This window comes from Salvelinus sp. IW2-2015, linkage group LG31 (genome assembly GCF_002910315.2).
Source record: "Salvelinus sp. IW2-2015 linkage group LG31, ASM291031v2, whole genome shotgun sequence".
Lineage (NCBI taxonomy): Eukaryota > Metazoa > Chordata > Actinopteri > Salmoniformes > Salmonidae > Salvelinus > Salvelinus sp. IW2-2015.
This window is the reverse complement of record NC_036870.1, coordinates 12,347,899-12,419,987: the sequence shown is the minus strand read 5'-3', so window position 1 is coordinate 12,419,987 and position 72,089 is coordinate 12,347,899. Positions and strand designations below refer to the sequence as shown.

Sequence of the window (72,089 nt, the reverse complement as noted above, 5' to 3'; positions counted from 1 at the left end):
AGTGAGGAAGGTTCAAGGTTGTTGGCTCATCTAGAGAGGGAAAAACAAACGGACAGATAAATAACAGTTTCCATTATGAACAAAGTAGCAAAAAATATGTAAWTGTAATATGACTCCTTGCACCAAGTCGACTTCATCCACCATAAACTCGACAACCAAGTAGAGTATTTCTGCTACACAATAGTTAGCCACAACAGCTAGGAAATATTTGTTCAACTGTTGAAGTAAAAAATATGCTTAATTACCAAGTAAATATGTTTTTCATTACATCCAGTCTTATACTTATATAAAATCAGAATCTATTTAAAAGAAAAAGTAATGATCACATCATTCAAATGGGATTCCATTGCAAAATGCTCTTTATATTGTCTCAGCTGTGGAGAAGCATTCAGGCCAGGAAATATTTTCCCAAATCAATTTCCTATTGTTTCCAGCAGACAGAAAGATCCACAGTGTTTGCATCTGCCTGGCTGACAGCTTTATACAATTTCAGATTGAAATGACTGTAGATAAGATTGGCTACCCAGATACTAATACTGATTACCTCAAGAATACCAAACAAACGTTGCTACAGTTGATGTCGGAAGTTTACATACACTTAGGTTGGAGTCATTACAACTCGTTTTTCAACCACTCCACACATTTCTTGTTAACAAACTATAGTTTTGGCAAGTCGGCTAGGACATCTACTTTGTTCATGACAGTAATTTTTTTACACACAGATTATTTCACTTAGAATTCACTGTATCACAATTCCAGTGGGTCAGAAGTTTACATACAATAAGTTGACTGTGCCTTTAAACAGCTTSGAAAATTCCTGAAAATTATGTCATGGCTTTAGAAGCTTCTGATAGGCTAATTGACATCTTTTGAGTCAATTAGAGGTGTACCTGTGGATGTATTCCAAGGCCTACCTTCAAACTCAATGCCTCTTTGCTTGACATCGTGGAAAAATCAAAAGATATCAGCCAAGACCTCAGAATTTTTTTTGTAGACCTCCACAAGTCTGGTTCATTCTTGGGAGCAATTTAAAAACGCCTGAAGGTACCACTTTCATCTGTACAAACAATAGTACGCAAGTATAAACACCATGGGACCACGCAGCCGTCATACCGCTCAGGAAGGAGACGCGTTCTGTCTCCTAGAGATGAACGTACTTTGGTGCAAATCAATCCCAGAACAACAGCAAAGGACATTGTGAAGATGCTGGAGGAAACAGGTACAAAAGTATCTATATCCACAGTAAAACGAGTCCTATATTGGCAGAAGCTGAAAGGCCGCTCAGCAAGGAAGAAGCACTGATCCAAGACCGCCATAAAAAGCAAGACTACGGTTTGCAACTGCACATGGGGACAAAGATCGTACTTTTTGGAGAAATGTCTCTGGTCTGATGAAACAAAAATAGAACTGTTTGGCCATAATGACCATCGTTACGTTTGGAGGAAAAGGGGGAGGCTTGCAAAGCCGAAGAACACCATCCCAACCGTGAAGCACGGGGGTGGCAGCATCATGTTGTGGGGTGCTTTGCTGCAGAGGGACTGCTGCACTTCACAAAATATATGGCATCATGGGGCAGTAAAATTATGTGGTATATTGAAGCAACATCTCAAGACATCAGTCAGAAGTTAAAGCTTGGTCGCAAATGGGTCTTACAAATGGACAATGACCCTAAGCATACTTCCAAAGTTGTGGCAAAATGGCTTAAGGCACAAAGTCAAGGTATTGGAGTGCCATCACAAAGCCCTGATCTCAATCCTATAGAACATTTGGGGCAGAACTGAAAAAGCATGTGCGAACAAGGAGGCCTACAAACCTGACTTGGTTACACCAGCTCTGTTAGGAGGAATGGGCCAAAATTCAACCAACTTATTGTGGGAATCTTGTGGAAGGCTACCTGAAACGTTTGACCCAAGTTAAACAATTTAAAGGCAATGCTACCAAATACTAATTGAGTGTATGTAAACTTCTGACCCACTGGGAATGTATGAAAGAAATAAAAGCTGAAATAAATCACTCTACTATTATTCTGACATTTCACATTCTTAAAATAAAGTGGTGATCCTAACTGACCTAAGACAGGGAATTTTTACTTGGATTAAATGTCAGGAATTGTGAAAAACTGAGTTTAAATGGATTTGGCTAAGGTGTACGTAAACTTCCGACTTCAACTGTATATGCAAATGTCGATKCAAATGAACATGTTCCTAGAACAAGAGCCATGGACCTATAACACTAGAGGTTAGCAAAGCCTGAAACATATGACAGTTAGTTGACAAAGTATACGCATGCTGTGTTTATTCAGCTGCATACAGTACAGTTGAAAAGAGGCCAATAGTGGATTATGAAGTCAAACATGTTGACTGGAGTTATTCAGCTGAATTATTGATACAATAATTAGCGCTGATGATATTAGTACTGTTAAGAATATCACCTACCGAGTAATGTAAGGCACCAATGTTATACGCTCAAAAGTGTAATAGACTAATTGCTAACTTCCTGCTAATTCATGTCTATGCGTGATTACTTAATTGCTTAATTAACTGGTCAGTAATTTAAATACCATGTACATATAGTGAAGAGTTGTTTTTGTGCTCCCTCCCCCAGACTGGAGCGTCAGAGCAGGGCCTGGGCGAGGTGATGAGACAAATGGGTGTGATGGACGGCGAGGGAATCACCTTCAACCACTTCTGGAGGTTGATCCAGTCACTGGCCACCACACAGCATGGTCTACGCAGCAGCGAGGAGGTGTCCAGGTGCTCCTGTGTGCTTCTGTGAAGGCCATGCCTTCTGACGGTGGTGTGAGCTAGGGGGAACCAGACAGCCTTATAGTATGCCACCCAGTGTCAGTACCCCTTCTCACCACACTGCTCCCATCCAACCCTGGACACTCACATAGTCCTCACCCCTTCCACTACAGGCCTCTTGTGTACATTCTCCATGCTTGGTAGTGCTCCATGTCAGCAGTGTTCATCTCTTTGTTCTATGCCACTTGGTTTACAGGATTTTTTTTGTACTCCCTTAGTGTTATCGGTGGTGTTGTTTCCATCCAAATATCCCTTCTATTGAAATATCCCCATTCTCAAACCTTGAAAGACTTTCCTATAGGCCTACTACCAGTCTAACCACTACAAATAATCCTTAGATGACATATGAGCCAAAGTGAAATCAGAAAGCCATGTGCAAGGTTTAGGTGCTAGACAATGAAAACATGTATTTACACACGGCAGTACGCGTTAGTGGAAAGCTCCTTTGAGCCACCAGTAGTCCACATACATACAGTACTGGTGTTGCAGGATGCCCATAGCATGTTTCTTTGAACAATGTTTTCCACCACTGTGGTATTGCAGTTTTGTATTTATATTTTCTAATTCTCTTTATTCTGGCCCATGTGATAACATACTAAAAACATGACAAGAAATGATATAATAAAGATCAAAAGAAATTGCAACAATGGTGAGCTCCGTTATTTGTATTTATTTTTGTTTAATTATTACTTGAATCATTAATCAACATATTACCCGCTGACAGATAAGCAGTTTTCAAAATACATGTTGGGATGAAACAAAAAAAGAATCATATACATATGTCAGTGTATTAACTAGAAGGTGAATGGTTGTCACCACTATACAGCACACATATTGTATTCAGTGTGTAATTGTTACACTCTTACCACAGTGTTATAATTTAGGCAAACTAAGTCTATTGGGCAAATGGCATCTATTACACATTTTCATACAACCTATGAACATCACACTGTCTAATTAATCTGTTTATTTGAAATTGTTCAATGGCAATGTCTTATCTAAACGTTCAGTTTGTAGATTCGCGTTCTTCCATGACAGCCATTAGAAAGCATTCTTTTTGCATGAGTGCTAGCAATTCCAGTGAATCCCTGTACAGAGAATGCCATTCTAAAATTCTGAACTACCACTCTGAAACCCCAATGCTAAGAGCAATGGCATCTTCCTAAATCAGCAATATAGTTTCACAGTCACATTATGCTTCACAATTATTCAAATAACCAAGCCAAGCCAGCTACTTACTTGCTTGATTAGGCCTTTGGATACCTTACGGAACATAGCCAACCCAGCAACTTCATCTTATTGTAGAACTGTACTCAATGGATAAATCCCCAGATGGATGAATATTTAAAAGATAGTACAGAAATCAACCTTTGAAATGATTGTACATTTTTGTGTAAATGACCTTGTACCAATACTAACTAGAACCACTGTAACAACGATTACAATCTCATTGAATAGGGTTTAGGTCATCTAGCAGCCATGTTCCATCCTCATGCTCTGCATCCTCTTGCCAGCTTCTTCCCCTCTGGCGTTCCCCGAAATCATTCAAAAGATGAAAACACGTATTTATTCATGACCTTACCACGTTCGGGCCAAGGGTCGTCTCCTACCATAGGGTGGTTGTAACAAATTCCCTTCTGGTGACTGTTATCAGCACCTCACAACCTTGAGCTGCACACTCCACTCCCCATTCCCCCAGAACCAGAGCCTGCAAGTCTAGACAGTACCAAAAACCTGCATCTCAAACTCTCTCTGACCTGAATGACCTACATTTACATTTAAGTCATTTAGCAGACGCTCTTATCCAGAGCGACTTACAAATTGGAACGTTCATACATATTCATCCTGGTCCCCCCGTGGGGAATGAACCCACAACCCTGGCGTTGCAAGCGCCATGCTCTACCAACTGAGTCACACGGGACCTGTGCCCTGATAGGTTCCTAGGGAGGTTACTAAGGGGCTGGATATCTGCCCATCCTCTTGACTCTGCAGGTCACGCAATACTTGCAGTCTCCCAATATTTGCAGTCTCCCTGCCAGTGACAGAGAGCAACATCTGTCTATGCCCATCCACTACTGGACTCACTCATATCTCTGGACTTGTGGGATGGAGTGCGTGCCCAAAAACCCTCCCCATATTCATCTTCATCTGTGTGTGGTTAAAGTTCCTGTGTGTGTTAACTCTTGGGCTGCTTTATTCCCCTCTAACCGGGGGCGGTGTCATTGAGTCACAAACCAGTAAAATACGTAGAGCCGGGTCGCTCTCTTTCAGTGGTCATCCCCAACAAAGGCTGTCAGAGCCTTGGGACCGGACCACCTTGCTTGCGAAAGTTTCAGCCGGATACAGAGAACATGGCAGCTATGAAGTAGTGGCCCCAGCGCTCGCAGCCCCGGATACATTGATGCAGCTGGAACATCTGGCGGCAGAAGTTGTTAAATTCGGATGCCTTGAGGCCCTGTCTAAGCTCTCAGAGGGAATAGTGCTCCTTCTGGTCCCGGAAAACATCAGTGAATTTCTCAATTTCTTCCAGATGGTTAGAATGAATGTACTAGAAGGTTGTCCTATGCACCTTGAATGCAGTCGTTCAGAACGTAATACAAGTCAAAAACGGTCATCCCTGGAGTTGTACCTGTTCTCCACCAGCAGATTGAGAATGGTGGTGAGGTGCTTGATGAGAATGTCTCCCATGGGTTTGTGGTCAGTCAGCCACACGGGCGTGAGGTTCCCCTGGGCGTGTGCACTGGGACGTAATCTGGAGCGTGCCTTATTTCATTCTACTCAACGAACAGGCTCCATGTCAGCCCCTCTAGACAGTCAATCTACTTCTTACGCAAGTCTGCTGAGACAAACATTTGAGTGTAGGTCAGCCATTCTAAAGTCTATATGTATAGGGCATGCCCCTGGTAGTTGGGAATGACCTCTCCTCTTTACTTTACTGACTTTATTGTCCCCATGGGGAAATTTTGAGGCAGTGTCATGCATACATTTAAAGTGGGTTTTTAAATACAAAACAAAGTGAAAACTTTCATAAAAGTTTCATACTAATAAAAAGAGACTAGCCTGCTGGCCTTACTGGGTCGATAGGAACATTAGCCAGAGCTATTTAGCAGGGATATGACACAAATTATTGTCTAGTTTTTTTTTTTTCCTACCGAGCTGTGCCCTATACCTGCACGCAGAGGGGAGTAGTTCAAAGTCCGGGTACAGGGGGTGGCTTGGGTCTAAATTTATTTTGTGAGCCTGACCTTAAAGATCTCATCTTGGCCTTTCTGTTTGACTCCAAGTACCTGCTTGCTGTGGTGATAATCCTTCTCAGCATATTTCCTGGCTGACAGTGGCATTGCCAAACCAACAAACAATACAAAAAGTGTAAATACTCTCAATGAAACAGAGGCAGTATAGTCAACATTAAAAGATCCCAGCTTTTTGGGAAAGTAGTCTCTGTTGACTCTTTTTGTAGGTCAGGTCTGTACATTTATGCAACTGAAGCTTATTGTCCAAGAGGTCACCCAGATATTTGTATTCTTCTACCATCTCTATCTTCTGACCTCTGATAGATGTTGCAGAGGTAGGTGTTGTACGCTTCCTGAAGTCTATGCACATCTCTTTGGTCTTGTTGATATTGAGGACCAAGTGTGATTTGTCACACCACTCTACAAAGTAATTTAGGACTGGGCCATGGTGTTCCTTGTCATCATGCAACAGGCTGATCAAGACAGTGTCATCAGCAAACTTAACGAGGTGTCTGTCAGGATGGGAACTAGTACAACTATTAGTGTACAAGATGTACAGGAGTGGGGACAAAACACATCCTTAAGGAGAGCCTGTGTTGGTGGTGCGTATGTCCGTGCGTATTTCCGACACGTGGGGACCTACTTTGACCKGCTGTGACCTCTGGCTCAGGAAGTCCAACAGCCACAAAACCAGCCCCTAATCTAAGGATAAGTCCCTAATGAGTCTCTGTGRCAGAATGTAAGGCTGGATTGTGTTGAAGGCAAAAGAAAAGTCAACAAACAGAACCCTGACATTGGATTTGGCACCCTCTAGATGTCTATAGACCATGTTGAGGAGAGTAAGAATGGCATKATCAARTCCTCTGGTGGGCTGATAGGCAAACTGAAATGAGTCAAGGAGCTTCTGGGTGACGCTGAAAATGACTTTTCACAATTTTCTCAAAGCATTTTATTACTATGGATATCAAGGGGACAGGGCAGTAGTTATTCACCACAGAGGGATTAGATGCTTTAGGAATTGGTATAATTATTGAGTTTTTCCACAATACTGGCACGTGTTGCTGGTTAAATGAGGATTGGAAAATGTCTGTAAAAACACCAGCCAATTGTTCAGCACAGTGCTTTAACACATGTCCACTTATTTTGTCTGGGCCTGGGCTTTAGTGTGCGTTACATCCCCTGAACAACTTCAAAACATCATCCTGTTTCACAACAACCCTCTCAAACATTTGTAATGATGCTTCCATTTGTTTTACCTCTGACACAAAGTTGTCAGATTCAAATCTTGAGAAGAAAACATTCAGTTCATTAGCCATGTTTTGGCCCTCATGTCTCCCAAGGTCAGCATTGGTTTTTCCCCTGCCTATGTGGGGGGCACTAGCCATGGATTTAATCCCTTGCCAGGCCACCCTTGAGTTTCCTGAGGAGCGGGTCCTCTCCACCCTTTGATTGTATGCCTCCATGTCCACCAGTATCTGTCTTCTGATCTCASGTTGTACGTCTCTTAAAGCCTGTCTGTTACCCTCAGCATAAACTGCCTCCTTCCTATTAAGTAGTTATTTTAGATTTTTTGATACCCAAGGCTTATTGTTAGGGAAGATTTTATAGGTTTTAGTAGGCACAACTGACTCAACACAGAAGTTCACAMAGTCTGAAACATCTGTCATCAAGATCAGAGCTGCTGTCCTCAAATAGCTCCCACATAGTACAGTCAAAACATCCCTGGAGACCAAATACCTCCCACATGGTACAGTCAAAACACCTCTGGAGACCAAATACCTCCCACATGGTACAGTCAAAACACACATGGAGACCAAATACCTCCCACATGGTACAGTCAAAACACCCCTGGAGACCAAATACCTCCCACATGATACAGTCAAAACACCCCTGGAGGCCAAATACCTCCCACATGGTACAGTCAAAACACTCCTGGAGACCAAATAGCTCCCACATGGTACAGTCAAAACACCCCTGGAGACCAAATACCTCCCACATGGTTACCAGTCAAACACCCTGGAGACGCAAATACCTCCACATGTACAGTCAAAACACCCCTGGAGACCAAATACCTCCCACATGGTACAGTAAAAACACCCCTGGAGACCAAATACCTCCACATGGTACAGTAAAACACCCCTGGAGACCAAATACCTCCCAACAGGTACAGGTCAAAACACCCCTGGAGACCAAATACCTCCCACATGGTACAGTCAAACACACCCTGGAGACCAAATACCTCCCACAGGTACAGTCAAAACACCCCTGGAGACCAAATACCTCCCACAGGTACAGTCAAAACACCCCTGGAGACAAATACTCCACACGGTACAGTCAAAACACCCTGGAGACCAAATACTCCCACACGGTACAGTCAAACACCCCTGGAGACCAAATACCTCCACACGTACAGTCAAAACACCCCTGGAGACAAAATACCTCCCACATGGTAACAGTCAAAAACACCCCTGGAGACCAAATACCTCCACATGGTACAGTCAAAAACACCCCTGGAGACCAAATACCTCCCACATGGTACAGTCAAAACACCCCTGGAGATCAAATACCTCCCACATGGTACAGTCAAAACACCCCTGGAGGCCAAATACCTCCCACATGGTACAGTCAAAACACCCCTGGAGACCAAATACCTCCCACGATACTGTTGTCGTTCCAGATCTGGAAAGTTTTAACTGTAAGTTTCTCCCTCTCCAGGAGCCGGCAGTAGGTTAGCCTGAGGTAGACAACATTGTGGTCTGATGTCCACAGGGGAGGTCTGGTGGTGGCAGAGAAAGCATTTGGTATGGTTCCATAGCACAAATCAAGAGTCTTATTTTTCCTAGTGTTATATTTCACATACTGGTAGTACATGCGCAGGACCTTGTGCAAAGTACAGTTGTTAAAATCCTCTAAAATACATTTGGGTGCATCGGGGGAGATAYATTCCAGTTTCTGTGAGAGATTATAAATAATCTCTGATGCTTTTGCTATATTAGCTTTTGGTTGAACATACACAACAGTAAAAAACTATTGGGGGAACTCACGGGGCAGATAGTAGGGTCGCAGTGACACAGAAAGCAGTTAATTTACACCACTGGTCCCAGACAAGAAGGCAGATGCTCCCGCCGTGATGTTCCCTGTGACGGTCAGATCACGGTCCGCTCTGACCAGTGTGAAGCCGGCCGGCTCCACTTCCCTGACTGGGCCTCTAGCCAAGTCTCAGTAAAACGCCAGCAAAGAGGCCTCCTGGTATTTGTGTTGGAAGCGCAGATTCGCTGACAGCTCATCCGCATTCCACCTCAGTGACTGGGCATTGGTGGGTAAAGGTCTTTGTTTAATTTGTCTGATTCCCCCGCGTTTTCCATGTTTGCATTTGGGTTTATAATCCACTCGCAGACAATCAGGGATTAGATAGGCCATTGGGATATCCATCGCGTTTGTGTTTGAGTTGCATTTTAGTAGGAACGTGTTCATAATTTAGTCAGTTTGTAGAGTATGTACATGATCAACAAGATCAGTCCAACACCCCACCACTGTAAAACCATTGTTGACAGATGGTTTACAAAGTGTACAAATTAAAAACATAAAAGAACGCCACACACTGTCACCCCCTCCACTCTGGTCAGCAGGTTACCGTTCTGGTCCAGCTGGGTGATGACTTTCTTGCTGCCATCTTTGTGCCTCCAGACCCCCTCCTCTCTGGTCACCTTCTCTCCGTTGGGGCTGACGGATACTGCTGAGCTCCTCAGGTGCAGTTTGGTCTCCATGTTGAGGGAAATGAGCGCCTTTAGCAGCCACTCCGCGAACTGGAGGTCCTTTCCTAGCACACAGCCCATCAGGCTGAGAGTGTGCAGATGCCTATCATCTGTCTTCATGGCCTCCAGGACTTTGGCAAGTTCCTCTGGCCCATAACTCCCTAGTCTGGCCACCCCAACACTGCCATGACCCACCAGTACCACACGTCTGTCTGGTTAAACATGGCACTATCGGGCACTGCACAMGCTTTCTCAGGCTTGACATGATCATGTAAATCAGCACTGGATCTAGCACCATTTGAGGATGTTAGTGAGGAGACGAGGGCTGTGGTCCAAACACTTAAAAGACAGACTCGTCCACTTACCCTCGCCTTATGCCCTTGGGGGAATCCCTTTTGCTATCTTGGAGGGTGGTCCAAATGATTAGCCAAYCAAGGGAAGTTTGCAGTGTTGTTTTTAGTCGGCTTTGCGAGTGTACAATTATATTCACACCGGGGCCTGAAACTCCCCATAATAAAATTTGCGACGATTGTACATCCGCAGAGAAAAGTCAGCGAAAACTTAAAAACAGCATCAATGGAGAAGTCAACATACAAGTGTAAGTAAAGACGAATGCAAATCAGTTAGAAATTGTGCTACTAATGCATGATGGCACAAACACGTCTCGTAAAAAGTACATTTGTTTTGTTTGGTTATCTTTTGAAAATTGTAGAAAACATTTTCCTTCTTCAGAAGTTCCAACTAGGCAGGCTAACGTTAGTTAGCTAATTAATTTGCTACCTATCATACAGTATGCATATATTAATCATTATATATTTAATATAAGTAGACATGCACAAATAATTGACTATAGCGCATAAAAAGCACCCACAAGCTTCCGGTGGCTGAAAACACAATCATCGCGGGATGAACGAGTGACCAATTTCCGGCCCAAGCGTGACATCTCTTCCAACAAAATCATTCCTTCCTCCCTCGCCCATTGCCCTGCAAGTGTATACTCGTCAGACGTCATGATACGTAATCAGAAGTGCCCACTTAATTTGAGGGCTGAGGGGATAGGGTGTGTCTTTTAAGTGTTTGGACCGCAGACAAGATCTCATGGAGTCTTTTCAGTTGGTGGCAGTCTGTACCTGACAAAGGCAAACTTGGTTAGAAAAAAAACCAATACTTCATAGTTTCATTTTTAACAAGATGATTTAGGCATGTTATTTGGATTATGCTACAAAGGTCCTACACTCCATTGTTTTGCACCCTATGATGCGTATCAAACCAGGATCATTCAAATACTAAATGAAAAAATTCTATAAATAATGTTACAAAGTTTAAATAACTGCATTCACACGAATGTTGAAATAATCTGGCCAACAAAAATATATATATATATATATATATATATATATTTTTATAATACATACATACTAGAAGTCGGAAGTTTACATACACCTAATACATTTAAACACTATTTTTCACAATTCCTGACACTTAATCCTAGTAAAAATCCCTGTCTTAGGTCAGTTAGGATCACCACTTTTGTTTTAGAATGTGAAATGTCAGAATAATAGTAGAGAGAATGATTTATTTCAGCTTTTATTTCTTTCATCACATTCCCAGTGGGTTAGAAGTTTACATACACTAATTAGTATTTGTAGCATTGCCTTTAAATTGTTTAACTTGGTCAAACGTTTTTGTGTAGCCTTCCACAAGCTTCCCACAATAAGTTGGGTGAATTTTGGCCCATCCTCCTGACAGAGCTGGTGTAACAGAGTCAGGTTGTAGGCTCCTTGCTCGTAAACACGCTTTTCAGTTCTGCCTACAAATTTTCTATAGGATTGAGGTCAGGCTTTGTGATGGCCACTCCAGTACCTTAACATTGTTTGTCCTAAAGCCATTTTGCCACAACTTTGGAAGTATGCTTGGGTCATTGTCCATTTGGAAGACCATTTGCGACCAAGTGTCACGTTCTGACCTTTATTTCCTTTATTTTGTCTTTATTTAGTATGGTCAGGGCGTGAGTTGGGGTGGAGTGTCTACTATGTCTTTTTTCTATGTTGGGGTTTGAGTTCGCCTGGTATAGATTCTCAATCAGAATGCAAGCTGATCATAGTTTGTCCCTGATTGAGATCATACTTTAGGTGCTGAGTTTCACTTTTGAGTTGGGTGTTTGTTCGCTGTCAGTGTTTGTTCGCCACAGCGGTATGTTTCGTTCGTTGTGTTTTGTATTTGTAGTGTTCTGTTTGTTGGATTAGCATTAAAATTCATCATCAATGAACACTTACCACGCTGCGCCTTGGTCCTCCTCTCTTTCACCCGAAGACGAGCGTTACACCAAGCTTAAACTTCCTGACTGTGTCTTGAGATGTGCTTCAATATATCCACATAATTTTGGTCCTCATGGTGTCATCTATTTTGTGAAGTGCACCAGTCCCTCTTCAGAAAAGCACCCCCACAACATGATGCTGCACCCTCGTGCTTACGATTGGATGGTGTTCTTCGGCTTGCAACCTCCCTCTTTTCCTCCAAACATAACAATGGTCATTATGGCCAAACAGTTATATTTTTGTTTCATCAGACCAGAGACATTTCTCCAAAAAGTACGATCTTGGTCCCCATGTGCAGTTGCAAACCGTAGTCTGGCTTTTTTATGGCGGTTTGGATCAGTGGCTTCTTCCTTGCTGAGCGCCTTGAGTTTATGTCGAATAAGGACTCGTTTTATTGTGGATATGGATACTTTTGTACCTGTTTCCTCCAGCATCTTCACAAGGTCCTTTGCTGTTGTTCTGGGAATTCGATCTTGCACCTTTCGCCACCAAAGTACGTTAATCTCTAGGAGGCAGAACGTGTCTCCTTCCTGAGCGTTATGACGGCTGCGTGGTCCCATGGTGTTTATACTTGCGTACTATTGTTTGTACAGATGAACGTGGTACCTTCAGGCGTTTGTAAATTGCTCCCAATYATGAACCAGACTTGTGGAGGTCTCCGATTTTTTTTATGAGGTCTTGGCTGATTTCTTTTGATTTCCCCATGATGTCAAGCAAAGAGGCATTGAGTTTGAAAGTAGGCCTTGAAATACATCCYCAGGTACACCTCCAATTGACTGAAATGATGTCAATTAGCCTATCAGAAGCTTCTAAAGCCATGACATCATTTTRTGGAATTTTCCGAGCTGTTTAAAGGCACTTAGTGTATGTAAACTTCTTACCCACTGGAATTGTGATACAGTGAAATATGTGAAATAATCTGTCTGTAAACAATTGTTCGAAAAATTACTTGTGTCATGCACAAAGAAGATGTCCTAACCGATTTGCCAAAACTATAGATAGTTAACAAGAAATTTGTGGAGAGGTTGAAAAACGAGTTTCAATGACTCCAACCTAAGTGTCTGTAAACTTCCGACTTCAACTGTATATACACACACAGAAATATGATCCCGTTGTCATTTCCTTTTTTTWAATCATGGCTTGTAGCCTATGTAACCTAACTTGATATATTTTCAGGTAAAGGAAGGTTATCATCAATACCCTCACCCCTTTTGATGCTTATGTTTTGCTCATTGTCTACTGTTAAATCTGACTCTGGCACAAAATATACTGAAATATGTCTCTTCAACTGACCACCAACTAGACAAAAATTATATTATTTCGGAGATAGTACTATTGGGACTATTTACTACTGACATGGTCAAGTCATTTGTATTGTAAAAAAAAAAAATGATACAAAACTATTTAGCAAAAAAATTGCAATTCTAGTCTAAATCAAAGCAACATACAAACCCAATGAATTTCCCCACAAATAGATAGGACTAGTCCCAATAGTACTATCGCTGAAATAATATAATTTTTGTCTAGTCGGTGGTCAGTTGAAGAGACATATTTCAGTATATTTTGTGCCAGAGTCAGATTTGTCTAACACCATGCCCAAACCGGTCGTGCGCATGCGTCCGCCATCGTGCGCAGATTGATTTTGTCCCCCACACAAAACGCGATCACGACACGCAGGTTGAAATATCAAAACAAACTCTGAACCAATTATATTAATTTTGAATAGCTGTCAGAACCCGGTTTGAGAAACAGTTACTAATAGTCGGCAGAACCCAGAAGATGAGGCAGACACAGCAGTACTAYASACGGTGGTTTAATAAAGGAAAAATCTTCAGGCAAAAATAAAAATCCACAACGTCAAAAGTAATGCCAAGAGAAAAAATGAAAAACCACAATGTGGTAAGAACAGCAGGGGAAAAAACAAACCTCAAAAGACTAATCAAAAATAAACAAGAACAAAACCAGAGTACCTCTGGAAAATCCAACTAGAGAAATATATGTTCACAGCATGGCTGGGGCTGGGTGCTAACATACAAACACAGAGCAAAGAACTGAGGAACACAAAGGGATTAAATACCTACAAGGAAATGACACACAGGTGCAAATAATAATTAGAACAAGGGAAAAACACAAAGTTCAAAAAAGGTGCAATGGGGGCATCTAGTGACCAAAACCTGAACAATCCTGGCCAAATCCTGACAAATAGCATAAACATTTATGGCAATTGAACTGCTAGCTAATTTGTCCTGGGATATAAACGTTGAGTTGTTATTTTACCTGAAATGCACAAGGTCCTCTACTCCGACAATTAATCCACACATAAAACGGTCAACCAAATTGTTTCTAGTCATCTCTCCTCCTTCCAGGCTTTTTTTTCTGTACGCCTATGTAGATATTCCATTAAAAGATCTGCCGTTCCAGCTACAATAGTCATTTACAACATTAACAACGTCTACACTGTATCTCTGATCAATTTGATGTTATTTAATGGCCCAAAAATTTGCATTTCTTTCAAAAACAAGGACATTTCTAAGTGACCCCAAACTTTTGAACGGTAGTGTACATACAGGTTCAATATTATGTGCATTTATAAATGATTAATAGCTAAAGGTAAATAGTGGCTCACTATTTTGACCAACGTTTTATAACCCATTTAATAATGGTTTATAATGCATTTACAAATGATTAAATAACCATTATTAACGTCATTACAAACGGTTTAGAAACCATTGAAAGTGATGCAAATTAATACAAATAGTGGAATCATACCATAATGGAATAGACCAGTTAAACGAGGTTGGAATGTTCCTATATAAATTCAACAAAATACAATTTGTTTATTTGACAAAAATCTGTGTTAATCACACTGGATCTATTAGACTTTAGAATTGCATTTTTTGTTTAAAAAAAATTCACCTTTATTTAACCAGGTAAGCTAGTTGAGAACAAGTTCTCATTTACAACTGCAACCTGGCCAAGATAGAGCAAAGCAGTGCGACACAAACAACAACAGAGTTACACATGGAATAAACAAGCTTGCAGTCAATAACACAATAGGGGAAAATTAAGTCTATATACAGTGTGTGCAAATGGCGTGAGGAGGTAAGGCAATAAATAGGCCATAGTAGCGTTGGGGCAATATTTCACTGTACAGCCTTACCTATGGATTTTGGATCAATGACATTGGGTATCAGTCTACTCAGTGACAGCCAGAGAACATTATCGTCGTAGCTCTTATTGCGGGACTCTGAAACCATTGTGAATTGAGACACATTTATTGTACCAGTCAACCTGTAAAAATCTGTGTATTGAACACTATTCCAGAGAATAAAAATTACAACGTGGATGTTTTGGAGCCTGATAACTATTGAGGACTTTGGGAAAAGCACTTGGGTACTAAGTATTTTATTTAACTAGCAAGTCAGTTATGAACAAAATTCTTATTACAATGAAAGCCTACCGGGCAACAGTGGGTTAACTGCCTTGTTCACAGGGGCAAACAACAGATTTTTACCTTGTTAGCTCGGGAATTCGATCCAGCAACCTTCGGTTACTGGCCCAACACTCTAACCACTAGGCTACCTGCCACCCCTAGTAGACTGATACCCCATTTCATTGATCCCCAATCCTTAGTGCAATATGATTGTCAATACGCACCAATAGCCTAACTGGGGAGGTGATTTCCCAGTCAAAGTCCCGCAATAGTAGCTACGAAAGGCCAAACGCAAATTTCCACTGTGTGGCTAATCTTTATTGTGGCTAGCTTCACAACACATAACCCCGTCCTGGTCAAGCCATACAAGACAGATGAAGCTAGCTGGCTGCTTATAACGTTAGATTTGGGCAACAAACAGGGTAGCTGGCTAGCTAGTTGTTTCAATAGGAGAACAACAAGTGGCTACCTAGCTAATACTTGCTCACATGGATTCCTAAATTATTGCTAAGAATATTGAAAATTACTGCAATTTCTACTGGTCATTGTTTTCAGGCTTGTTTCATTTGCGCTAYCTATGTACCAAGCTAAAGCTAGCTACCCCATAAGTTGCTAATAACGTCTGTATCAAAGATATTTGAAAACATTGTTTATCCTGCTCGTTTGATCCTGATCTAATTTCAAATGCTCACACAGACGTTTTCCCTTTCAGTCGAACAAATAATGCCTTATTCCCAACGCAGTATTGTACAGCAGTGATCATAATGGTGGTGCTTGGCTTGTACATGCAAATTCAGCACACACAKCATTCTATAATATAATTGTGTTATTTGACGTGTCAAATTAAATGTGTATTTATATTTTGACACGCAAAGACCAAAACTTCGCTCCATAGAATTCTACTGTCTGAAAAGGTACATACGCTTCTGATGCGGCACCATTTTTACTAAAAACTCTCAGGATCGAACYTAGAACCAAAACCAGCAACAGGTCTTTAAAAACAATTTGATTGGATATTAACAAACACAAACTACCTCGCCTACCACCTACATAGATTCATTGGCTAGATTAGAAAGGAGGCGGGATTTATGGTAGACTAGTCGTCGTCGCAGGAGAGGAAGAGCAAGACGGCCATCTTCGTGAGGTCGAAAGATTGCGTGTTAAGGTAATTCTTCAAGTAGTGAACTTTTAAAAATATAAACTGCACAACGGTATACTATATGTGTTAATAGTCACACTGTTGTTGAAATATGGACAGCAAAGACGGCGCTCAGCTTCAACCACAGTCGTTTCTGAGCTAGCCAGTCGTTAGCTAGCTTGCTGGCTTACAACTTCTGTACGTTAGCTAGCTAACAGTCTTACTGCTGGAAATGAATGTGTTTTGTGGCGATGATATTGCCACTGTGAAAAATAACATGCAATGTTTGCTTGCTAGGAATAGTTAACAACCTAATGAGCTCCTGGGTCATCAATCGTGTCATCTTTTTATGATGAAACAAGCGCTTTTCTTCCATGGACAGGCAAGGCAAATTGTGCGAGTTTGACTGTGACAAGATGTGCTCGATTTAGCTTGGAAGGCTAGCCGGGTGGGCGTGGTGTAAATGTTTGGGACCATTCCATCGGCTGGCACATCGGGCTGTGACTTAAATCGAGTGCACCTACTCTTATTTATTGCAACAAGCACAKATGTAAATGGGTATGTACCATAATAACGAATGAATGCACACGGTTTAGTATTTGGGAATTTGACTACAGCATAGGTACCTTCATTGTCAAATAACCAGTATGTTTCATGTTATTAATTTATTGAATTAATTAACCCTTAAATAAATTATTTGATTCAAACGAATAAGTTACCATATAAGTTCATGTGTAGGGTATGTCAGAGAATGGTTTATCTATAGATGGCTATAATAACAAATGTTTTCCCCCTCAGCTTTCCAGCTATCCTGCTCAGATGCCTAGACACTGCTCTGCAGGTGGATGCAAATCCCGTGACACCAGAGAAAATCGTAAGGCTGGCATTACCTTTCACAGGTAAGTGGGTCCAATCTAATTTTAGCTAAGCATTAAGACTGTGGCCTCRATTTTCGGCTGGCGCTAAGGAGGCGCAAGTGTCAAACGRATGTTAGTTTGCAATTTTGTCATGTAAAAATTGTCGCACTTACATTTTCAAGCTCTAACACCAGGTTTGGCAATTTACCTGTACAGTGCCTTGCAAAAGTATTCATACCCCTTGGTGTTTTTTCCTATTTTGTTGCATTAGAACCTGTAATTTTAAATTGATTTCTATTTGGATTTCATGTAATGGACATATACAAAATAGTCCAAATTGGTGAAGTGAAATGGAAATCTTTTTTATTTTTTAAATTAATTTAAAAGTGGTGCGTGCATATGTATTCACCCCCTTTGGTTGCACCAGATCTTATTTAGGGGCTTCATAGCAATTACCTTCAGAAATCACATAATTAGTTAAAGTCCACCTGTGTGCAATCTAAGTGTCACATGATCTGTCACATGATCTCAGTGTATATATACACCTGTTCTGAAATGCCCCAGTGTCTGCAACACCACTAAGCAAGGGGCACCACCAAGCAAGCAGCACTACCAAGCAAGCAGCACTATGAAGACCAAGGAACTCTCCAAACAGGTCAGGGACAAAGTTGTGGAGAAGTACAGATCAGGGTTGGGTTATAAAAAAATATCAGAAACTTTGAACATACCACGGAGCATGATTAAATCCATTATTAAAAAATTGAAAGAATATGGCACTACAACAAACCTGCCAAGAGAGGGCCGCCCACCAAAACTCACGGACCAGGCAAGGAGGTCATTAACCTCTCTGGCGCAGGTGTGCCGCTAGCGACCCACATTGACAACATCCGGTGAAATTGCAGAGCCACAAATTCAAATTACAGAAATAGTAATAATAAACATTCATGAAAATAACAAGTGTTATACATTGTTTAAAATATGAACTTCTTGTAAATCCAGCTGCTTTGTCAGATTTCAAAAAGGCTTTACGGCGAAAGCATAACATACGATTATCTGAGGACAGCGCCCGCACACAAAGCATACAAAAAAATTCCGACCAAGCAGATAAGTCACAAAAGTCAGAAATAGCAATAAAATGAATCACTTACCGTTGAAGATCTTCATCTGGTTGCAATCAGAAGGGTCCCAGTTACACAATAAATGGTAGTTTTGTTCGATAAAGACCCTCTTTATATCCCAAAAACTCGGTTTTGTTGGCGCGTTTTGTTCAGTAATCCACTGGCTCAAAGGCGGTCAAAACATGCAGACGAATACATCCTAATAGTACCGGTAAAGTTCGTCGAAACATGTCAAACGATGTTTATAACTAATCCTCAGCGTGTCAATTATCAAAATAATCGATAATATTTCAACCGGATAATAGCGTATTCAATAGAAAGGAAAAGAACGAAGGGCGCGCACACAGTCACGCGTGCAAACCAGTACTGCATGCTTCCCCAGTCCCCTAACCAAAGGGTATTTTTTTCTTCGTCGTTTTTCAGAAAACAAGCCTGAAACCATTTCTAAAGACTGTTGACATCTAGTGGAAGCCATAAGAACTGCAATCTGGGCCCTAACCAATTACATAGTCAATAGGCATTCAATGGAAAACCACTCACATAAAAAAAATCCCACTTCCTGGATGGATTTTCCTCAGGTTTTCACCTGCCATAACTTTTGGAAACTGCAGTGTTCTCTATCCAATGCATATCCTAGCTTCTGGGCCTGAGTATAAGGCAGTTTACTTACTTTGAGCACGCCATTCATCCGAATTTCCGAATACTGCCCCKTGTCGCTAAAAAGTTAATCAGAGGCACAAAGAGACCAAAGATTAACCTGAAGGAGCTGCAGAGCTCCACAGCGGAGATTTGAGTATCTGTATCAGTCCATAGGACCACTTTTAAGCCATACACTCCAAAGAGCTGGGCTTTACGGAAGAGTGGCCAGAAAAAAAGCCATTGCTTAATAAAAATAAATTGCAAGCATGTTTGGTGTTTGCCAAAAGGCATATGGGAGACTCCCCAAACATATAGAAGAAGGTACTCTGGTCAGATGAGACTAAAATTGAGCTTTTTGGCCATCCAGGAAAACGCTATGTCTGGCGCAAACCCAACATATCTCATCACCCCGAGAACACCATCCACACAGTGAAGCATGGTGGTGGCTGCATCATGCTGTGGGGATGTTTTTCCATTGGCAGGGACTGGGAAACTGGTCAGCATTGAAGGAATGATGGATGGCGCTAAATACAGGGACATTCTTGAGAGAAACCTGTTTCAGTCTTCCAGAGATTTGAGATTGGGACGGAGGTTCACCTTCGAGCAGGACTCTTTTTTTTCTTTTTTTTTTTGAATCTGCCTCGCACATAGGCAACGATACAATTGACAGGAGCCTATTTATTTTGTATAGATGTGCGAATGTTCTGCGTAAAGATATTTAGGCCTGCGAGTGCACAGAGTGCCTTGGAACGAGAGAGGCAATTAATAATTTTTATGTCCGATCCTATTTAGAAATAACAGGGTTTTATTCAAAGAGTAACTTATTAGAAAGATTCACCGTTCATGGGTTTATGGTGTGAACGTACATGGCTCAAATGTAATGCTATTTTTGGAGAAGTGCAAATATGATCTGTAAGATGGTTCCACGGTGTTTATAAAACATTACTGTTATAATGCTCGCAAATGTGAGGTGCCATTCCCTCTGTCTTTATATTGGATCTTTATCCAGCCCCTTTGAAAAGTTTGGATGTGCATCAAACCCTCCATAGTCTACCATAGATACCTTGTCTGTATTATACGCCCACAGGGAGCAATTATAATTTACCATGTTAGATATGTTAAAATAGACCCCTGTGACTTGTACAGTGCGTTCGGAAAYTATTCAGACCCCTTCCCTTTTTGCAAATGTTGTTGCGTTACAGCCTTATTCTAAAATGTATTAAATTGGATACCCCATGACAAAGKAAAAACAGGTTTTTATAATTTCTTCGAAATGTATAAAAAATAAAAACATAACATAGTAATAACGACACATAATAGTGTCGTCTGCGTAGAGGTGGATCAGAGAATCACCAGCAGCAAGAGCGACATCATTGATGTATACAGAGAAGAGAGTCGGTCCAAGAATTGAACCCTGTGGCACCCCCATAGAGACTGCCAGAGGCCCGGACAACAGACCCTCCGATTTGACACACTGAACTCGATCAGAGAAGTAGTTGGTGAACCAGGCGAGGCAATCATTAGAGAAACCAAGGCTGTCGAGTCTGCCGACGAAGGATGTGGTGATTGACAGAGTCAAAAGCCTTGGCCAGGTCAATGAATACGGCTGCACAGTATTGTTTCCTATCGATGGGTTTAGATATCGTTTATGACCTTGAGCGTGGCTGAGGTGCACCCATGACCAGCTCTGAAACCAGATTGCATAGCGGAGAAGGTATGGTGGGATTCGGAATGGTCGGTATCTGTTTGTTGACTTGGCTTTCGAAGACCTTAGAAAGGCAGGGTAGGATAGATATAGGTCTGTAGCTGTTAGGTCAAGAGTGTACCCCCCTTTGAAGAGGGGATAACCGCAGCTGCTTTCCAATCTTTGGTTAAATCTCAGACGACACGAAAGAGAGGTTGAAAAGGCTAGTAATAGGGGTGGCAACAATTTCAGCAGATAGTTTTAGAAAGAAAGGGTCCAGATTATCTAGCCCGGCTGATTTGTAAGGGTCCAAATCAATTTTAGAAGGCTGTAATGTCAATGTAACAAAGTCAAGGAGTCTGAATACTTTAAGAATGCACTGTAAAGCAGTAGCCTACTATGGCAGAAAAGTTGTGTTCAGTTATGAACTGGTAATCATCGCCAACCCACTGTTTTGGAAACTATGTTTGTCAATAATACAGAAGATTTTTTAAATTAACACAGACCTACTTAACCATGTATTACTCTGCCATGCACATTATTGCAAGTCTAAATTAGGTTCCTGTGGTTGCCAGGTTGCCAAAGCGTGGAACCCCACGCCGGGACRTATGGATCATCAACTCGCACCGCAAGGGCCCACAAGGCCAGGGGCCATGGGACCCCCAGAGCAACTTCATCTATTTCTGCTCCAAGCATTTCACCCCAGAGAGTTTTGAACTCTCAGGAGTCAGGTATGTATTGTCTCTTCCAACTGATAGAGGGCAGTGTTTACCTCAGGATTCCAAAGGTTAGGTGATAATGTACTGTATCTCTAGTGCCTAGTTTCCACTGGAAAAACTTCAGCCTAACTGTCAGGGTGATTATGTATTGATGTTTAGTGTTATAGTCTAACTCTTTAATCCCATTTTTTGGGGGGATGTCTGTATAAGGACTGAAATGAAAGAAAATGCAATAAATTGCAAAGGAAGCTTAGTGCTGTTGATATTAATACACTATACATAGAAAAGTATTTAAACAACCCTGCAAATTAGTGGATTTGGCTATTTCATCCACACCCGTTGCTGACAGGTGTATAAAATCGAGCACACAGCCATGCAATCTCCATAGACAAACATTGGCAGTAGAATGSCCTTACTGAAGTGACTTTCAACGTGGCACCGTCATAGGATGCCACCTTTACAACAATTAAACTGGTCAACTGTTAGTGCTGTTATTGTGAAGTGGAAACCTCTAGGAGCAACAACGGCTCAGCCGCYAAATGGTAGGCCACACAAGTTCACAGAACGGGACCGCCGAGTGCTGTAGCACGTAAAAAAACAAACATCTGTCCTCGGTTGCAACACTCACTACCGAGTTCCAAATTGCCTCTGGAAGTAACGTCGGCACAAGAACTGTTTGTCCGGAGCTTCATGAAATGGGTTTCCATGGCCGAGCAGCCGCACAAGCCTAAGAACAACATGCACAATGTCAAGCGTTGGCTGGAGTGGTGTAAAGCTCGTCGCCATTGGACTCTGGAGCAGTTGAAAGACATTCTCTGGAGTGCTGAATCACGCTTCACCATCTGGCAGTCCGACAGATGAATCTGGGTTTGGTGGATGTCAGGAGAACGCTACCTTCCCCAATGCATAGTGCCAACTGTAAAGTTTGGTGGAGGAGAAATAATGGTCTGGGGCTGTTTTACATGGTTTGTGCTAGGTCCCTTAGTTCCAGTTAAGGGAAATCTTAATGCTACAGCATAGTGACATTCTAGACGATTCTGTTTTTCCAACTTTGTGGCAACAGTTTGGGTTAGGCCCTTTCCTGTTTCAGCATGACAATGCCCCCGTGCAGAAAGCGAGGTCCATACAGAAATGGTTTGTCGAGATCAGTGTGGAAGCACTTGCTGGGCCTGCACAGCGCTTAATCGCCTAACATCAGTGCCCGACCTCACTAATGCTCTTGTGACTGAATGGAAGCAAGTCTCCGCAGCAATGTTCCAACTTCTGGGAAGGCTTTCCACTAGATGTGTGGAGGCTGTTATAGCAGCAAATGGGGGACCAACTCCATATTAATGGCCATTATTTTGGAATGAGATGTTCGACGAGCAAGTGTCCACGTACTTCTGGTCATGTAATGTATGAAAATATACGGTATGTAACAGTGCATCAAGGATAACTGCCAGCATTTTAAATGATCGTCATCTTACCTTCRAACTTTACACAGTGGGTACCGAAGGCTGAAGGACGATGCATTGCCCACAGTCTTCGAAATGGTCATGCAGCCAGGAGGAAGAGGAGGGGGGGAAACTCCTAGAGGAAAGGGCAAACAGAATGTCATAAGCCTACAGKCCAGGTAAGAAAATTGAATAAATCAAATGTATTTGTTATATTGTCTATCATATATATGGATATGGAAGTACATGTAGCACAGTGTGCAATTTTGTTTATTTWWWAAAAATGTTTTAATAGAAACAATGAGTCGRTATTGTACATGTAGCTCAGAGCTGGGATGTATGTTAAATGTCATCTTTCCTTTTTAAGGAGGTCCCGCTCTCTGAAAGTGGAACAAAACAGCCAGAATGGTGCACAACAAGAAATTGAAGCGAAAAATATAGATCGTGGAGAACAAGTTCAGAGCTCTGAGACACCCAATGGGGAAGCTAATAACCGGATAGAGCTGGGCAAAGCCCAGGCCCTCCCTTCCCCCCAGGGAACGTCTGCGCCGACTGTCGAAACACCACAGAGTTCCCCTCAACAACCATCAGGCTCTTCACCCGGAGACCCACCTGGCTCTCCCCGTCCTCATTCCCCATCGCGATACATGCTGCGCCTACCCCCACCTCCTGGCTTCTACCTGCCCAAGGAACACAACTATGCTCAGCATTGCCCCCTGGTGTGGCGGAAGCGTTACGACAGGGCCATCGACAACCTGGAGAAGTCCCTGCGTCTGCTTAGTGCGGCCAGGCGGAGGGAGAACCGGCTGCGGCATGCGCTCCTGCGCCTCAGAGAGAATCGTCTGAAACACACCCTGCTTCGCTCCCGTGACGGAGCTAAGGGCAGGGGAGGTCGAATTCAGGGGTTGGAGAGGAAAGGACATGGAGATAAGGCAGGAGGTGTCAGCCTGGCTGAGCCAGAAGAGACTGAGATGGATGGAGTGCCAGAGGACTTGGGGTTATTTGAAGACGGACCTGGGGAACCGATTGACTGGGGAGGGCGGGTCCGGACTACAGAGACTAAAGCTGGGTTGGAAGAGGAGGGAGGTTACTGCTTCTACTGTGGAAGAGGGCGYGAGGACGATGGGGTTAAAGTGACCAGGGGAAGCTCTCAGATCAGGAAAGGTGGACAGGGAACTATGGATGATGGCTCTTGGAGCTCTCAGGTTGATGAGGGGGACAGAGATGGTCGAAGAGGAAGACGAATTCCAAAGAAGGCTCGAGTTCGGAAGGTTGTAGAGACCACAACATATGCAGGAGCGCCACAGGAAAGCTATGAAAGCTACTACTATCACTGTGGCGCGTCTGAGAGTGGTGAAGATGTGCAGGTAGTCATGGTGGAGCTGCCACCTGAGAAAGGGGTGAAAGCTGGCGTGGAACTTCACTGCAACCCTCAGCTGTCCATCCCCCTGTTGCAAACACAATCACCGGTGGGCCTTCAGCAGATGCAGCCCTCAGGCAGAGCAGCACTGCAGGATACCCACAGCCGGGTTCAATTCCTGCAGCCTTGCCCAGCCTCCCAGCAAGGGTTACTCGTCACAGACCTGAACTCAATAGAAGCAGAGCCAGTGGACAGCCAGCAGCAGCTGGAGGAGCCGGTGTTCTGGATGCAGGAGGGCCAACTGCTCTTAGTGCCTGTGCCCTCTGAAGACTGGCTGAAGGGCACAGTTGGGATGGAGGGAGTGGCAGAAGAGGTGGGAGCACAAACCATATTAGTGTCAGAGGTGGGATTTCCTAGAGACTTGGTGGAGGAGAAAAAGGGGCTGTGCTTGGAGGGTGGGGGTACAGGGCTGAGGGTTATATTGCCCACTGATGGACAGGGAGGCCACCACTCAGACATCAGGACTACTGTGGTGAGCGGTGATGTGAGGGAGCGGTTGAAAGAACACTTGGAGGGGTTTCAGCTCCAGCTTAGCAGTGAGTTTATTGACTGAAGGCTGTATCATATTAAAGGGCCAAAGGGTGAAAGCCTTCATGTAGAGAGTGAAAAGGTGTCAGCATACTGTTGTGTTTTATATACATCAGCTAAGATGGTGGAATGTTAACTTATAACTTAAATCAGGTGGAAAGGTCAAGAGAACCATTTAGCAGGACAAATCAGTCATATTCTTACCAGCTTGTTAGCCCAAAATGCTTCATAAAAATACAAAAACATTCCATTTACTCACTTCACGCAGGCTTGTGTAGTAGAGCAGTGGTTCCCAAACTGTGGGGCGCGCCGAGAGGTCGGTGGGGGGCGCAAGGTGCAATTTCGAAATTGGGGTAGTGCAGCATCAGTTCCTGTTGTCTTGTCAGTCATTGCAGACCTTAGAGAGCTATTTATAACTTGTTGGAAATCAACTCGCCCATGTCAGCTAACTTTTTTTTTTTTAGCTAGGTTTTTTTTGCCTATAGATTCTGTTGTGATGTTTGAGTCACTCAAATATCACATGAATAAACATTAGACATGGCAAACTGTATAGAATTGCAAGAAAATTTGCTTTAAACGGCAAAATGTTCTCTAAGCAAACAAGAAGGGTGTGAACAGTTTGTGTCATGAACAGTGCTTGTGCCCATAAAAATAAACATGGTGCACGCATGCGCGTGATGTTCCCCAATGCCTGTGTGAAACGTTTGGGAACCCCTGTAGTAGAGCATACAAAGTSTAATTGAAAACATTTCAAAGCATACATCACAGAATTAATGAAATACATTGTAAATTATGCTCAGTTACACTTGTCATTGCCTGTACATACAATTATTACAGTTAATAAAATAACGTATAATTTCACCATCTGTAACCTTAAGACTTTGTTCATGCTTACACATTTCATGAAACTGATTACATTTGGCATGCATGTAATTTATACCGTATTACAGGGGCTGCCAAAAGGTTGCTGGAATTGATATTTAGTTATTTTAAGACATTTCTGTTAGTTTATTCACAAAATAGTACAGAAGTGTGTGGGTCACTGCAATGTCCCCAAAATGACTCAAAATCTAGGTACGCAAAACCCATCCAAAATATTGTCTTGGGCAATAAGGTACAGCCAAAATAAGTGAGAAAATCATGTTAGATTGTATTAAGTGGAACATCCCTTTAATTAGGGTGCCCTGTCCTAAACAACATGCCACAATCGGCTCACAATCTGAGGGCAAATTTAAACAATCCAGACTTGGAATGTTTTTTTTCCCCAAAATGTGTTCTACCTTTACCCCTTCAACTGGTGGTTTGATTATTCTTCACACTCAAGAAACTAGTGGCAACTTGCTATATATTTAACATTTTATGCAGCTAAATTCATACATTGTGGGCAGTCTGTTTTAACTTCGAAAAGGTCTAGGCCTTTTCTCATTTWGAAAAAGTCAGTTCTCCACCCTCTGTCCTCCATCCTCTGACCCAGAAACCGATAAGTGGTCGAGGAGATGTCAATTTGCCTGTAAGTGAACGGAAGTGTCCCCTCCTCAATAGCCAAATCTCATCGAGGATAGTGTGTATCCTACCTGAATCCTTTGCGTTAGACTTTTGAAATCTAGGTCTTTTTCGCAATTTTCAATTCCTCCGTCCTGTCGCCTCTTTTTGAAAAAGGTAADCGAGGAGAGGCGGCGAAGAGAGGGGAAAGTCAAGGAAAATGTGCTTGTATGAAATTACTCTCCTCCACTCGCAAATTCCGTTTATAGGGGTGGATCCCAAAATAAATACGTAAAGTGATGCAAACAAATTGAAGTTAGCATTATATAGGTAACACGATAAGCAGTGGGGGAAAAAGTACCCGATTGTCATACCTTGATAGAAAATGACTCAAGTGAAAATCACCCAGTAAAATACTACTTGAGTAAAAGTCAAAGTATTTGGTTTTAAATATAAGTATCAAAAGTACATTTGAATTGCTCAAATATACTTTATCAAAAGTAAAAGTATAAATCATTTTAAAATTCCTTATTATTAGGCAAACCAGATTGCACCATTTGCTTGTTTATTTTAATTTACATTAATACCCAGTTGACTACATTAAAATGGTAGAAGCACTCAATGGTGCTGCCCATCCTTATACAGCCTTTTGGCCCCTAGAGGCCTTTATCATTATCTATGGGTAGGATACACTTGACTAGCCCCAAAGAAAGGTGGCTATTGAGGAAGCCTACTTGGTGGCTTTCCACACAACCCCCTCATAATTGTTCCTCTGTCTTTAAAGGGGCCGTTTGATTGCTACATACATTTGACTTTTAATTTCATGATATATAGCCATTGATTCTTAAAGATTATAACTTAGAAATGCCTCATGATCTTAGCTCAACTGTCCAACCCCATCAACCCAAAGTTTATGCTTGTTTTACTCCTTTGTGTGTAAACAATGTGTAATTGTAAACCCTGTATAGCCTCAAAATTGTTACAAATGTAAAAATATATCATGGATGGTCAGTCCTTGCATACATAGCTCTATGAATTCGAGTGGTTACATTTGTCTATTCCAATTCCTCAGCTGTTTACCAAAACAGTGGCGGGGACCCTGCTTTGTTATTGTTTGAACTGCAGATTGTCTCTTCAATCGAGATTCGGTAATAGACAGTCGTGAGAACACCACAGACAAGACAACTTTTTGTCTGCTCTCGTGGAGTCTGAGGTAAGTAATCTCTGGCCAATTTTAGCAATTGCTTTAATGTAGGTTAAAGCCGAATGGCTAGACTTTAAGTGGTTCTGTCATTAGCTAACGGTCGCTTGGAAATTAATTTGAGGGCCTTGCTTCCAATGTGACTCCAGGTTAATGCTTCGTGTCATTGTATGCATTTTACTCTTCATTACTGACTTTTCTTCTCGCCTTTTTGTTTCATGGTTACGAAGGTAGAACGTTTTTTTTACCGTTTGGTGAAACAGTATCTCTGAGAACTGACGGGGACAACCTCGCCTGTAACCGCGTGCCCTCTGTGGCCCCTTTGACAGTGGTTGTGGTTTGTGTTGCATGGAATTGAAGCCTGACAGAAATCTACCATGCCTACCTACACTCTGTGTGTTCCCTTGAGTGATTTCAAGACCYATAAGCCATATTGAATGACGGCACTGTAAAACGTTTAATTTCAGTGATTAGGTTATATTTAGTACTGTTATAACTAGGCTGAAGAGTCTCTGACCAGTCTGATTCACATACTTTAATTATTGMACTATGTCACACATGGGCAAATAACACGTTTACCACAAGTACAGTTTGAAGTCTGATCAAGACATGACAAAGTGATGGCATACGAGCATTCCTGTCCCTCCTGTGAATTAATGTCACTTCAATTTTTCTCCTGGAAAAAGGCGGTACACTTCAGAAATCATTGACAATCCTTTCCTCTAGCTTCCCCAATGATTCAAAACCTCTGATAGGTAGTGGATGGATGCTGCTGTGAATGACTGTGAATAAAATMGTGATATTAATCACTCAATGTATACATACCTGTTGGCTTTGAATGTAATGAACGCTGATGTGATGCCCCTTTCTCTCTCGCAGTGTGGGGGTTGTGATGAGTCTGGCTGGTGTGCAGCATGTGGCGGCCCACAAGATGGTGAACTTAACACGCGACCATAATGTCATACCCCAATTACCTCCAGGTACCACAACCTGTCATTGTCACACCAGACTGACCACAAACCTGTAGCACTGATCAATATTTTTTTTTAATGCATTCAAAGGAACACCTTATTCAAAGCAGTGCTAACACCCGCACCTGTTGGATATTTGTTTAGCTGTCAGTGATGGCATGAAATGTTCTATGTCCAGYTTTCAGCAGGACAGCATTGTGTCCCATCCATAAGAGAGAGCAGATGAAYCTTTTCTGTGTGACTTGTGATCAGCGGACTTGCCGTGATTACCTCGACTAACCTGTACCCCCTGTATATAGCTTCGTTACTTTATGTTTTACTTGAGTTTATTTAGTAAATATATTCTTAGCTCTATTTCTTGAACTGCATTGTTGGTAAAGGGCTTGTAAGTAAGCATTTCACTGTAAGGTCTACGGCGCATGTGGCATACGATTTGATTGTCAGCTAACCTTCCACAGGGAACACAAGTAAGATTTCCCTCAAGCACCTCTTTGCTGGCAACCCCGAAGGTGGCATTAGTTCCCTCATGCCTTACATTACTTCCTATGCCAAWWRWRTTTTTTTTAACTTAAGTATATTTAACTCTTTCCTCTGCTTCCTTCAGGATATTTTTTTTAAAGATCCCACTCTTATAGTCTTGTTCTCTCTAATTTTTCTGTTTATTTTCTCTAGGTACCAGTTAGCCCAGGAAGCTTTGCCAGAGCAGAGGAAATGGTTACAGTATCTAATGGAGACTTCGAGGACAGAGAGAGTGACCGTGCAACAGGGCCTGGATGGACGGTCGGTCAGTTGTTAACATGTTTGTGTCTGGGTGTGCGTGAATGAAAAATTATGTTGCTGTGAAAAGGATGYCGGCACACCTTGTTCAGGAGTCTGCTGTGTCCAAGACAGTGTCCAAGTCTCTCACTGGGTCAGACACTGTTGATCGTTCATTTGTGGTCATTTATTCTCATGAAAGAACAAAGAATGAATGTCTTAGCTAGCCTTGTGTCCTTTGCTCCCAGGCTGTCCGACTTGAAGGATCAGCAGGAGAGTGTTAGAGCGGAGGTCAAGGATATCCTCAAGGGCATCTGGAGTGTCCTGGTGAAGAGAGCCATGCAGCTTTCCAAGGAAATGCAGGTAAAATTTCACACTCACAGATTGTCAGAATCTGGTCTCTTGGCCCTCCCACCAATACAGTAGGGCAGTCAAAGCTATTTTCTGTCCTCACACCCCAATGGTGGAACCAGCTTCCCCCTGAAGCTAGGACAGCAGAGTCCCTGCCTATCTTCTGAAAACATCAAAAATATACCTCTTCAAAGACTATTTTAAATAATRCCACAGAACACCCCCAGCATGACTAAAATGTAAATGTGATGTAAATCAGAATGTCAATAATCCTATGTGATGGCCAATTTGCTTTGCTAATTGCTCTTGGGGGTCTCACTCTGTTAGACTGTGTCAGACATCTATTCCTCATGTGTCTTGTCAGTAGGCAGGTTTCCATTGAGGCAGTTTTATTCAACAAAAGCAATGTCTCCCCCAAAAAACATTGCAACATGTGTAATGGAAARGGCAGCTAAATGAGAAATGTTCTAACTATTTTTATCTGTTGACAATTCAGAAGTAGGTGATACTTATACACTTCAGAGCCAATGAGCTTAAGTTGTAGATAACAGCCCCACCCACATCCTCTACCAGTAATGCAATGTTGTACCAATTTGTGTATTGTTCACACTTTCTCACTGCTGAAGCAAACAAGTACAACACAATTAGTCTGATGGACTGAAGATGATGTTTAACCTGCTGTGAGGTATAGCCTAGGTATCTTCAGGTCTCCGATYAGGTTACTCCTCATGAAACTTACGAGTCAACTTAATTCCCTGAGTCAACCCAGTCCTACCAATTTTTTTTAATCCACAGTATCCAGCCAGCTGTTAAAATACCTCTATCACTGCATTTGAATGATTGGTTTTTGCCTAGGATAACTGTTGGAAGGAGAGTGAGTGTGTCACAAAGAGACATGCCCATCTTAGGAAACTGGGAGAGCGGCAGGAGTATGTCCTGGCCTTCACAGAGAGAGCCCTGAACAGTGAAGACCACACCTTCCTGCTCTCTTGCAAAAGACAGGTACATAATACGTGTACTCTTAAGATCAGAGGTAATGTATAGAATTACACTAAAGACATACTCGGGTAACATTAGAGATAATACATACTACTGCCCTGATCTATTCATGTAAAACTAAAAGGTATAGCCCAGCGTTGTAACGGCTGTCGTAGTCGTTCTCCTCCTCAGACGAGGAGGAGCATGGATCGGACCAAGATGCGGATTGGTAAGTATTCATATTTTAATGGGAAAACAACAAACACTACAAAATACAACAACCAACAAACGTGACTAACCTGAAACAGTCCTGTGTGGCCCAAACACTGACACAGGAACAAACACCCACAAAACACAGGTGAAACCCAGGCTGCCTAAGTATGATTCTCAATCAGGGACAACGATTGACAGCTGTCTCTGATTGAGAATCATACCAGGCCGAACACAAAATCCCAACATAGAAAATCAAACCTAGACCAACCCACCCAACTCACGCCCTGACCAACTAAAACAAATACAAAACAAAGGAAAACAGGTCAGGAACGTGACAAGCGTTTTATTTGCTTCAATCGCTGAATGCAACCGGTGCTTATTTGAGACAGGCTTCTATTTGAGCCAGGCTTCTATTTGAGCCAGGCGTCCATTTCCTTAATGCACAAAGCTTTTGCGCCAAATAAAATGTTGAATAGACTACCACAATGTTTATTCTGACCAGTATAAACATTATAATAACATCCATCGCAGATCAGACTTGCAAAGACTAGATTGCCTATCATATACCGCTTCGTGGCGCCATGGCTAGCAACGTTGACCGAATAAAGTTACTATGGGAATGTCAGCGCTGTGTCCATGGTAACCTCGTAAACAATTCATTTAGACCCAGCGTTTATTTGAAACAGGCGATTATTTGTTTAAATGTGTGCCGATACCTGGCTATTAAAGGGATACTTCAGGATTTTGGCAATGGTGCTTCTAGTCGTTGCGCAAATGCTAGTTAGCATTGGGCGGGCATAAGCTACGGACAACCAACACAATTGCATTTTAATGTTATAGCTCAGAGTAAAATGGTTGAAGATGATGGTAGTTGTACTTTTAATTGTCATTCTGTTTGCGTACAGGGGAAATTGACTAAGGKGGTCCCGTTTGCACGGCTAAACCTGAGAACCTCGGGTTAGTCCCATTCAAATCAATCTTCCCAAATGTTCTCTGGAACAGCAGAGAAACAGCACAGCATCCACAACATTGTCACCTTCATCCCAGGGATCCTCCAGTACATCAAAGGGAAATGCTCCCTTCTTCCGATGGCAACCAACACTAATGCGCTCGCTTTCCCTTCCCTATCCCTATGAACCAGAGAAACTGTCGTTGTACCACTTTTCCCCTGACCCTAGCAGACTCTTTACAGTAAAGTGACCAGATTTCTGAAATTAAAACCGGGGACATTTGCAGTTCAACGGTCAATATATCATTAAAATATCCAATGTTATTATCTATGAAATAAAAAAGGGGGACAATTCCGGTTTCYTGTATTTAGTCTAACAGGCACACTGTGATAGAGAAAACAACTATATTACAGAAACACTACAGACAAGACAGAACTGTCCGATCTGAACAGCCATTCCTGGTCCTGGTAGTCTGGTTAGAATAAGAGCAGAAGAGAACATGAAAAACAGAGACAATAGTATATGTGAATAGTTAACAACATAATAAATAAGACGATGATGAGATTGGTAACTACATAATATACTATACCAACCTAATCTGTATATTTCTCAGAAGAATGTATCTTCTTCAGGATTGCTCTGTCTTTGGCCAGGTTCTCCATGAACTCCTGGCAGGGGAGGTTGAAGTTTATCTTCACAATAAGCATGGCCTTGATGGTAGGAACAGTGAACATATTCCTTGCTGCTGTCCATAGATCATTCATTTGGGAGAACACTCTCTCGACTGGTGCATTACTTCCAGGTAAGCACATGACAACAGATGCTAATCTAGCCAGGTTAGTGTGTGGGATGTCGTTCTCTTTGAAGTGGGTAACCACCYTGCTCCATCTCTGACTAAGCGGTGTCTCAGATGTTTTCCATTCTTCAAGCGATCCCCCCTTTAGGAACTCTTGCAGGACAGTAACCTCGTCACACAATGCATCCTCATTGATGGTCACATTGGGGCATTTTCCTGCAGTGTGCCTGCTGCCTTCTGGATCTCTTCARGCTGAGGTTGCCTTTTTAAAAGGAGACAATGTAAATATTTTAGATTATCTGTGTGCTTTCCCCATGCTTGCAAGTAGTTCACAGCCGTAGTGAAGAATGATTGGGATCTTTTGAGAAAGCTCTCTTTAGACATGGCTCCATTTTCCTCTAGCTCTCTCAGAAGTCCTCAGACCAAAACTGGAATGAAGTTGTCATCACGTCTTGCAGTCAATTTTGCCTCAARGTTTCTCAGAATAGCAGCGGACTCCACAGCACAGCGGTCCTGGCCTTCAAGCATCTTGATCGTGTCACTGAATACGGTCAAGTTTCCATGGACAAAGGCCAGCCAAAGTTCAGTCAGWGGATCTTCGAACATTGTTCGCAGGACAACAGGGCATTTGTCTTCAGAAATAAAAAAGGATTTCAATGGCACATACCTTTTCAGCACTCTTTCTAGAGCAGGGAGCATGGACAGCCAGCGAACATTGCTGTGTCCTAAAATGTTATGGTACTCCTGGCCAACAAAATCACAAAAGCTCTTCAGTCTTTCTACTCTGACGGTGAAAATATCCAAATATCTTTGTGAGCAGGTACTCAACATCAAGGGGAATCATATCCAAAGCTGTTCTGGCCGTGTTATGAATGATGTGGGCAGGACAACCTAAGCCAATCACCTCCCGCTGCAGAGCATTTTTAACTTTGGTATTTGTGTTGTCGGCAGAGAATGCCACGACTTTGTTTTCCAGGTTACATTTTTAGATGACCACCAGGACCTCAGCTGCAATTTCCTCTGCTGTTTCTCCTTTCAATTCAACAAAATCAAGCAGGTTTGTTTCCACAGATGTGCTGCCATCATATCTTACAATWTCTGACTAGTATTGGCAGTAGCTTTACATGTCCATGATTGGARGCATCAATGGACAGGGACACAAATTCAACCTGGTCTAGGTCCTGTGCTACCAAAGTAGTTGCCCATGGTGCTAACACGTTACTCACTATGGCTTCACATTTTGTCCTAGCACATGTAAACTTTGGCTCATAAAGCTTCTGTGTGAGTTGTGCTGTGCAGTCCATAGATCTGTAACTATGATTGTGTCGCATAGTGTGGTATGCAAAGACACCCTCCTGCACAGCTAAACCATATTCTTCTCGGGACGGCTCTACCTTCTTGAAGAATGTGGTGACAGAGGGCATACCAACACGGCCAATCAGACAGGCTTTATGCTTTTTCGTCTGTTGATGTTCTACCACTGCCGTTCTTCCCCCGCTGCCAATTGAAAAAGAGGAATTACAAATGGTGCAGTTAACCATTCTATCGTCTTGACCTGAGCGTATAAATGGAAATTCTCTCATCATGTTGTCATTAAAATGGCAATTCCGTTTCTTGGAAAGAGCCATTGTACCTCCTGTCTGCTCTTCTTCACTCTCTTTGTGTCACTCTTCTTACTCTCTTAACTTTTTKTTCTCTTCCAATCTTTCTCCTCCTCTTTTCTTCACTCGTCTTCCTGCTCTTTCTTCCTTTCCTTCTCTTTACCTTTCCACCTCACTCTTCCACACTCTCCTCGCRTCACTCTTTTTACTCCCTTAATTTTCCTTCTCCTTCCTCACCAATCTTTAATAATAAATAATACACTATTAGATAAAAATACTTTGGTTAACAAAAGTTGCTTGCCTCATTTTTGTATTTTATCTCAAAAACGTTGTTTGGAATAATAAATTGTCAGGCTCTGTAACCATATCTGTATCTTTCCTCCTCTCTCACTCTTCTTCCTATCCAGTCTCCTTCCTCTCCATTCTAACAAAAAACATTATGCTAATGTTATCCATGAAAATTTTTAAATATATTTTCACACTACTTATAATGCCAAACCATTAAAATTGTAATCTACAAATAAATATGATGCATTAATTTAGTATAATCATATTTTCAAAATAGCCCGTCCACTGCATGTTTACATGTGAAAGTGTTTTAACCTAGCTACCATGAAAGTAGCTAGTTAACCTAGCTAGATAATGTTAACTTAGTCGACATAGCTAATGTTAGCTAGCATAACCTATTTAAAACCTTATAAAGCAGATCATCTATCTATATAATAAATTGTGACATTATAACATCATTAGCTAGTATCTCAAACAATTGTAATTTACCTGTCTTGAAAAGACGTTTGTGGTGATGTTGTGGATTAACTTGACACTTGCTAGCTTCTGGCCGAGTTTTCCACAGCAGTTTTCTCTAAAACTAGCGCGAGCAAGTAGTCAGTAGAAGAGATAATTGTCTTGTTTTGCACGCTTTGTACAAAATAATAAAATGCAGTACTACAGGATATTTCTTAACGTAGCTCTTTATTAACTAGCTATAACTGGCATGTTCACGTATCGKCAACCAGGATCAAAACTGACCATGACCTAACCATTTGGGTGGTCTTAACCAATCATAGCACAGTATGATATGGCGGMAAAATGCATCCAATTATAATTCAGTATGTTCACACATGAATATTACAATAATGAAGCTGCTATAGCGAGCAGCCCCCTCTGCTGGACAAAACAAACACAACGTGATTGAGAAGTTAACCGGTAGGCTCTGCTGCCCGGTCTTTCTTGCCACGTAAAATATTATTTTAACTTTGCAGTCTGTTTTTAACGCACAGTTAAAAACTGGGACATTTCCGGGGACAGCTCCAGCCGGGGACAGGCCACCAAAAACGGGGACGTCTGGTCACCCTACTTTACAGGCACTATCCTCTTCCTGCTCTCACAGCCCTCTGTCCTTGTCCTCTACGTCTGCTGTGAACGCAACAGGTCCCCAGCGATRTTATCAAAGTGCTGTGAACACGGGAAACAATGACTGCTTGTCATTATCAGGGGTTGCCCAGGACACCCCTGTCCCCTATCAGGGTGGCTCCTCAGTCTGACCTGATGGTGGATCATGTTTCCTGGCCCTTTCATGTCAAAAGGAAAGCGGCGGATGAAAATGTGGGTCCGAAGTCGTTTGCGGACCTTGAAGGTACCAGCGGAATCCCCCTGTGAGAGGGTTCCCCCTGTAGGTGCTGAAAAGCAGGCTGTGGACGTGGCTGCTACAGTTGTCATGGAAAGAGAAGCTGCGCCCACCATCACCAATCAGAATGRGATGGCTCCAATGTACATACAAAAAGCTACTAAGGCTTCAGGCWGCCATCAATCAAATCAGGTTGTTGGCTGGAGTGCCAAGACGGCCAATCGGGTGGTTTTAGCTCCCTTCACACTCCCTGTTACGGGAAACTCCCATCATGTCARCAGCTAATGGCACTTTATTTTCCTTTTTTTTTTCTGGCACTGTGAACACTCCCTCCATACTTAATTTTGTCCAACAGCGCCCCAGTTTCTGGTTCCACTGGCATTGTGGGCAGCTGTTACGTTCCRSAGTTTCTGTGTTGTTGCGGGTTTGTATGTGTTTCAGGAAATGGCTTTCTGGATTCCCCCAAGCAGCTGATTGGTCGGCCCCATTGCAGATTGGAGCTGACCCCGCCCTCTCGTCAGGGGATACAGCTGTCTGCAATTACAGACTCCTTCTCCAGCTGTATATAAGCCCGTGTTCCTTTGCTCAGAGAGAGAGCTTATTGGTATGTCATGTGTTGGTTGTTGCTCAGACAGTTTTCGTAAAGTATTTTGTAGCTGGTCCTGCTGAGGTATGTTTTTGTCACAAGGACTGTGTTTTGATTATTGAAGTTGTTCACGTTAAGTTAGTATTATTCTGTTTTTCTTCCRGGGGGGAAGGSGAAAGCACCTTGGGAGTGCTTAGGCAAGAGGCCTGCGGGCATACATATACCCGTAGTATGTACTTTGTCTATGCACACTAGGTAAGACCTGGGCGGACCATCCCSTGTATTTTGGTTAGTGCGCCAGGTGGTGTTAGTAAGGTAGAAGAGGGAGCTCTTTAACTTTTAACTTTCTTTGATTTGGTTKCATCCAGACCCTTTTTCCCAAATTTACCGTGTGAAGGAATAAATTKCCTGTTAATMGTAAAATTCTCTGTCTCAGTCATCCTTACCCGCACCTACAGTCACATACCTCTTTCACTCTACGGGYAGTTGYGTATAGCAGGGTGTTGCCTTCCCTCCTCCKAAGAGGCGTGCGTAACAGCAGCCTTGACATTGAAAGCCTGGTCTTCAGCCATAATGACATGCCCTTTTTCAACATKTTGACCCCTGTTGGAGGAGGTCAAAACCAAGTGCTAGCTGGTTCTGTCCCAGGAGGACCCTGCCCACCAGGTATGCCAGACCTCACCTCTCCAAAGAGCCCAGTGGTTAGTTGTGAAAAAGGTCTTTACTGTTTATTTCCCTCTTATCTATAGTTTCTCCTAGTCGTTCCTCTATCCCATAGTAGTTCATCTGTGTTCTCTTTTGCCTCCCATCTTTCCTTCCTATCAAATCCATCTTCTGTCCGTTGGTCCCCCAAATCTAATTTTATTTGCCGATTGTACTATTTTGTAGTATCCTCAGTTTAGTATTGTGTAGTTGAGAAAATAATGGAAAGTTGAAAGTTTTGCTAAATCACAATTAGGGAATCTTCGCAAGGACTACTTACTGTAGTGTTGCATTATCTGAAGTATAACAATTGTAGATCAACTGTGTAATTAATCACAACTGCATTTTGAAATGTAATTGGAAACATTTTGAAAGCKTTTATTTATGAATTGTTAAGTACGAACACGCCTTTGATACAGTCTTACATTCGTATTAATAAGGCACTATCACACCCTCTCAACAGGAAGCTCCTCAGTCCATTGGTCCAATCAGAATTATTCAACAGGTAAAGAAGAATATTTCAACGGTTCAGGACACAAAACAGCCCACCCAGGATGGCACTGCTCAATCAGGATTGTTCAAAAAGGATGATTCTGCCTCTGTTCTCCTGTCCAGGCAGACTGCAAATGGAAATTGCCCAGACAGACATTGACCTCATCCTGGCCAACCCTAGTCTGACAGTCTTTGCTGTTGAAGAAACCACAGAGACAGACATTGTCCAGAATAAAACTGCCCAGACAGACTTTGTCCAGAATGAGACAAACCAGGCCGAACAGCCCAGATGTAAATTGTTCCTGCTCAAGTAATAGGAATCAAGGAGGAACAAATGTTACGGACAGTTACAGGACCAATGGAGTCTGAGTGCAGACATGCTTGACCCTGCCCAAACTGTTCCTGTTCAGATTAACTATGTGCAGACTGAAACTGACCAGACTGACTTTGTCAACGTAAGTACACAAGTATCTGGGATCACAATCAAGGAAGAACCGCCAACCACAGACAGCTTATCACTTACAGGGCTAATAGAGTCCATCAGAGTGATCATGCCTGACACTCTACCTCCTGAAACTGTCCAGACTGACCTTGTCCACACAGAAATGGTTCATGCAACAAACTGTACAAAGGGATTTTGTGCAAACCAACTTTCTTCAGACTGATAACCAGACTGAAACCGTGCAGGCTGAGACATTGCTGAGACTGAAATTGTGCAGACTGCAACCTTCATTGAAACTGTGCAGAACGAAATTGACCTGTCGAACTTTAACCKGACTGAAACTGTGCTGACAGACCCTGTCCTGACTGAAACTGTGGAACCAGTGCACAGTGGAACTGTCCTTACCGACATTATGCAGACTGCGACTGTACAGAGGGACCCAGCCCCAACTGACTTCAGATATTGTTCAGACCGACATGTCAACCACCAATGAAACCGATGTGGTACCCACCAATAACACTGTCAATTTGGTCAGTGTAGGGCTGTTGCTGTGACCGTATTACCGCCACACCAGCGGTCACGAGTCACAAAGGCAGTCAAATTCCACGTGACCGTTTAGTCATGATAATTAGGCTTCTCCAAGCTCTGCTTCTCCAAACTTGCTAACTGCRTGGTACTCAGCACTATTGTCCCTTTAATCACTCTGATGTCAATGCAAATGTATTCGAAAATCTATTCAAACACTTCATGTTGTGCGCGAAAACAACTGTGATGGCCGCTAATAAAAAGAGGAGGATCCCATCAGCTTTCTATAGYCTAGGCCTAGTATATTTATTTCTCAACTTTCCTAATATTAAGCACATTGCTTATATTTACAACAGGAGTATAGCCTACCTGGCTGGCATGAAAATCAACCACGGCATAGGTGACATGTATTTTTTTCCCGCTGCCCCTGTTTCGATACAGGTGCATGATAATGGTCCATTCTAAATCAAAATTCTACACACATTATATAGTGTWTGTAAAGACAAGATTAAATCAAGAGTAGTCTGATGGGTGACAATATTAGCCTATCACTTGTGAATTATATATCACTTGTGAATGATGCCCTGCATAAGATAGACTTTTTTTTGCGACTTTTTCGACTCATAGTCGCACAGCTCATGTAGCCTAGCCCATAGGCCTYTATGTTTTGATAAGGTTTGTATCACAACTAAAGTGGCCAAATATCTTCTTAAAATTAAGCACATTAATCCTCTTTACAAGGGGTTTAGAACCTAACTGGTATACATAAGCAGCGTGTGAGTTTCAAATTTGTTMCTGAAGATCATTCTTACCATAAAAATGCATCTTTTATAATAAAAGTATTACATGCATGATCGCAATTGCAATCATTTTTGATTATGGTGTTTTCCTGCTAATGGAACATTRGTGCTTATAGTCTACTGCCATGTGCGCATTGCTGCATTTTATAATATGAAGAAATAGCCTAATAGTTTATCAACATTTTAAGCTAAATGTTCTGWTCTGTTGCGTCAGCCACATTGTGTAAAAAAGGTTTTGATGCTAGTGGTTGTATTCATTTGGGCTCTKTTTCATCCCACAGCTGTCCCAGACTGTGTTTGGAATATTTATTTATTGAATAGAAAAGGTCGACTTTTGTACAATGGGGGATAGTAGATTGACATCGGCTAGTGCTTTTGCTGTTCTTTAGGTCTACTCATCTTGTTGGCTGACAAATTAAATGCGGACTGTTCTTCCAATATCTTCAATAGTCTCCAATGTGTGTCTTCACTTGTAGCCTGTGAGAAAGACCCAATCGTGATGGGAGAAGGGCACAACAGCCACTGGCTGCAAAAGGCATGTGCGGACTCCCTCAAATCGTTTGGAGAAAACATCCTTTCTATTTTATTCAGCTTTGTTCAATTGTATTCTTCATACTATAAAATAATGCCACGGAATTCTTAGCAAATCTTGTCTGCTAAGTGGAACTAGTGTAGCCCACAGCCATTTGGCATAGCCATGTCAGGACCTAACATAAGGACAACTCAGAGTATGTTATTCTGTTCTTCTGAAATAGACTACATTTTCTTCATATCACGTTTCTTTAGACCTGTCTAAAATAAATGTATTTATTGTGAAGGTTATATTACATGGATTTATTATCCTTTTTAAAATGTAGATGTTCCAAAGGTCTACATCAGTGGTTTGTAGGCTGTTTATGTTAATGAATGGTCAATTACCATGAGCCCGACAGTTATTTGCTTGACAATCACCGGCTGACGAAATTGTGACGCCACAGCCTTAGGTCAGTGTCCCCAACTGCACTCAAAGATGACATTGACCTCACCCTTCACCTAGCAATGAAGTCTGCTCTCCTATAGAGGTAACGTAAACACACTCACTTTTGTACATCGCCTTGGTCTGTACAATTGACCTTATTTTAGCGCCCCAAAAACGTAATACTTCCAGKTCATCTGTAATGTCAATACCATTGTAAAGCACAATTTCTCCCCTTTCCAACAAAATTAATGACATGACCTCCAAGCTGCCCGTTTCTGCATAATTCAAGAAGGCAATGGGCTCTGTCAGGTCTTTTTAAAAATGGCGGGTGGGGAAGCGAAACTAATGCGTGGTAGTGAGAAGAAGAGGAGATGTGTGGGAAAACTGCWTTTTTCCCACTCGATCTGTCCAACTTATCACCTTATCGCCTCTAAAATGTAACTAAAACACTATAAATAGTTTATATYTGTCATTTCAAATAGGTATGTATTGGGTTTTTAGGGCGGTGCTAAAGTGATCTTCAGAAGTAAACAGCGGCGTTGAGAGTCATGATTGCTTACAGTGATGATGCAAAAAATGACTAGGTATCCCCCCTTACCCCCATCACTGTCCATTTCTTGTTTTTAAACGATGAGAGAAGTGCTACACCTGGTGGAGAGATTGTTAGACAGAAATAGTTGCTTTATGCGTGCTGTACGTTACAGGATGACACGTCACGATGTAACGGAGGGTCAGTTTTTTTTTACTTTTCTCCAATACTATAGAGCCATTACCATATCGATCAGCGCTGGAATAGAAACCTAGTTCACACCCCCGATTTTGAAGTCAACACAGTCACTACAGTTCCAATAGTTTTCTTTGTAGCCTCGTTGCCTCGAATGTTGCGGTTGCGCACATTTGTACGGAATGGGGTGAGTTTAGTTAAGTGTTTTGCTTTTAGTCCAAATCTACCATGTTAATGCCCAGAATCATAACTGTACAGCCTTTCTGCAGTCTCTTGACCTTCATACTGAACAAAATTTAAAAATATTGTGTATATATGTATTTTAATWTAAACTCTTCTTGGTGTAGTCTATACTCTAATGGTGTCCTGTGTTTCTAGTTTCATTTGAAGCATTTTAATGGCCAATTTAAAAATAAAAAAAATCTGAGCACTAAGGATGAGTCTCTCTCCCCCACGCAATAGTAAATGTAGCCTATCTCTCTTGCTGTCATACAGGACGGTGATGACAATATGGATGATTTTTATGTCTGTGCTGCTGACGGTATTGAAGAGACTGGGTGCCAGGTGTCTGTTGGGCTTAATAGCAGGTTACAAAAACGTTATATCCTTTATTGTAACATTTGTCAACCAGAAAAAAACAGCACAAATCATTCTGTGTGCATGACTTCAGTGTGGTGGTGCGTAGCATAATATTGAGTTTGTACATGCACACGTTCGTCATATTGTGTGCACCATCATGGGGTGTAACGTCTCTGTAGTTTTCTGCAGGTTTCTTTGCTTCGGATACCCATTCTTGGTACCCCTATTGGTGCCCCGCCAACCCGCTTCCGCCGTCTCCCAGGTGTCAAAGGGCAGGAAACTGACGTTCAGGTGAGCCAGACGGACGTGCCGGTAAGGCCAACTATTTGGTTTCACCGACTGCATGTGTTATTGGTTTGATTGTGTTAATGTCAGATTTTCCTGCTCACACTGGTTTATACATCCTCCAGCAGCCAGAGTCTCCTTGCTCCTCTGTTGAGCCCAGACGGTCTGAGGCGCACCCCCTCKAGCTACGACCCCCTCCTGGCCAGGAGGAAGCTCACCCCTGTGTGTCACGTGTGGACGGAGCTTCCACAGGAAGTGTCACATTCCGCCCATCTATGCCTTATCCACGTAAGCTTGTTTTAGTTAACCAAGTTAATTGCATTCTGAATGAACATAGAGTATTTCCTTTTTTTCAGCCCTGAATTAAGTTAATGGGCAATTTCTGTTCATGAACAGACTTGTTGCGTTATCTGAACCCTCTGCAAAGTGCGCCTACATTATCTGTCTGCATAAAGCAGAAACATTTGCACTGTAGGCTCCCATACTGATGCTCTTCTAATGTCTCCACCCACCATGAACCGTTAAGTGTGATTCTCAGGAAAATTACGTATCTATTACTTCAATAATTMATGTCTTATTTCAATCTGTATTGTATATGGACCTCTGAAAATATGTGGGCACAAATAAAGCATTGAGATTGGTCTCTCTCTGTTGGCTTGGTGTGTGTGATGCTGCTCTCGCTGTGAGTGCTGGCAGTGTCTGCMGTGCCGGGACCTCTGATCTGGCGTTGCTGCAGGACTACAGTGGGACAGACAAGGAACTGTGTATGAGCCCTCCTGACCAAATGGTGAGCCTTTTTACTTRGCAGAGCATGTCTGGGCACGTCTGCTACCTTTCACCTGGAATATACGCATCTGGGTACATACGGCTGTGCATGCCCAGTTCTATGAACATGTCTGGTATTGTTTGCTGTGTCCGCATCTAGTACTTATTGACCCTGATCCTATTTTAGTGGAGATGGTCTGTTTTTAGATCCAGGGAATCATTTTTGAATTGAAAAAGACACGGGTAGAATKAAAATGTAAACCATGTATTTCTGATGTGACCGGATCTTGATTGGTTATTTTATCACACTCATCCAACCCACTTTTTTTTTTTAGTCTGGCCGTTAAATAGTCATTGTTTCTGTTAGTTTGCCCACTCCAAGGTGTTTGTTTGTCCAGTGTAGTCTACAGCAGTYTTTCTAACTCCAGTTGCCCCAACAGCACACATTTGGGTTGTTGSCCCAGGACAAACTCACCTGATTCAACTCATTCAGGGCTTGATGATTAMTWGACAAGTTGAATCAGGTGTGCTTGTCCAGGGCTACAACAAAAATGTATGCTGTTTGGGGTACTTGAAGKCTGYAGTTGGGGAAACACTGGTGTGTGTGTGAACCATCGCTTACCCTTTGGTGTCGACCCTACAGAGATGTGAGCGCCTACTGCTTGTCCTGTACAAAGTACAGCATTGTCCTCTGCAGACCAGGAAAGGTAATCGACAAGTGCAACTTACCGCATTTATGTATACACATCCTTAGCATCCCTCTTTTAGTATTGCCATWGTTTTGGCTATTAAAATGTCACACAATCACAAGACTTTGAATATTGATATGAATTTAATGTTAATAAAGAATATGTTAGTGACGGTCTTCACTGCAATGTTTATTGCCAAGTAGGTTGCTGGCAAATGACTGGTCCCTTTAATGAAGTATGACTTTTCAATTGTGTGTGTCAGATATACTGTAAACAATTGCAGTTTGATGTTAGTCAGTTGTCTTGCCTTGACTTTAGAGAAATATTGTGTGTGTCAGATATACTGTAAACAATTGCAGTTTGATGTTAGTCAGTTGTCTTGCCTTGACTTTAGAGAAATAATTTATTGACTCCCTCTCCTTAGCTCTCTTAACATCGTCATGATACGGGGACTGTTGCTGCGGAAACTGTCCCCCCCCCCCCCCCATTACCGCACCCAGTCAGAATTTGTGTCCGATGTCTGACTTCTCCACACACTGTTGAAGAGCGTGAAGGTGAGGAGACTCACAATGGATGTGTCCATGACTCGGCACCCGGATTTGCCTATAGAGAAATATAACGGCTACAGTTGCATATGTAGGCCCTCATTTCCAAATGATGGCGCTTTGCCAAAATCCCCTAACTCCTACCTTCCTGGTAAATTGTGAAACAATTTGTCAGAGCTCTGAAAGTTGGAAAGCAGTATTATATTGCTCTCTTTAGTCATCAATGTAGTGATCTGGATCTCTGTTGCTCTTGACCTTTCATCGCCCTTTTCTCTTCTCAGTATTCCAAGTCAGTGGACRGACTTGAGGCATGTTTCGGGAGAGAGCTGGTCAAAACGTTTGTGGGGATCCTGCACCCTTCGCTGCTCGTCAACCCCCACCACGGGGAAGCGGAGGGCGGAGAGGAGTGCAGAACAAYAGGGGGACAAGGAGAAAGTGTCCATGAGGAGAATCCGAGGCCTCTAGAGGAGGAGCGCGCAGGCACACTCCTTTTACACAGGACTCAATGAAAGATGGAGAATGGCAGCAGAAGCCTGTATTTGTGTATTTAATTTGGCCTTTGAATTCCTTGGTGAACATATTTGTATATAGTTGCAGCCAAATATGGTCACCCTTGCACTTTTCTTAATAATTCAATATTTCTTCTAAAATAACTTGAAATTTGAAAACCTTTGGTCTCCACACCTTACTGTATTTTTAACATTACAGAACCAATTTTATTTTGGTAAATTTAAGTTTACAATTTGGCATGTACAAAATGATTGGCAAGTACTTGGTTGCATAGCCTTTAGCCAAGAACTGCAGACAAATGCTTCTTGGCTGCATCTTATTACTGGCGATTTTACTCAGCCTTCAGAAGCAAACTGCTCTAATTCTTTCATGTTTGAGGGGTGCCCTCCACCAAATGCTGTTGTCAGCTCTSGCCATAGGTTATGGATGTGGCAACTGCWCGGTCTCCATACAATGGGTTCTAGAATGTTGAAAATTCAAGGTCTGGAGACAAAGTTCTCKATTTTTCAAAGAAATAGGGAATTATTTGAAGTGCAAGGGTGCCAACTAGTTTTTTACAAACCTGATTTTTACACTGGGGATGAAAACAATGTTGCACATGGTTTGACTTTTGGGATTTAATTAACCTTTTGTCTATTTACAATAAATACTTATGTGCATCTTATCTCTATGATTTTGTCTTGGTCAAGTTTGGTAAATGTCATAACTGTGAAAATCTTACTGGGCGCTATTCAAACAGGACCATGGTAAAGTAGAAACGTCCATAATATTACCACCAGCAGGTGGCATTGGTCATCAGTGTATTGACAATGCAAAATGTTGGTTCTCCCATCATATAGGTTCAAATAGCTCTATACATCCTTGTCTTTGCTCTTATGACTACAGGGTGGGATAACTATTAATTGCAGGTTATTTTAGCATCTACACGCAGTTTTTTTATATGTCTTTTTGGTATAGATTGTTCTGTTAATCCCAAGATTATGGTTTCTTATGAATTTGTGTCCATTTAATAACTAAACTCCAACAACAATGGTGAAGATAAAATCGATACATTTTGAAGGTTAGGAATGTATGCTATTCTGGCACGGAGTTCTAGACGAAGCGCATTGGCCGTAGACAAGCYCACAGTCCTCATTGGCCCATACTTTTTGTCCATCAGCGAACAGGGCCCGCCTACCCCTTATAAATTGCCAGGCAGCACAATCCTAGAGAGTTCACTTTGTGCATCTTACACATTGTTCAGAGACACGGAAACCGCTGCGCCCTTTTAACAAATGGTTGTCCAAGTAAATCAGCCAACTCGCCACTACAGCAAAACGATGGAAGGAAGTCAGCAAAAGGTGGAGGCTAATGTCTTACTACTTGGAGCGGAAAGCGTCGGTAAATCTGGTGAGCATAGTTGAATGAATCCTTAAAATTGAATTGCACTTTCATTCATGACGTTGACAATCTTTGTGCACGGTGAAGAGGGACTTTACTGTGATCGTTGAAAGTAGACAGGAGTTATGACGGCCAAATGCAATGTGAAATGGATTTCCTGTTGTAATACATTTTACTGTTCAACATGTCTCATTAATTACGCAATTTTGTGTCCTCAGCTCTCACGGTGCGGTTTCTCACTAGAAGGTTCATCGGAGAATACGGCGATATTGGTAAGTGCTGGTCTTTTGACTTGATCCARTGATAATTATATAATTMCAATCAAATCAATAGTTTACAGTAMATCAAACCAAATATATYAATGGTTCGGATTTGTTTTGCATTTACAGAATCCATCTACAGTCACACTGACCGAATAGAAGGACGGGAGATCAGCTTCAATATCTGGGACTCGCTTTGCCCCCAGGTGAGGGAAAACATTCTAAATAATTTAGGCTACATGATAATAACTTTATAATGGTAACGACAGACTTTGATTAATGGATTCTCAAACAGGCAGGGCATATTGGAGTATTTCTATTCAACAAGGAGGTTAAAGGGTTGACTAAACACATGTATTTTMTCTTCATGTGTTTTAGAATGGTGAGGTCGAGGGACACATCAGTGACAGACAACTCCAGTGGGCGGACGGTTTCATCCTGGTTTATAGCATATGTGACCGTGCCAGCTTCAACGTGGTGCGYCAACAGGTGCAGCGCATCCAGCAAGCCAAAAGCAAATTCCCCGGAGCCCATCCCGTRATTATCGTGGGCAATAAACGTGACCTCCAGCATCGCCGCACCGTCTCCAGCGAGGAAGGACGCCTCCTCGCTCTTTCCACAGACTGTGGCTTCTTTGAGATCTCTGTAGCGGAGACATACCACGAGGTACAGCTGGTATTTCACGAACTGCTKGACCTTATCCGAGAGGCGAGGGCGCTSAAGAAGGGGGCAGCTGGGATCAAGGGTATTGTGAGAAGCATGTCCGCCGTTTTCGGAAGGAAGAGGACTGAGTAGTTCCAATATAGCTTAATACCAGAGACATTGAGACGTTACTGTAGTTCTGCATCTCAACAGCCCAGGACTTGTCRGTGCATAAAGTGGATGGTTATGTTTCCATATTGGAATAGGTCCATGCACAGCTCTATGATTTTAGGCCTAACTGAACTCAAGCTGGTTGGATTGTTACTCAAATGAGATGATTGACAATCAAATCCTATCAAACTGACAGGATTAAGTACTCTTATTTGTGTCTGAGGTCAGGTGGCCTGAAGTAGCAGAAAAATGCCCTTAAATTGCCAACGTGTTAGACATGCCATTCAATTGCCAACTGTAAAGCAGAAGGGTTCTTGTTTAAATTKCTGGAAGAAGTATTGTGGAAAACCTATGTGCAATAGACAACTTATTTCTCTTCACAAATCTGTATCAGCAGGCAGAACGTTCTACGGGTCTGCTTGGTCTTATCGTTGGCACAATCTATGTAAGACAGAGAAGTGAATGTGTAGCATTATAATGGCGTGATCATTACCTTTGCTCCCTTAGTTAGTATACAGACTCCAGTAGCTTTGCTGCGTTTCCATCCATGGCACCTACATCAATCACACCTTTTTAAGGTGTTTTTGAAAGGTCAGCCAGTGGGGGACCATTCTCTGTTCATTAATGTCAATACCCTCTATTTGTCTGAGAGTGCTGTACATTTCACGTCTTTGAAGAATGCCGAGGCCTACTTGACTTTTTCGTAGGGGTGTTAATGCAGTGAACAAACATGTCTATTTCAATAGCCTACTGATTCTTTCACTTTTTTTGTAACTTTTCATGAATTAATGAAACTGAAGTCATGTTTGTTATACAAGTCATTACTTTAACTGTACAAAGTGTACATACTACAGAACTTGGTCCTACAATTTCATAATAAAATGTGAAATGAATGCTTAAGTGAAGTCTTTATATTTTTTTCAAGCACTATTTGTCAAGCCATGCMGGAGATCTTTAATGTGCTGTAAGAGGGGAACTTCTTCTCACAATTCAACTAGAGGTAAAGATTAACCAAGTCACATCTCACTCCTCTCTCAGGATACTTAACAAATTACTGACAAATCTCAARGAAGGTTTCTAAGGTTATTCGGAGAGAGAAATCCTTCAGTGCTCTCTTAAATCTCTCATTCTGTCAATGTAGCGCTGAGATCGCAGAACTGAGCTTACCAAACCTAATCCCATAGACTCACTATGGGGACGGCAGTCAGCCCCCATCAACGTTGACCTRCTAACCAAGGTCAGTCACCCGGAATCCCTGGCACATCAGCTCTGCCTTCAAAGCCATTTCATCCGCTGCATTTGACTTCTCTGACCAAATGAAACGGGAATGAACAAGCATCCTCGATCACATCAAAAAAGGGGAGCTCGTGCCACTTCAATACCCCCTTACTTACTCACAGGTTCACTCTACATTTGACCTTGTGGGACCAGACAGGATCTAAATGTGGGAAGCTGACTGCTGTGGCCAAACATGGGAGTTCTCTATTCACAACACCAGGGCATCGCATGTCTAACCCCAGCAGAAACCACATCTCAAGGGACAGTTTGGTTTAAGGGGTAGGGAGGCTATGTGGGGGGCTTTGATAATGCTGTGAGTAGAGTGACGCACATCCAGCAGGAAGGCTATGTACAAAAGGTACTGATGAGCAGTTGATAGTAGAATCAGGTGTTTGTGTTCAGCAGGGCTGCAGAAGAGTCCTGCATACCCTGTAGTTCTCCAGGAGGGTGAGCCTCCTGCAATAACAAGCAATGGGGGGATTCCACAATGACAGACACTGAGCTTGAAGCAGTCCCCAGAGGCYTTTGAGTCCACGTCTACACACGGTTTTAAAACGTGTATTGTCCACTGTGTCCTCATTGTGAGCAGATTCCCTGGTCCCTCCCTCTATGCAAATTATTTGACATAGTCTTTCGAAAATAATATTTATATACRTTAAGACATATTGTTGCCATAAGTCAATGGTTCCAGCTGTCAATGACTTTAGAGGGTGGGATAATTATTATTTAAATGGTTTTACTTTCCAGATCTGTCTACACTAAGATATCTAGTGACAGTGCGTGCCTGACTACCTCTTGAGATGGGCAGGAAGATCAGATCACATTCAGATCACAATTCGTTTTTTAATCATCTACACCTGTCTTAAAATCTGAACTCAATCAGAATGTGGATCAGGATAAAGGATGCATGTTACAACCAGGTATAAACAGGGCTAAAGAAGCAAAAAGTCCATGCCCACCTTCCGTAGTACAGAGCCTCTCATTCTTCTCCACGTGTTCCTGTCCTTACCACCACTGGTTGCCASAAGTTCACAACCTATTCTCCACTGACACTCCTCGTTTAGGTCCCGTTCCTCAAACGTAACCACATTGGGCTCACCAGGTCTCCTCRAGGCTCTCCTTAACCTTTACAAGAAAATGCTTTGAGAGAAGGAAGGGGGAGTCTCAACTGTCTAAATGAGCTTCCTTTTCTCGTTGTGGACACACAATGATGCTGTAGGAAAATAGATATCATACACATTCAAATCATATCTCATACACATAAATACTGTAATACATCACCAACACATGTCCATGGAGTTCAGGATTAACTAAAGGGATAGTTCACCCAAATTACAAAAAAAGCATACTGGTTTCCTTACCCTGTAAGCAGTCTATGGACAAGGAATGAGAGCAATCCATACCTTGGTTTAGTTTCCTTGGCASTGTTTCCAAATGCTTATGTTGTAGCATTTGTGGCGCAAATCTCATTCAGTTCATGCTAGCAATTTTCACTCATGTCCAAATAATTCAAAAGTATCTCAAATGTATTGTGAAGTTCAACAAAGTCACTTATAGATGATTTGAACATGATGCACAAAAATGCTAATATCAGACCCATGACTTGAATGGGACTTAAATGTTAGCATTTGGAAACAGTGCCAGCCACTGCCAGGGAAACTAAACAAAAGCATGGATTGCTGTCATACCTTGTCCATAGACTGCTTAGAGGGTAAAGAAACCCATTTGTAATTTTGGTGAATAATCTCAGGAAGGAGGACCACACTTGTATAATAATGCACGTCATATATACTGAGTACACCACACATTAGGAACACATTGATATTGAGTTGCACCCCCCCTTTTGCCCTCAGAACAGCCTTAATTCATCAGGGTATGGACTCTGCTCGGTTTTGAAAGCATTCCACAGGGATGCTGGCCCATGTTGACTCCAATGCTTCCCACAGTTGTGTCAAGTTGGCTGGATGTCCTTTGGGTGGTAGACCATTCTTGATACACATGGGAAACTTTTGAGTGTGAAAAACCCAGCGATGTTGCAGTTCTTGACACAAACCAGTGCGCCTGGCACCTACTACCATACCCAGTTCAAAGGCACTTAAATATTTTGTCATGCCCATTCACCCTCTGAATGGCACACATACACAATGTCTCAATTGTCTCAAGGCTTAAAAATCCTTCTTTAACCTGTCTCCTCCCCTTCATCTACACTGATTGAAGTGGATTTAACAAGTGACATCAACAAGGGATCATAGCTTTCACCTGGATTCACTTGTTCAATCTATGTCATGGAAAGATTTGGTGTTCTTAATGTTTTGTATGCTCGGTGTACAGTTCAAGTACTTGTATTTGGTACTTACAATTAAGTACTATCAGTATGCCATACTGCATACTGTTATTAACGGTGTCCATGGAGACCCACATCGATACGGGGAATGTACAGCTCTGGCAGGGGTAGGAGTGGTAGATTTCCCTTTTTCACCATGGCAACTCTTATTTTTCCAAGGCCTGTTGCATACATACGTAATAATACTTAATGTCCAGTACAGCCATACTGTAACGGCGTTCCTCCTCCTCTTCATCCGAAGAGGAGGAGCAGGGATTGAACCAAAATGCAGCGTCTTGATATGACATGATTTATTAAAGAAAACACGAAAACACGAACTTCACTTGAAACTAACAAAACAACAAACGGAGTAGACAGACCTGGACGACAAACTTACATGAAACACGAAGAACTCACAAACCGGAAAAATGACTACACAAAATGACGAACGAACGAAACAGTCCCGTATGGTGCAAACACAGACACAGGAGACAACCACACAATGTGACCCCACCTACCTTAATATGATTCTCAATCAGAGGAGATGAAAACCACCTGCCTCTAATTGAGAACCATATTAGGTACCCAAACCAACATAGAAACAGAAAACATAGACTGCCCACCCAAACTCACGTCCTGACCAGCTAACACATACAAAAACTAACAGAAAACAGGTCAGGAACGTGACACATACAGTATGTGATGTAATATATCTGGGAGAAGGGGTGGGGTAAATGCGGCTATTTGGTTAGAGGTTCTGAGCCGATACGCAAATGAAATGTTATGAGGTCCATTCGTTTAGAGCATTGTCTCCTGTTCTAAAATCTANCAAATGAAATGTTATGAGGTCCATTCGTTTAGAGCATTGTCTCCTGTTCTAAAATCTACACCCTCCCACTCCCTTCCATCCTCCCGAAAAATGTGACGCAAGCAACAACAAACGCTGGGTTCTTCAGTGCTTCAGTCAGTATTCATGAGTATGGATGTGAAGGTGCATGGCAACAACACCACCATTGTTGACACTTGTCTGTCAGAAGTGGGAGGGATTGTGCCAGTTGGAGAACAGGTTGCTGTGCCACACAGACTAAGAGCTGCCACGATGTCATCATTGTGGGACGGAACGGAGAAGGGAAACACGGTGTCCATGGCAACCAGTGCTGTCACTGTTGCCCACGCTCTCTTCCCCACGCCATCAAGAAATCAAGCACGCACCACCGGGYAGATCCCACAGAATGAACTCTACTTSCGATCAGCTMTGGGGGGGTTGGGAGGTTAGGGTCATGTTGGCAAGAGATAGTGGGTGTTTTTTTTCACAGCGAGGATTCTCTGGAAGCCCCCGGGGGTTTCACCTGTGCCAGCGAACGAGGAGCACAGAAACACACCTCGCAGCTTCTTGCAGGCACGTTGTTAACACACGTCGTTAACACACACACACACACATACCAATCAATAACGACCAGAAGGCAGACAGCCATCAACAACATGGATGACAGCCATGTCAATACTATCGGACACGTAGTAAAACAGAGCAATGTCCAGCCTTGCCCCTCAAACGTCAATGTGTGAAATCCATTTAGAACGTTTATTTACTTTATTARAAAAGTAATATTGAATTGTGTTTGCTTGACAACGCAACCAACTATCAACATTTGAAAGGAGATGTATATACTGCTTGGAGAGTTCTGTCTGAGCCACTGGCTTTTGTATTTTTTTACACCCTTTTCCTCCRCAATTTCATGATATCCAATTGCGATCCAATTAAGATCTTGTCTCTTCACTGCAACTCCCCAACAGGCTCGGGAGAGGTGAAGGTCGAAAACATGTCCTCCGAAACATGACCCGCCAAACCGCGCTTCTTAACACCCGCCCGCTTAATCCGGAAGCCAGCTGCACCAGTGTGACGGAGGAAACACCATTCAACTGACGACCGAAGTCAGCCTGCAGCGTCGTCACTCTGGAGGCCCTGAGCCACTTGCTTCCTCCCATTACTTAACTTTTATTTTTGGTTGAGTTGGAGAAGTGAATCCTGAATCTTGCAATCACACAAAATAAACCGCTCTAGAGATGCATAAGAATGTTCATCTGCACTTTGTACTTCTACCAAGCCGAGGAGGATGGCTTCCTTCCAAAGGAGATTTTCCTTCCCACTGGTCACAGAAATCAATTCAACGTTGGTTTAACATCATTTTATTGAAATGACGTGGAAACAACATTAAATCAACCAGTGTTCCCAGTGGGGCTTTAAGTCTGGGTTGTTGTTCTAAGCATGTAACAAATGTATTTGCAAACAGTGCTATAGAGACGGGTGGGGTGTTTACCAACAAAACCGATGTGTGCACTATTACGAGGCCAAAACAGACAGGGTTGGCTTACAYTCTAAGGATTATTGACAACATGTAAGCTATATTTCGTCTGCAAATGTTTACTGAAAACGTTCATTTGCCCAATAAGCACTTGSTGTTTCTCAAATACACTCAGCAAAAAAWYAAACGTCCCTTTTTSAGGACKCTGTCTTTCAAAGWTAATTCGTAAAAATCCAAATAACTTRACAGATCTCATTTGTAAAGGGTTRAAACACTGTTTCCCATGCTTGWTCAATGAACCATWYACAATTAATGAACATGCACCTGTGGAACGGTCGTTAAGACACTAACAGGTAGGCAATTAAGGTCACAGTTATGAACACTTCGGACACTAAAGAGGCCTTTCTACTGACTCTGAAAAACACKAAAAGAAAGATGCCCAGGGTCCCTGCTCATATGCGTGAACATGCCTTAGGCATGCTGCAAGGAGGCATMAMGACTGCAGATGTGGCCAGGYCAATAAATTGCAATGTCCGTACTGTGAGACGCCTAAGACAGTGCTACAGGGAGACAGGATGGACAGCTGATCGTCCTCGCAGTGGCAGACCACGTGTAACAACACCTACACAGGATCGGTACATCCGAACATCACACCTGCGGGACACGTACAGGGTGGCAACAACAACTGCCCGAGTTACACCAGGAACGCACAATCCCTCCATCAGTGCTCAGACTGTCCACAATAGAATGAGAGAGGCTGGACTGAGGGCTTGTAGGCCAGTTGTAAGGCAGGTCCTCACCAGACATCACCGGCAACAGCGTCGCCTATGGGCACAATCCCACCGTCGCTGGACCAGACAGGACTGTCAAAAGGTGCTCTTCAGCGACGAGTCGCGGTTTTGGGGTGATGGTCGGATTCACGTTTATCGTCGAAGGAATGAGCGTTACACCGAGGCCTGTACTCTGGAGCGGGATCGATTTGGAGGTGGAGGGTCCGACATGGTCTGGGGCGGTGTGTCACAGGTTCATGTGATTTCTGAAGGGACCCATATGTTGACAAAGTGCGCAGTGATTTCGAAGGACCCTATTGTTGACAAGATGCACGGACTGAGCTTGTTGTCATTGCAGGCAATCTCAACCTGTGCGTTACAGGAAGACATCCTCCTCCCTCATGTGGTACCCTTCCTGCAGGCTCATCCTGACATGACCCTCCAGCATGACAATGCCACCAGCCATACTGCTCGTTCTGTGTGTGATTCTTGCAAGAAATGTCCGGGAACTTGCATGTGCCTTGGTGGAAGAGTGGGGTAACATCTTCAGCAGGAACTGGCAATCTGGTGCAGTCCATGAGGAGGAGATGCCCTGCAGTACTTAATGCAGCTGGTGCCACACCAGATACTGACTGCTACTTTGATTTTACCCCCCTTTTTTCAGATACATTATTCCTATTTCTGTTAGTCAGCATGTCTGTGGAACTTGTTCAGTTTATGTCTCAGTTGTTGAATCTTATTATGTTCATACAAATATTTACACATGTTAAGCTTGCTGAAAATAAACGCAGTTGACAGTGAGAGGATGTTTATTTTTTTGCTGAGTTTACATAGCCATATTAGCAGAGACGTGGCAACATTCAAAACACTTCAAAACAAGAGATGGTATCAAGAACAAGATAAAACTWGCTGAAATGAGCCATCTACCWRWSAGCCTTTTACCTCTGAGCTGTGAATMCAGTATTGTTGTGATGTCGTCAACCCGTCCGTCTATATTAATAGAGAATAAAGATTGATTGATATAGACAGAGCTGTTTGGCAACTTGTGTCCTTAAACCTATGTCAGTTAGTAGCCTTTTCATACACAAAATCACCGTATTTTACCCCTCTGCTTTTTTATATGGTATATCTAAAAGAGGCGGGGGATAAAAAACAAGGGYAAATAAAAGCCATGATTCCTGTATTTTCACAGAACATGTAACCAAAATACAGGAATCAGGTCTGTGTGAATGGTTCTCTGCTTTTTTGCAGGTACATCCATTAACACTTCCATTGTTTAACACCTTCCTAAATTGAAATGCACCCCCCCAACCCCTACCCCTTCCAATTTGCCAGTTATCCACTGACATGTATAAAAGCAGTATACCTGCAAGAAAGTGGTAAACACYGGGCTGTTTAAAGGGGGTAATAAAAACGTTGCCTTGTATTTTTTAAGGGCAAAAGGAAACTGAAATGGAATGAAAACAGGATGCTAGCTGACTAAGCCTATTTGCAGTGCAAGAGGAAGGTACACAGACACACACACACAGTGTGGAGTAAACGGGTCACACCGACACTCACCTGTGCCTGAGGGCCATCTGTGTCTTTCTCCAGACACGTGCACAGATTGAAGTGCCCCTCCAAATCAGATTGGTCTATAGAGACCCTGCCTCTCTGTGTGCAAGGTATTATTTTCTCTCTTCAGCTGCTCCCCCCCCCTCTCTCCCTCTCTCTGCCGCTCTCTCTCTCAAACATAAACACCCACACACACTGGAGCTCTCCTAAGGTGAGTGGACGGTATGATATGAAATTATTAGGTTCCTAACAGTCTGTTGACGCACGAAGAAGATTAACTACTTTTGTCATTGTGTCTTACTCTGTGTGTGTGTGTGTGTGTGTTGTTGTGTGTGTGTGTGTGTGTGTGTGTGTGTGTGCTGCGTGCGTGCTGCGTGCGTGCGTGCGTGCGTGCGTGCGTGCGTGCGTGCGGTGCGTGCGTGCGTGCGTGCGTGCGTGCGGCGTGCGGGCGTGCGTGCGTGCGGGCGTGCGTGCGGGCGTAACAGTTTAACAGTATTGCTCCATCCCTCCCTCACCCCAACCTGGGCTTGAACTAGTCAACCCCAAAGCATCTTGACCATCACGCCAACAAAAGCCAGCCCTTGCAGAGGGAAACAACTACTTCAAGGTCTCAGAGCGAGTGTCATCACCGATTCAAATGCTACTAGCGCACACTGCTAACTAGCTAGCCATTTCACACCGGTTACACGTGTGTGAGAGAAAGGCCCATTGAGAGTGAGTGAGAGTGTGCGTGTGAGCATTTGAACGTGTCTGTTACTATGAGTRTATTATTTGACTTCCTCCTGTTAGGTACCTCCCTGATCAAACACATCTTATCTCCACACCCATGGTTTTTACAGGACTTGACCTGTCACCTTTAGGGATTGGCTCCTTGAAAAGGCTTTGTTGGGTGAGTGTCTGACTCCTGAGATGCAATCAGGGCACCTCAGTGACTCTGTCTATTGAGCTGTCTGATCTGCATCTGGGTTGACCCTTGACCTCTGACCTACACAGGCACTTTGTTACATGTAGCCTGAGTCACCCAGCAYACAGTGTACATTGTATGATACTGACTCTATTGACTGGCTGAGGGCAGATGACAGTACTGAAATGTCAGATAATATCATAATTATCATAAATGTCAGACAATGTCATAATTTCTGCAYTTTTTCTCTCCCTATCAAATGCTAAAGCCGTCCTGTGTCGGAGGATGGCCTAGTGGTAGTGCTGCCATTTACTGTARAAATAAATAAGTTAACAAGGATCCATTGGATTGCCGTTCATGTAGGCTAATGTCATTTCTCAATGTGGATTTCAGCAGCTGAAGAGAGAAAATAATACTTTGCCATCAGCGTGTAGTGTACCTCTGTATACATAACCTCAGCCTTTCTGTCAAGCTCACTTTCTTCYAGACAAATAGACATGTGCGRGAGTCATTRTTTMGRYAAGCATAGCTGAAWGTSTAAAACCCATAATCGTAAGTAAGTGGTTTCAGGTAGCAAGTGTCTGAATCATCTGGTAGGATTGGCCTTCAAGTTTGCTGATCTCACTTTCTTTGTTGAAGGAGCGCAGTCTGAACCCAACCCCCAGACTACATCTTGGCATCATGCCTATATCAAGATAACGACCGTCAAAATGTCCTTTTGTACATGCGTTCTTTTATGTTGGGTGTTAGAATGTCCGTTTCAGCAGTAAGYTGCCTTGTTTCAGTGTTCCCTGGCTGAGATAGTAGAAAACTACTCTGTTTGGTAGACAATGACTCAGCCCAATCTCAGCCCAATAGCTACCCTCCCATGGAGAGTGGTGGACCCCTAGCAGAGTCCGCTAATCATTAAGCTCCATGTTCAATTGACTGGAATGTGCTTGGTACCACTCYCACCCTGCCAAGAGCTCCATGCACTACCCAGCGAGAAACAAACAAATGTAGCTACTGTTTGTTGATGCTAGCTGGACGGACATGCAGACCCAAAAACAGACACCCTGCAGACAGCTCTCTGCTAGACACATCCGCATTTTTACTACCATACTCCGTTAGGTATGGACATTCAGTGCACAGTACTCACATGAATGCAGAGATGTACTGTACCTAGGAAACCTATTAAAGTCTTATTTCAGCTTATTTGGGAAGTACTACTGCTGCTGGGTACAGATATATTTTTTACAACCCCCCCTAGAGAAGACAAGAGGGATCGCAGGATTTATTGTACTTCTATCTATACCGCACACACGCACACGCACGCGCACACGCACGCACCTCATTGACAGCTTCTTACTGGCATGTTTGTGTGTGTCTTTGTGCCTATGGCTTCATGTAGTTGTTTTTCTCTATGTAGTCATTTCCACCCTAAAACACTCTCACACACCACTACTACTGTGTCTGGGYAGAGGGGACCGGTTGAGTGTGAGTTGAACGAAGTGTGACGCTTTCTCCACCCTCCAGACGTGGCATGCTACGACAAGACTGCAGAGGCCACGGCWACTGCATCGGAACCCCATGATGCCCACGATACGAATGTTGCATAAAAGAGAAAGGTGATACCTAGTCAGTTGCACAACTGAATGCATTCAAACAAACCCCTTTGAATCAGAGTGGTGCATGGGGCTGCCATAATCAAGGTCCATGTCACCGGCACCCAGGGAGCAGGTGGGGTTAACTGCCTTGCTCAAAGGCAGAACGGCAGATTTTTCCAACTTGCCGGKTCTGGCATGCAAACAGCAACCTTTTTGGCTACTGGCCCAATGCTCTTAACCGTTAAACTARCTGCCATCTATGGACTCTGTGTTTTGTTGTGTATTGCTTTTATCCTGTAACCCCCTTTTTAATACTGAGAAAATCTATTAAATAGCAGTGGAGACTGACTGTCTGCCTCCTGCCTGTGTCTGGTATTGAGATTGAAAGAACCTTGTGGTGTTTATCAAATCACATTTTATTTGTCACATGCTTCGTWAACAACAGGTGTAGACMAACAGTGAATCTTACAGGCCCTTATCAACAATGCAAAGACATTTTTTGTAAAAATGATGCAAGGAATAAATACACAATGAGTAACGCTAKCTTTGCAACATACTGTACACYAAGTACCAGTGTCYAGTRGATGTGCAGGGGTACYAGGTAATTAAGGTAGATATGTACATATAGGTAGCGGTACAGTAGGCAACAGGATAAATGTTAGCAGCAGTGATGAGTCAAAGTTGGTGCAAAAAGGGTTAATGCAGATAGTCAGGGTAGCTATTTGGTTAACTATTTAGCAGTCTTATGGCTTGGGGGTAGAAGCGCTTCAGGGTCCTGTTCYTTCAAGATTTTGCATCGATACCACTTGCCGTGTGGTAGCAGAGAGAACAGTCTATGACTTGGGTYGCTGGAGTCTGACAATTTCCTCGGACACTACCTGGTATATACACGCAGTACTCTCTGTAGCGCCTTGCGGTCYGATGCCAAGCGGTTGCCATACCAAGCGGTAATGCAACCAGTCAAGATGCTCTCAATGGTGCAGCTGTAGAACTTCTTGAGGATCTGAGGGCCCGTGCCAAATATTTTCAGCCTCCTGAGGGGAAAGACGCGTTGTCTTCTTCCCGACTGTGTTGGTGTGTGTGGACCATGTTAATTCCTTAGTGATGTGGACACTGAGAAACGTGAAGCTCTCGACCCGCTCCACTACAGCCCCCCGTCGATGTGGATGAGGGCGTGCTCGGCCCTCCGTTTCCTGTAGTCCACAATCAGCTCTCTTGCCTTGCTGATGRTGAGGGAGAGGTCGTTGTCCTGGCACCACACAGCCAGGTCACTGGCCTCCCTATAGGCTGTGTCATCGTCGTTGGTTATCAGGCCTACCACCGTCGTGTCGTCAGCAAACTTAATGATGGTGTTTATGTGTAGGAGGGGAGAACAGTAAATCCTTTGATCCCTCTATATTTAAACCATTCACAGCAAAACATAGCTACACCCACCATAGAGACATTTCCCATACTGAAAGGTCACATTTACACTTTGAACCTTCACACACACACAGGACAGAGTAATTTGGTTGAGAGCGTTTACAGAGAAAGGTCCAAGTCATCTACCAGGATGAACATCCCACTGCTGACTTGCCTCTGAAGCTAACCAGGGTTGGTCCCTGGATGGGAGACCAGACACTGCTGGAAGTGGTGCTGGAGGGCCAGTTGTAGGCACTGTTTCCTTTGTTCTAAAAATATCATGCTCCAGGGCAGTGATTGGGTAGGGTGCCATCTTTCGGATGGGATGTTTAACGGGTGTCCGGACTCTTTGTAGTCACTAAAAATGCATGACTCTCTCTGTAGTGGTCCAAAACAAATCATCATGCTGGGAGGATAGATTACTGTATGTGTTATGGAGAAACTTAAGTCTGTCACACACTACATTATCTTAATACATCTCCCCGTTTTAAAACAACCCTTTTGGACATGAGAGGAACACCTGGGAGCTTGCGTGTTGTGAAAGGTTCTACATGAACTGCCTCGTAATATGGAAGGTGATGCAACCATAGGGTTCCAAAAATGTACTACAGTATGTTTTTGGCTCAAGGTTYACACAAATTCCGTCAGTTGTTTACATGATTTAAGTGCATACGATTTATTGTTACGTTTTTATTAATATCGAGGTCCAGTTAAACGAGGGATAACCTATATTAAACAAGGGATAAAATAAAACATTTAGTCATGCACATTCCATCCACTCCACTTCCTGTTGCGCAACACTGAGAGTGACACAATTCTCATCCCTCCTTTTCCTTATAAAGCAGYTATAGCAGACTACGTGCTTCAGCAGTCTTGTTCAGTTAAGACTTTTCTCCCCTGGCTTGGCTAGTATGAACTAAAAACATCCATTGTTTTGACCTGACAATTAATGACAAACTCCAGCCTGCATATCTGTCCTGGTTGAACTCTGAAGTTACTGCATATTGGCTCCAGGCCACAGAAAGCCAGCAGTTAAATAATCTATCCTCATAAGTAGACCAACTTCACAATCAACTTGAACCTTGCTCCAAATCACCCCCCTGGACAGCAGCAGGGGACAAAGAAGGAGCTGGTTGGCTAATGATTAACCAGAGTGACCTCTTGGCAGAGACTCTCTAAGTGAGAGAAGGACTCTTAGAAAAACAACTTGGTCGAAACCAACCGCGCCACGCCGTTTGCAAATAAACAGCACTGAGGTCAGCTTGCTCCTCTGACTGTCCCCTATTCCTGGCATTCCAGGGGGCACGTCGGCCCCCTCCGGTCCTGCATTCCACACATAGCAGGTTCCTCATGCCACACAGGGCGCAGGAGGGGAACACAGAGCCCTCCTCTCACTCCTTGCGCACCTGGGCTGCCAAAGGGTGAGCGGCTCAATCGACGCGGATCGCTAGCATCGCTTCGCGCACCTGTGCCTCAGATCAGCTGATCGTTACGCTGGCAGCTAAATTAAAATCACGTGCCGAGATGTCCGACCCTCTGCCATTTCTAATAAGAGGGGCATCTGACCTTTTGACCTTGACTAAGGTTTATCTTCTGTGGCCGGGATATCTTGCAACAAACTATAGACATCTACTTTGTGCATGACACAAGTACTTTTACCAACAATTGTTTACACACAGATTATTTCACTTAAAATTCACTGTATCACAATTCCAGTTGGTCATAAATTTACATACACTAAGTTGACTGTGCCTTTAAACAGCTTGGAAAATTCCTGAAAATTATGTCATGGCTTTAGAAGCTTCTGATAGGTTAATTGACATAATTTGAGTCAATTGGAGATGTATCTGTGGATGTATTTCAAGGCCTACATTCAAACTCAGTGCCTCTTTGCTTGATATCATTCAAAAGAAATCAGCCAAGACCTCAGAAAAGAATTGTAGACCTCCACAAGTCTTGTTCATCCTTAGGAGCAATTTCCAAACGCCTGAAGGTACCACGTTCATCTGTACAAACAATAGTACGCAAGTATAAACACCATGGGACCACGCAGCCGTCATACTGCTCAGGAAGGAGACGCGTTCTGTCTCCTAGAGATGAACGTACTTTGGTGCGAAAAGTGCAAATCAATCCCAGAACAACAGCAAAGGACCTTGTGAAGATGCTGGAGGAAACAGGTACAAAATTATCTATATTCACAATAAAATGAGTCCAAAATCGARATAACCTGAAAGGCCGKTCAGCWAGGAAGAAGCCACTGCTCCAAAACCGCCATAAAAAGCCAGACTACGGTTTGCAACTGCACATGGGGACAAAGATCGTACTTTTTGGAGAAATGTCCTCTGGTCTGATGAAACAAAAATAGAACTGTTTGGTCATAATGACCATCATTATGTTTGGAGGAAAATGTGGCAGGCTTGCAAGCCGAAGAACACCATCCCAACCATGAAGCACGGGGGTGGCAGCATCATGTTGTGGGGGTACTTTGCTGCAGGAGGGACTGCTGCACTTCACAAAATAGATGCCATCATGAGGGAGGAAAATTATGTGGATATATTGAAGCAACATCTCAAGACATCAGTCAGGAAGTTAAAGCTTGGTCCCAAATGGCTCTTCCAAATGGACAATGACCCCAAGCATTCTTCCAAAGTTGTGGCAAAATGGCTTAAGGACAACAAAGTCAAGGTATTGGAGTGGCGATCACAAAGCCCTGACCTCAATCCTATAGAAAATTTGTGGGCAGAACTGAAAAAGCGTGTGCGAGCAAGGAGGCCTACAAACKTGACTCAGTTACACCAGCTCTGTCAGGAGGAATGAGCCAAAATTCACCCAAATTATTGTGGGAAGCTTGTGGACGGCTACCCAAAACGTTTSACCCAAGTTAAACAATTTAAAGGCAATGCTACCAAATACTAATTGAGTGCATGTAAACGTCTGACCCACTGGGAATGTGATGAAAGAAATAAAAGCTGAAATAAATCCTTCTCTCTACTATTATTATGATCTTTCACATTCTTAAAACAAAGTGGTGATCCTAACTGACCTAAGACATGGAATTGTTACTAGGATTAAATGTCAGGAATTGTGAAAAACWGAGTTTAAATGTATTTGGCTAAGGTGTATGTAAACTTCCGAGTTCAACTGTTTGAGCACCGGGGCAAACTAACACAGCAGTTCATTCCCTCGCGGAGCGGTGGCCAATGCTCGTTCCTTCCATTCTTTCCGAGCAGGGTTTTTCGGCTCTAAAAATCAAATCAAATCAAATTTGATTGGTCACAAACGTGTGTTTAGCAGATYTTTTTGCGGGTGTAGCGAAATGCTTGTGTTTCTAGCTCCAACAGTGCAGTAATATCTAACAAGTAATATCTAACAATTTCACAACAATACACACATATCTAAGTAATTTAATTTGTATTGGGAAGGGTTCGTTCGGCTCTACCCGACCAGGGTTCGTCCCTTCCTCCRGAGCAGGGGTCGTTAGTCGATGGCGGGTTCGGTTGGCAATGGCAGGTCGCCGGCTGGCCTGGTGGCGTGGTAACGTTGGGTGTAGACTCTAGCAGCTGCGTCAGGTGTGTCCCCAGTGTCTGTAGTCACAGGGGACACAAAACATACAATTAGAGCATGTACTGGCCAACAATTAGAGAAGAGGACGTTGGTGGCACCTTAAATGGGGAGGACYGGCTCRTGGTAATGTCTGGAGAGGAATCAGTGGAATCGTAATTGTATAGMAATTAGTTTGGGGAGGAAGGAGGTGATAGGGAATTGGCAACAGCTACCTCAAGTCAACGTAGTCTATTCCAATCTGGGAGATCACGACACACAGTGCAAGCAAACAAATAGTTCATGCAATTCAATTTTACACGCGAGGATGTCAGAAGGTGAATGCAATCGTTGTCAATAACACACTTGAGTTAAATGCCCTGGTAAATAGGGGATGATGGCRAAATCAAAAGACATGCTGCTAATAGAAACATAAAGGCAGAATGGCAGTCTAGTCTAACGTGTGACACAACACACAAAGGTACATACTCACTCACATCAGCAAATACATACATTTGCACATCTAATATACACACATTGCCAAAAAAGGTATATTACATTTTTGGAATGTTGCATTTTTCCAACAAAAGGAACGTCATGCACACACAACATAAACAGATATACTCACTCAGACAGTCATTCATTTACACAGATCAGCCTACACACACATTCACAACTTAAACATTAAGCGTCTGAATCGYTATGAACACGGAATCTTCCATGCCTATAGGACTATGACAGGTTCTTGGAGGCTCGTTGTCATAAGTTTCTAAATTACTATTCAGTTCTCCAACATTGGCCATAGGTGGCCCCGTAATGACATTCTACCAGGCCAACCAACCATGCTCTCATGGTGTCAGTTATCGTTTCCATCGAAGGGCTCTGGTGAAGCCTAGAGTAAGGCCTAYATGTACTAAGCGTTTGCATCATACATTATATTTACAGGTTAGGCCACAGAATACTGCAAGCCATACATCGACCGTACCCTGTCAGGTGTTCTGCTATTGGCTAATCACTTTGGGCAAGGTGGCCCTTCCCCATGTCCTGCCTTAATTTAAGTCCTTTTTAAAGAGCTTGCAAAAGCCCTAAAACTCTGTTTGGTCGCCCCAGCGTTCCATAGTTTCAYCTGGTGACTGGCCAATAGCAGAACACCTTACAGGATGTTATAGGACAGGGGAAATGTACCAGTCCCCCTGTCACAATATACACACCTTGATACGCACATGCACACACATTACACATAACATAAGTACACGATCAAAAGAAAGTAAAGTATGAGCCAGAAACCTGTAACACATGGTTCTCATTGGATTGGTCACTTTAATACCCCCGCTCTTTATTTCTCTGCATAAGAATAACAGTATAGACCGGCATCAATTCTGGTCCATGCTGGTCTGTGCTGGTCGGATACTGGTCAAGTTGGTCTGACCAGAATGGTCAAGTTGGTCTGACCAGAATGGTCTAGCAGCTAGACCATGCTGGTCAGACCAGCTTGACCAGCTAGACTCTAGCTGGTCAAGCTGGTCTGACCAGCATGGTCTACCTGGTTAGGCTGGCTGACTAGCTGGTCAAGCTGGTGATGCTGGTGACCAACTAATGCTGGTGATGCTGGTATGCTGGTGACCAGCTTATGCTGGCATCCTGGTGATGCTGGTGACCAACTAATGCTGGAATGCTGATGATGCTGGTATGCTGGTGACCAGCTTATGCTGTTATGCTGGTGACCAAGCTGGTCCATGCTGGTCAAGTTGYTCTTCAAAACCACGCCCATCATTATCATATTTCACAGCGTGCTCTATTGCAGTTAGATTTTTAGAATTGTTTGTTTCAATATGTTTTTGTTTGTTGTGTTTTGGCACATGTACATGTMCATTGATTGATTAATTAATGTTATGCTACAAAAAGATTAATAACATACAGTTTTCTAAACCAATTCAATCTGTTAGTTGGACTTATTTCACCCATTACTGAAATGGTTGTTCCAGTTTAGATTATTTAGGTAGTCTAATTTATTCATCTTTCWAACCCTGACAATCATTATTTTCTTGCAATTTGTGGGTGAATAAAAGTTCAACTAGGAATGAAACATCATAATGTGACTTAACTATGGATTTGCTTGTGACCAGCATATACCATGTACCAGTGTCCAAAACAAAGTGAAGGCTGGTCACCAGCAAAAAACACAGCAAAGGCTGGTCACCAGCAAAAACACAGCAAAGGCTGGTCACCAGCAAAAACACAGCAAAGGCTGAAGGTCACCAGCAAACACACAGCGAAGGCTGGTCAACAGTGTTCAAAACACAGCGAAGGTACCAACAAAAACACAGCGAGGGCTGGTCAACAGCAAAACCAGAACTCGTCACCAGCATATGCTGGTCTATGCTGTTTTTCAGCAGGGTTGCCAGAGCTTTGACAAGAAGACATGACAATGAAATGTGGAAATGACATGTTCACCCCCAGTCTTTCCACTAGARGTTGGAACATTGCTGCTGGGACTTGCTTCCATTCAGCCACAAGAGCATTAGTAAGGTCGGGTACTGATGTTCGGGGTGATTAGACCTGGCTCGCAGTCGGCGTTCCAATTCATCCCAAAGGTGTTCTATGGTGTTGAGGTCAGGGCTCTGCCAAACTTTGCAGTTGGCACTTTGCATTGGGGCAGGTAGCGTTCTGACAGCTGCCAATTCCAGATTTGTCTGTCGGACTGCCAGATGGTGAGGCGTGATTCACCTCTCCAGCCGATGCTTGGCATTGCGCATGGTGATATTGCTTCCAGAGGCAGTTTGGAACTCGGTAGTGAGTGTTGCAACCGAGGACAGACGATTTTTACGCGTTACGCGCTTCAGCACTTGGTTCCGTTCTGTGAGCTTGTGTGGTCTACCACTTCGCGGCTGAACCGTTGTTGCTCCTAGACATTTCCACTTCACAATAACAACACTTACAGTTGACCGTGGCAGCTGTAGCAGGGCAGAGATTTGACGAACTGACTTGTTGGAAAGGTGGCATCCTATGACGGTGCCACTCATTACCCCGATCCACCAGCCTTAACATGGTGGCCAGGGTCATAGAGGGGGTTGACATGGTCGTTCACGTGCTACTGTAAAAATTGCCTTGTCCCGAGCTCTTGGCACTGGTAGCCAAATAAAACTTTAAGGAGGCAGCCAGATTAGGGAATTCTATGCCATGTAAAACCCTTAAAGAGGTAGGGTGATATGAAGGTGGATATGAAGGGGGATAAGAGGGGTTTCGTTAATCGTCTTATGTGGTTAAGTGGGTGTTTTGGACATTAGGCAAACCCTAAAGCCTGTTTTCCAAGGAGAGTAACGTGACTCCGATCTAAACATCATGTTTATAGGGGACCTTCGCCACCTGAGAGAGTTGGGTACCGTTTTTTGTTCTCATTGTATCAGAAGGCAGTCACCCAGTTAACTCTACAGAGTATTATATCAAGTTGCTAGCTTGATATAATATCCTGTCAATATCCTGTAAATTCAGAGCACCACTACAGCTTCTTAGGTGTCATCATCATCTCTCTCCCAATGCTCAGAAGTTCTAGTTGACCAAAGCTTCAAACATGGCCTTCGTTAACCCAGTAGAAAGATCAGGATAACTCCCTCTGYATCCCCTGTCTTCTCTACCGRTGTTTATGTTCCCCTTGTAGGCACTCATCTGGTGCAACACGGAGATTTCCGCTGTTTGTGATGTCCATTCTGTAATTTTATTGGGTAACCCTGCTAGCKTGAAGAAGAGATTAGAGTGTGGAGGCAAGATAAGCCTAGTTTAAGCGCACTACACTGCTTCCTGAGTTTGACTTGGATCGATTTCCCTGTTTGTGGGTGTTTGAAGGATCTGCATTTATAAGTGCCATTGCATTGAGCACAGCCATTACACTTGTAATTTCCATCCAGTAGGGGCGCAAATAGACGTTGTTCAGGAATATCTTGGGGTGGTAAATCAGAGTGTACCAATTGYTCTCTGAGATWTCTGCCCCGCGAGAATACGACCAAGGGAAGGTCCGAAAACACACTACCAAGACTATCATCGGATTTTAGAATGTGCCAATATTTGTGAACGATTCCCTTGATTTGTTCAGAGCGCTTTGAATAGCGGGTAGTTAGAATGCAAGAATGTGTCTTTTRYRYAGACTGCCCTTGAAAAAGGTCATGTCTCGTTTTGTTTTGAATTTTCTCAATGGCAATATTAATCTGATCATTTTTGTACCCCCTCTCCTTGAACTTTCTTTGTGTCTCAGCCATATTTRTGTRGAAATCTGATTGTTTTTCCACCTACTTATAGCAATTGGTAGGGATGGGTAGCCACAGCCAGTCGCTTCAGTGTTAAGCAACTCGGTTAAGCGTGGGTGAAAAGTAACCACACTCTAAATTTAGACAACTCAATTCGATTAACAACTTTGTTACTGGAGATCTGCTAGACCAGTGGTTCCCAACCTTTTCCTTTTCCGGGGTAAATTACTACCAGATCATTGTCCAAAGCTACAGAGAACCACCATTCGTGGAATTGCTGAATTTGATCAGTCAAATGTATCAGTGAATGCCGTACCCAAACTGTTGCTCTAGTGTAACTAGCTGTGCATTTTTAGAGTGGAAAAGACGCAAAGGAATCATTTGAATTTTATTTTCACTGTATACCAACGGGAGCGAAGTTGTCTTTTAGCTTTTGTCATGTGTTGATCTTGGGGGCTATATATTTGGTAGCTGTACGATTCATATTGTATACTTAGATTGTTTGTGCTTCAGATCCATTGCAAATATGTTTGCGTTGATTGGTGTGGTGGGTCTCCATGCTCCTCCTGGGGGTGTGCACTTTCACACTCCCCATCATGGATTTAAAAGCGTTGGGTAGATGGAGTTTCCAGTATTCGGTGGAGGGGAGATTTCTGGTGGGCACTTTGGGCAAGTGTGGATAATTAGAACCACCCCAAAAATGTGGCTGCAACCTCAATGTAAAACTATCCACAAAATGCATTTCTTCATGATCAGAAAAGGTTGGCTTCTCACCGTTCTACTCTGCATCACCACTATCTTTGTTTTTTTATCTTGGACAGCCATCCTATTTCTTTTTTAAATGCCCTCCGGTTGCCGGACTTCCAGTACAGTAGCTCTGCACGTCACTGTCTCAAATGTACGACACAGCCGGGCGATGACCTCTAGTTTCAGAAGTGCTTCTGACCTATATGTGGACGCTGTGCTGTGGTGGAGAACTCTGCCAACATCAAATGCTCTAACTATGTAGACCTCATCAACTCCAATGATATCATCATCAGATTGTACAAGGCAGTAACCAAGGGCTATYAGGAGGATGTGGGGAGCAGGACCAGCCATCACGTCATCTACCCGAAGAGTGCCATGGATCTGGACAACACCACTAGTCTCCTGCTCTTTCATTTCAAGACTATGGATCTCCAGTGGCTACTCGGCGCAGTGACTGATCCTAAACCCAAGATTAAAGCCAACAAAGATTTGGTATTGGTTCTGAATCCTGTTTTCATGAAATATGTTCATGAAATCTGGCTTGCCTATAACATCCACTGGATTCATGGCTTTGATATTTGCTTTAAACATTTGTGACGAGGTGAATGTGTATGAATTTGTGAAAGACATAAATGGGAACTGGCACCACTACATTAAACACTAACTGACAAAACGTTTGATACTGGACAAGAACACAAAGGGCCAGTTTCCCAGATACAGATTAAGCCTATTCCTGGACTAAAAAGCAAGCTCAACGGAGCCTACGAGTACAATGTTATCACGAAGCTCTCTGAAAAACACAAACTACACGTATTTAGAGGATGTCGATAATTCATCCGTATTAGTTCACTAGCATACAACTGTGTTTGCTACAAATATATATTTTAATGGCAGAATCAAATGGGTGTTAAATATATTAGACCTCTATAGTTAACCCTGACTTCAGGGGCAGTAATGCCGCTGTTAAAGAGTGAGTGGGATCATTTGGAATTAAAATGACATAGTTCCCACTTCCGGGTAGAAATAGATTACTCTGTGTCCGAGAAGTCGTCCATGGGGTTTACCTGACTTCACTACATTATTGACCTGGAGTATGGTTACAGAGACTTTGTGAGACAATTTATAATTGTCTCTCTAACGCGTTTAATCTGGACTCATGATCATATTATTATTTCTTACAACCCCAATTTGCACTGCCTCAGTGCTATTAAGTAAGATTGACATTGCGCGAGCTTTTGATGACCGAAAAGGGAAAAACATTTTGTCCAGAGTACCCAAGATATTTGGCACAGTAGCAGATGGAAAAATCGAGGTCAGTGGGTCAAAATAACAACAATTAGAAAGCTSAGGAATGTCAGCTCATTTGGGCAGAGCGAGGCCTCAAGTTACTCTTGTGTTGCTCTTTTTGGAGACAGAGGGGTCATGCAAAGTTTGGGAACAAGAAATGCCGCTTGATCAAATAGGTTCAACATGCAGTGTACGTGCCCTTCAGGATCTGGTCTAGGAGTGTAGGTGGCTGGTAAACTACTTAAAAGAGTTCTGTTCCAGAAGTGGSACACAGGAGCCGAACTTAGCCGAGCCAAGTCAGCTGCACTGAGCTGACCTGGTTACGCATCCACCAGTTGCTGGAACCATGCTTAAAAGGAACATTTAAAATAATATGATCTTCAGATTAAGCAGTGTGGTTCGGGTCAGCAGCATGATAGCGTGAAAATGTCAAGAGAGATAAAAATGTCCATTCTCCCACGACAGGATAGAAGGGTGGTTTAAGGTTCTTTTTCCACAGCCTTTCTCCTTCATAAATGATTTAATTGAGTCAAAAAGCTGACACTTGAGTYGTCCCTGGAGTTGTGGGGAATGTATGCTAARGCCAAGAGTGTGCAAGGCTGTCATCAAGGCAAAGTTGGCTACTTTGAAGAATATAAAATATAAAATGTATTTTGTGTGTTMAACACTTTTTTGGTTACTACATGATTCCATATGTGTTATTTCATAGTTTTGATGTCTTCACTATTATTCTACAATGTAGAAAATAGTAAAAATATATAAAAACCCTTGAATGAGTAGGTGTGTCCAAACTTTTGACTGGTACTGTAACTTAGGTTGAAGTGTTTTTGAGGAAGTTTCGGCTTGCAGTGCAGCATTGCTAATATCGGTTCGTCTCTTTACGTTCATACATTTTTACAATGCTAATATGCTAACTCCTGGTTGGGGCAGAAGTAATTCATGGATTATTCTGGATTCTGTCACCATTGGCCTTCAGACACAACTCAAGGTAAGGATAATTCGGCCCAAATATAGATTTTGCAAGGCAGCTACGTACCCCAGATCAGCTGCTTCCTCAGAGTGGTTGACATCCTGCCCCAGTTAGGACTGTGTGGGGAAAATTTAGTGACCCAGGTAGCCAAGGTATTCATAATGACAGATTAACACTTGAAGTCAGGGTCACCTATGACTAATTCAGGCCGACCGTATATGTGTTCATGATATTATATTGACATTTATTTTGAGAGATCTCTTGCCTGTTATCCAAGCAGCTGAGCTCATCTGTGTTTACAGAGACAATTACCATGGTCCAGTTTTTAGTTTTTATTTCACCTTTATTTAACCAGGTAAGCTAGTTGAGAACAATTCTCATTACAACTGCGACCTGGCCAAATAAAGCAAGCAGTGCAACACAAACAACAACACAGAGTACACATGGAATAAACAAACATACAGTCAATAACACAATAGAAAAAGTCTATACAGTTGTGCAAATGTAATAAATTAGGGAGGTAAGGCCATAATACAATTAGACAATTAACACTGGAGTGATAGATGTTCAGAAGATAATGCAAGTAGAGATACGGGTGCAAAGGAGCAAAAAAAATAAATAACAGTATGGGATGAGTAGTATGGATGGGCTATTTACAGATGGCTATGTACAGTGCTTGATCTGTGAGCTGCCTGACAGCTGGTGCTTAAAGCTAGTGAGGGAGAATATGAGTCTTCAGCTTCAGTGATTTTGCAATTGTTCCAGTCATTGGGACAGAAATGGAAGGAAAGGTGCCAAAGATGAATTGCTTCGGGGTGACCAGTGAAATATACCTGCTGGAGTCGTGCTACGGTGGATGCTGCTATGGTGACCAGTGAGCTGAGATAAGGCAGCTTTACCTAGCAAAGATTATATAGATGACCTGGAGCCAGTGGTTTGCGACGAATATGAAGCTGCCAGCCAACGAGAGAAACAGAGTCGCAGTAATGGTAGAACATGGGCTTTGGTGACAAAACGGATGGCACTGTAGACTGCATCCAATTTGCTGAGTAGAGTGTTGAGCTATTTTGTAAATACATCCCAAGTCAAGATCGGCAGGATAGTCAGTTTTACGAGGGATGTTTGGCAGCATGAGTGAATGATTGTGTTGCGAAATAGGAAGCCAATTCTAGATTTAATTTTGGATTGGAGATGCGTAATGTGAGTCGGAAGGAGTTTACAGTCTAACCAGACACCTAGTATATTGTAGTTGTCCACATATTCTAAGTCAAAACCGTCCAGATAGTGATGCTGGACGTGGGCAGGTGCGGGCAGCGATCAGTTGAGAGCATGCATTTAGTTTTACTGCATTTAAGAGCAGTTGGAGGCCACGGAAGGGAGTTGTATGCATTGAAGCTCGTCTGAGTGTTAGTAACACAGTGTCCAAAGAACAAGCACTCCTTCCATGGTAATTAAGTTAGGCAGATTCTATTTTGATTACTGTGAAATCAATTGGCCCAGGGATTTTCCCACAGGTATATTATTCAAGACTGTATACTACAAACAGGATTTTATTCATTAGCAACATACTATAATAACAACAACACCTGCTGGGATGAGCATAACAAACCCCAAAAAATGACAGTCATGATATGAAGTGTCTCTAGTGGTCGTGATGTCAACCTATACTCTTTATATTTTATATTGAAATTAAATAGAATAACCCTTAGTACATTGTGAGGTGACCCTCACACCGTACCCAAACCGGCCGTCGCGTGGCCATCGTCGCAAATTGATTTTGTCCCCACACCAAACGCAATCACGACACACAGGTTGAAATATCAAAACAAACTCTGAACCAATTATAATATTGTGACAGGTCGAATAGCATTAAACATTTATGGCAATTTAGCTAGCTAGCTTGCAGTTGCTAGCTAATTTTTCCTGGGATATAAATGTGAGTTTTATGGTCCTCTACTCCGACACATTAATCCACACATAAAACGGTCAACCAAATCATTTCTAGTCATCTCTCTCCTCCAGGCTTTTCTTCTTTGGACTTTATATGATTGGCAACTTTCATAGCTACCACGCGACAGACCAAACTCAGTTTATCTTTCAATCCCCCACTGGTATAACCAATGAG

The 72,089-nt window shown here is 42.8% G+C and overlaps 3 protein-coding genes, 1 long non-coding RNA gene and 1 pseudogene across 7 annotated transcripts in view; 4 read left to right on the top strand and 1 right to left on the bottom strand.

The window, feature by feature from the left end:
• Nucleotides 1–3,451, top strand: part of LOC111955806 (protein S100-A13) — a 7,598-nt gene extending 4,147 nt beyond the window's left edge. Inside the window, exon 3 of the mRNA XM_023976121.2 lies at nt 2,605–3,451. Coding sequence (XP_023831889.1) covers nt 2,605–2,775 — 171 coding nt within the window. The 3' untranslated portion in view covers nt 2,776–3,451. The remainder of the gene's footprint in view (nt 1–2,604) is intronic.
• A 12,916-nt stretch (nt 3,452–16,367) lies between these two features.
• On the top strand, nt 16,368–25,940 carry thap7 (THAP domain containing 7). Of its 4 annotated transcripts, XM_023976120.2 has the most exons (6): nt 16,368–16,708; nt 17,064–17,239; nt 17,480–17,580; nt 21,555–21,710; nt 23,182–23,310; nt 23,499–25,940. In XM_023976120.2, the coding sequence occupies exons 3-6, from the start codon at nt 17,501–17,503 to the stop codon at nt 25,102–25,104; spliced, it is 1,971 nt and encodes a 656-aa protein (XP_023831888.1). In that variant the 5' UTR covers nt 16,368–16,708; nt 17,064–17,239; nt 17,480–17,500; the 3' UTR covers nt 25,105–25,940. The 4 variants fall into 4 exon arrangements, with proteins under 4 accessions (XP_023831888.1, XP_023831887.1, XP_023990494.1 ...); XM_023976119.2 differs by lacking the exon at nt 17,064–17,239; XM_024134726.2 differs by lacking the exon at nt 16,368–16,708 and having other exon boundaries at nt 16,717–17,239.
• Nucleotides 25,941–31,040: 5,100 nt separating this feature from the next.
• Nucleotides 31,041–36,428, bottom strand: LOC139023395 (uncharacterized). Its single transcript, XR_011474519.1, has 2 exons — nt 35,156–36,428; nt 31,041–34,274 (listed from the first exon to the last, which is right to left on the bottom strand). It is a non-coding gene; the product is annotated as an uncharacterized lncRNA (long non-coding RNA).
• Nucleotides 36,429–45,825: 9,397 nt separating this feature from the next.
• LOC111955552 (ras-related and estrogen-regulated growth inhibitor-like protein) lies at nt 45,826–47,494 on the top strand. Its single transcript, XM_023975759.2, has 4 exons — nt 45,826–45,996; nt 46,206–46,259; nt 46,377–46,453; nt 46,626–47,494. Exons 1-4 carry the CDS (start codon nt 45,882–45,884, stop codon nt 47,040–47,042), a joined length of 663 nt encoding a protein of 220 aa, XP_023831527.1. The 5' UTR covers nt 45,826–45,881; the 3' UTR covers nt 47,043–47,494.
• Nucleotides 47,495–67,911: 20,417 nt separating this feature from the next.
• LOC111955495 (CMP-N-acetylneuraminate-beta-galactosamide-alpha-2,3-sialyltransferase 1 pseudogene) lies at nt 67,912–68,538 on the top strand (annotated as a pseudogene).
• The last annotated feature ends 3,551 nt before the right edge of the window (nt 68,539–72,089 follow it).